Source organism: Gavia stellata, chromosome 3 (genome assembly GCF_030936135.1).
Source record: "Gavia stellata isolate bGavSte3 chromosome 3, bGavSte3.hap2, whole genome shotgun sequence".
Taxonomy (NCBI): domain Eukaryota; kingdom Metazoa; phylum Chordata; class Aves; order Gaviiformes; family Gaviidae; genus Gavia; species Gavia stellata.
Window position 1 is genome coordinate 50,742,641 of NC_082596.1, and position 60,948 is coordinate 50,803,588.

Here is a 60,948-nt window from a genome sequence, read left to right on the forward strand (position 1 = left end):
ACCATGGTACACCCACTATTGTGTTAGAAGCTGGAACCTAATTAGCGATGTTGTAGATTTTCAGTCACTTTCGAAGCCCTTCTGTTCATTTTTTTCCCCGTGCTCTTTCTTTCTCACTATTTTGCTTTTCTGTTTCTGAAGCAATAAATGCACCCTTCTTTTCAGAAGGAAATCATTAAGGGCATGTAGCCAAATATGTACGTGCAAGATAATTTTTTATCATATTTTGGATTCAAGGGACAAGTGTTGGTAACTGTATTTTATCTGATGTAGAAGAGATTTGTCAGTGTTTTGATAGTAAAAATATATAATCATGTTTCCTGGGAATGCTCTTCCAGGCATTGGAGGGGGGAGCAAGGAAGGGATTGGAACTTCTCATAATACCTTGATCTAAAAGTAACGTTGGAAGACGTACGACTGACTTCTGTTCTGTTTGGTTTTTAGGGATTATCCACAAGGAAAAATGGCTCTTCCAGGCTTTTAGAAATTCACGTGCTTTTGCACTCAGCCAGTTTTAGTTAGTTGATCTGAAAACCTTCAAACTTGCTAAGGACTTAATCCCTAATAAGGACGAGTGCCTTTGATGTGTTCTTAATGCCACTTTTAGTTTGGGAAATAATAAAAGTTATAGTGCATAGATGCAGTATATACATTTCCAGTAAATTCTTAGTTAATTGATATGCTTACCTATTGTATGCATCTGTGCACTTCTGTAGCTAGGACAGATAATTTTAATTACATTGAAATTGTGTGACATTTTTAAGCCCTATTCACTTCACCAACGTATGAAAGCACTTCTTTCACTGTATGCTTAGGGCATATCTGCTCCGTGTAACAGTGCTGTGCCTAGATAGATACTTGAGCTAGCACCTCTTCGGGACTTCTGACTCGCTTCTTGTACTGGCCTGAGTGGTGCACTGTGCTGATGTGGTTTGCAGTGTTTCTGGTACTTAAACTGGTCAGTGTAGCCTGGATAATGCGTTCTCATGTAGCTTTTGGCAAGGGGTAATCACTTCTCTTCAAACAGTGGCACCAGCAGTGTGAAACCAATGCTTCTCCTGTAATACTTCCATGGTTTTCCATCGGGGAACAACAGTAATCCAGGAAGACAAAGCTGCTGTGATCTGCAGGGAGGAATGGACTAAAAATGCCTTGGTGAAGCTTCCCCAAGGTGGGGCTAGGAGAGGAGGTTTGATTGTAGCTTTTTGGGTGGTGGGGGTAACTCATGGGGGTAGGTAGTCTGTTTGGTAGGTTCTGTTCAGGTAACACAGGCTGGAGCACTTGTCCTTGCAAAAGGAGGGCAGAAATCTCTTCATGGGAGGTGAGGTGCGAGGATGAATTTTGGCTTTCCTTCTGTTTTCTTATCCCAAAGATCTTGTGGAGGTGCTGGGGTGGTTTCTCAGCTGGGGCTTATCTCTAGCACAGTGCTTCATTTCACTCTCTACTCCTTACAGTGCCCAGAAACTGGGTCTGATGATGCTGTCACTTGGTTTAGTTTGTTTTTCAATGTGGGGACTGGGAGGAAGAGGAGGCTGTGCAGTGGGCCTCTTGTGCTTGGTAGCTCTAATGAAGGAACCACAGCTCTCGGGCTTCCCTGCAAATTGGCGCCTGTGTACGCTGTTACTACTTTTCATCTGTCTGTCAGAAATGTAATGCATCAATGAATGACTTCCCTAAATCACCACTGTATTTTAAGCTCCTCATTTTTTTAATGTGTGTCCATTTATGTATGTTTAAAATTAAGGATTGCTGGAAAAATTTCAAGAGCGATTTCTCCACACCCTTCAGCTGAATCCTGAGCTTTTACACACCACAGGGATATATATAGCTGCTTCTTCCGCTGCTGTTGACTTTTTTCTCTGTGTGTTTCTAGTAGGCTTCAAAAGTGGTGGCGAGAGGTTGGTCCGAAGTAAGGACAGCATACTGTGTCTGATGCTTTGACTTTGAGTTATTAAGGTCCAGTGTAGTCATCCTGAGCTCTTACTCTGATCCAGGGTTACCGTCTGCGGAGCCTGTGCTCGCCTTGCCGGTGTGAGCTCTTGTTTCACGGATGAGGTGTCGGCAGTGCACCCGAAGGAACAGCACTGAAACTCTCAGGCGCAATAGGAAGTCATCAGTGGTTAATTACCGAGCATCCTCTGGCTTAAAGCTCCCCTGGAGAAGAAGCAACGGAAGCATGTGGTGTGTCTGGCCGACACGGGGGTGGGAACACGGGGTATGTGGGTTTAGCACGAAAGAGAAGGGGAAATCCGTTCGCGTTGCCCTCCTCACCCCAGTGCTGCTTGGGGTGGATTGAGACTGTTTTCTCCTTGTGCCTGAAATGCGGGGACGAGGAGGAATGAGGAAGTTGAAGTGGGCTTAAATAGCTTCCTTCCTTCCTTCCTCCCTTCTTACAAGGGCTGGCTGTTACCTGTGACATGCCTGATAAATCCCTTCCCTTGTATTGAAATCGCCCTGTTCAGAAGTATGCGAGTCGTCTGAAGTGCCGTAATTAACCCGTGTGTTTTTGATGCCAAATTAGGAGGATCTAACTGTGAGAGTTAGGTTGACAAGTTTGAAAGTATAAATGGGAGCACAGATGCAGTGACAGGCAAACCTACAAACAGTACAGTGTGTGAACGTCAGGTAAAGGGAACCTGCTTGAATTGGTTGTCTTTTTGAGGGTTTCCCAGTGTTTCTAATAATTTTATGACCAGCAAAGCTCATGTAAAGGATGCTTGTATGCTCTTTCTCCTCATCTCAAATACGACAGCGATACCGGCTGCAGTTGTTCAGCACAGGAGTTAGCTAGAAAATTATAGATACCATATTTGTGGTGATCAGGAGATGATGCTTTGTGTAGACTTTTATCAAGTTTATCAGTACTAGTTTCCATCTTGGGTTTAGAAAACATGTTGTCTTTTTCCTGTCATCATAATACTAGTTTCTGGAAGCTCTCCCTAGACCATTGGAAGACCAGGTTCACCTTTCTGCTCAATTCTTTAAAATGCTTTTTAGAGGGGGGTGGAAATAATAAAATGCTCTAAGCATGTGGGTTTTGGCAAATAACCAGTTCAGAAAGAACTGTTTAGCCTTTTAGTGTATTTTACACTTTCTCTTGGCTCTTAATTTGGTAATGCTGAAGTATGTATCTTGCTGATTATCTCTCTTTTGAAAATACAGTTTCTCTTAAAAAAAAAACCTCTCTCTCTCTGAAAATGCACACTACTCAGTGGCTGGCAAACTTGGGAGTGGAAAAGTAACTGTTCTTAGAGGCAAAAGGGATAATGCAAAGCTCTGTGGTCCATGAAGCCATGTGAGGAGAACTAAGTTTTGTAGAACTGGCTGATGTTGGTAGGAATACGATTTCTGTCCAGCACAAACACTGGAAGAAGTTATATTCCTTAGCAGGGATGGCAATGCAAATCCCTCAGCCTTTGACTCTGGTTCTTTTGCCCAAGTACTGTTTGAAAATAAAACAGGCAGAGTGGAACTAACTTGGTTTCAGTGTCAGACTTAAACTGCTTCAAAATCAGCTTTCTGAAGCTGCTGCTAATCCAAAGCAGTATGTGTAACACAGCTACAGTTTGATTTTTTTTTTTTTCTTTTAAAAAGCAGAAACAACTTTAATGTCCTGTCAGAACTTTGTAGTTTTGCCTTCCTTTTGGGGTATTTGACACGCTTCCAAAGCAGCCTTATTTCTGGTTTTGTCTCTTTAGAAGACTTTGCAAGTTACCTTTTTTTATTTTTTTTGGGGGGGGGGGGGGGGGATTTTTAAATGCATTATTTTTGAAATGCATCTGCATTTGCCAGCTGGTTTAAAATAAAACATTGTGAGGATTTTTGGTATCTCTTAAGTAGCGCCTGGATACAAATGTTTCCACTGAAATTACTTTTAGATATAAGCTGTTCCCTTCATTTTTAGGCATTGAAAAGCATCAAAAGTAAGGAATGCAAAAAAAAGCTAAAGAAAAGCCAGGTTCATTGTAACTAGCGAGTACAAATGTGTCAAAATAGGTATGGAGTTTAAAATGTACAGTGACTCAAATATTACTAAACATAGTATTAATTGAAATGCTACTGCATAAGTGCATGGAAGTAGCGCTACACTACTATGTAAATGGCAAAAGTATCCCCATGGTACAGAGGAGGACAATTCAACACTTTAAAAAATGTTTACTATGGTATTTTATTAGGAAGGGATTCCTCATGCCTGTGCTAAAATGGAATTTTAACCAGTTTTCCTCAGTATGGTATAATCATTTCCAAACTGCTAATAGATATATTCAGGATCATGAATATAATAGTAGGCTAGAGGTGCAGTACAGGATAATGATATGGTAGTAATTGTTGCAGTCATGTAAAATGTATGGCAGACACTTTCAGAAGTTTGTGTATTGTTTTAATTGTTGAGAGATACCAAAGCATCAGGTCAAATCCATGTCTCTCCAGGAAAAAATATAATAGCTAATAAATAATTTTAATACTAATAAATAATTTTTTTTAGATGTCACAAGGCCCATGTCCAAATATTTGCTAAAAAAGCAAAACACCCCCCTCCCCCACTTTGTGCTTGTTAACTTAGCTGATGAATATTCTAACTTGTTAAGGCATTTCTGTTTCTGTAAAGTGCTTGACTGATTCCACTGGACACTTTTTTTGCTACGGTGTTGTGATCTTACCGACGTTAGTTGCTGTAAAATGCCCAGGTGTGGTGATTTTTCTGGCATTCTTCTGTGAAGATTTCCAGTGACAGAGCCACAACGACTACCAAGCTACCCTCGCCTTGACAGCAGTGGCCCCTTGCTTGGCGTGTGGGGTGGCAGAGTCCTGCATGGTCCCGTCCTTCTTGCGGGGAGTCGGTTCAGGCTGTAGCACAAATGAATGCCGCCACTTGAGCAGTGCCTGTGCAGCCCTGCCGCAGGGATGCTGGGCGCTGCTGCTGACAGCCCGCGGCTCTGGGCTCCTTGGGTCTTCTCAGGCTTTCCTTTCAAAAAGTAAACTAATGCTGTAAGGAAAAACTAAAATGTCTTCTTTTCCCCCCACAATTCTGTATAAAACAGAAAAGCTCCAAAACAAGCTCCAATCTGAAAACCTTTTATTCTCTTTAACATAAATGGCAGTAGTCTGAAATAGCTGTTACCTCCTTTGTCTGAAGGGACTAGATTCTTTTAGGAGAGGTGGAGAGCAGAGATGAGCTTACCAATCTATCTGGAGTCAGAAAGCAGGAGTTAAATAACTGTGCTAGCAGGATTTTGAAGGCAGAACAAAAGAATTTTATGAGAAGAAAAAGATCTAGAAATAAGTTGAAATGGGAAATAAGGAGGAGAGGGAAAGCAGGATGAGAAAACACTACCAACTATCTTGTTGCAGCACGTCAGTTTGGAAAGTAGATTAATTTCTGTATACCAGTGTGCTTCTGCTGGGTTAGTTTGATGGATTCAAGGGGTGGGAAATAATGCTTCTGTTTGGAGAGGGGTTAAAATTGGAGGAAGAATTTAAGATTAAAAAAAAAAATCCTTCTCTCCTAATGCTAAATAACAAACGTAGTAGGTGCAGTGAAGCAAGATTTGATCAAGGAAAAGATAGACCCAGAGTGATGGCAAAGAATGGTGCATTTTTTTCTTTAAAGTAGGAAAATGTAAAAGAAGAGTGAAGGGGTGGGGGGAAGTCTTGGTTTTCTTCAACTTTAAAGTTAGTGTAAAGTAAATGAGTATGACTTTAGGTACATTAGATTTTAGTTTCCATAAAAGGCAATCTTTGTATTAACAAATATTTTTTTCCTTAAAAAATGTGACATTTGAGCCAGTGGTTTCCTATAGAGTTTTGTGTCAGAGTAGGCATTGGTTCTTGGGTAAGTATCCCAAAAGAAATCCACTGTCAGAGCTGTGGTAAAATGGCCTGTAAGCATTGTGTTTGTTTTTATGCCTAATGGACAATAAAGTAGTTTCCTCAAGCTACTTGAAATACTCCATGTAAACTAAAGTGTCTCGATCAATTTCTCAGTTCCATCATATTAAAACTCAGGGAGGAAGTTGGGAAAACATGGTTTTGATCAAAGTGCTGTATAAACTAGTCATCTACTCCATTAATCTTTGAGCTACTTCATAAAATTCCTGAGAAGGACCCTGGTGGGTTCCTGTTTTCAAAGACAGCTTCATCCCACCTGGATGCCAAACAGAGAGCAGCTCCACTGCGTGATGGGAGGGCACGCAGGAGGTTTACGGGGTCTAGAGGAGAGGAGACAATGGGAAAGTCCTGTTTTTCCCATGTTTATCTGACTCACAGTTTCCTAGTGGAATACTAGGATTGTTGAATTATTTCCATGAGTAACTGTCTGCATCCGAAATGACTTGTGTATGCTAGTCTATTCTGTATGTTACTGCCTGGGTTTTTTTGTTGTGTAGTCAGTTCGTGTTATATGACAACCTTAAATGCCTCAGTGGTGTGCTTGATGAAAACACTTTTTTTTTCCCCTAAGGAAACAAATGTAGGGTCATAGCTCTGAGAAGTCAGGAATTTCTTGTTGGTTCTGGTGGTAGATGGCTGGATGCTAGCTTTCAGCAACCTGTTCTTGAGAAGAAGTTAAGCTGCTATCATACTGTACTCCACTTTCTCATAAATATATTTTAAACTTCTATACAGGCTCTTTTCAGATCTGTTTTATCAAGTTTCTGCCTATGCATCTTAATGAGTAGCAGACCTCAGATCAGTATTTACAGTATCTCTTTCTGTGCTTTAGATATGCAGCTATATCAAGATATGTGGTTATGCACTTTATAAGAAACTTATTCAAGGAGAAGTGTTCATCTGTAGCAATATCTACTGGTTGGCAATGGTAGGGGGATGCTTTGGGCACTGTTGTAAAAGCAGTAGTATTGTGTTTTGGAGACGCTGTCAGATATGCTGGTTTTGTTGTGACTTGAAAATCCAAGCTTTGTGTTTTACTGTGGAAAAAAGTATGAGAAGTGGCCACCACAACATAAAGCCTCCCTGGAGCGAGAAGCGCACTGCCTGCATGCAGCAGGACAATACCATGAGAGTAAGAAGTTGTGCTTCGAGAGATGGTGTACCAGCTGATTAAAGGCTATAAGGAGGAGCCAGGCTACATGGCTGAGAAAGCTGGTAAAATATGCTAATCTGGTTGCACCAGCAATCTAGCCCAAAAGAGGGCGGGGGAAGAAAGTCCTCATCTGCAGTAACGGAAAGTCGTTCGCTGTTCTGAAAGCAGGGTTTTTTGTGACTTACATGAATATCAGTGGTCTCGGTCAGATCCTAGTGGGCAAGTATCCTCACAGTGGAGGAGGCCACCAGAACTGACACTAATTGTCACTCCTGTTGGCAGCCTGAGTGGTGCGGGGGGGGGAAGAGCTGCCCTCACTCCAGAGGTGAGCTCCTGACCGTCAGGACGGGCTGATGGCCACGTGAGAAAGAAGTGGAGAAAGCTTGCTCTGCTGATGCTGCACTTGCTGTCTGGATGGTCTGCTGGGCTGTGAATGCAATGTTACCTAAAAGTAGCAGGCTCCTGTACCAATTTAAGTGGAAAACCAAGACTAATGGCCGAATTCGTACTCTTGTGTTTTCCACTAATTGTGAAAAATAGCAGTTTGCTTCTCCATCCTTCTGGCTTTACCATCTTCTTCATATAACTGCGCTGACTTTTACTGATGGCTTCTTGTGTCTAATCATTTCTTAATGAAGCAGGCAAGTATATTTTATTTTATCCTGCATGGGCTTCTTTTTGTCACTCATTCTTGTTTCCCTCCACTCTATTTTCACTCCAGGCAAAAATTACTTCCAGCTGAGAGGGGCTGGATGCGTGTCATTCCAGAGCAATTGTAAATGACCCTACAGATTCGCTTGCAAAAAGCAGAACATATTTCCCCTTGGTGCACACCCCCTTTTCTCACCTAGAATGCATGCAAGAAAGGTCATATGGGGCCAGACCCAAGGGGTGTCTGTCCCCATACCCCATCCCCAGGGCAGTGACCAAGAGCAGATGTCTGTAGAAGAGAATAGGAATGGGTGAATAGGTGATGCTTCTCATGTGGGTCTTATAAAGATGTTTGCCAGGTCCCCCTCTGAGGTGTAAGTGGTGTGGCAGAAGGACATTAATCATTAAAAAGCAGATGATAACACAATCACGTTGGGTCTGTGGGATGAACAGACCCCTTTGCATTTTCCTCTCAAACTGTTTTGATGGGAATGTTGATTACGGACAAGGTAAACTTGTTTGTACTTTATTCATTAATAACAAACTATAAACTGCCCTGCCTCCCCTCCCCACAGGCAAGGCACTTGAGGAGATGCCAGGCAATTAAAGTACTTAAGACAGTAATTACAGTCAAATATACAACAAAAATAAAATCACTGCACATGATTTTTTTTATGCTTGGTTTTGTTCTCTGCATTTATTAAACCACAGTTCTTGCCTCATGATTGAACAGGAGACTCTCAGTTGGAGATACCAAAGTGTGCAACAAGTTTGCTTTAGTTCAGCTGGGTATTCAGTAACCTCTTTGAAGGTCTTACTATTAAATTCTTCACAGCTCTGAAACACCTACTTCTTTGATGCATCTTAGTCAGTATATAGAGCTGGTGCCCCCCTGAGTCTTAGCACTGATCAGTAGGGAGGTGATACCAGTGGTCTCTTGAAACTTTTCTGCTTTTCTTGCTAGTTTTCTTATTGTACAGGGAGTAGCATCTCTCTGGTTACTGTGATACTTAGGAGGGCAAGACCAAAATAGGCTGTCGTTCACTTCATAATCCATACTCTGCTTCAAATATTTAAATTTAGCTGATGCATTTTAAACTTCAGAAATAAGTGTCCACAAACTTGACTTGTTGTGAACCTACTTAATGAGTTAGTGTCCTGCAGTATAAACTTGTGTGTATGCCAGCTCAAGGTATTTTTAAGTGAAATTCTTAGTGACTTCCATATGCCAGATAAAGTACACTTTAAAAAGACAGAAACTTAGCTGTAATGAGATCCAGCTGGTGTGCATAAACCTTTCACATTACATTACATAATTAAGTTGGTAAGTAATGTATGGGGAAAAGTTCTTGTTGCTTATTCTTTTGTACTGGAGTTTTACAAGGCTATATAAATACTGTAAGTATTTAATGGGGGAAATGCAGGATTAAAAGCAAACAGCAGATGATGTATGGTACAAAAATGTCGTAAACCAAATGTGTAGTATTACCCTTTCAGTATTTAATATTAAATGACTGAAACTTGACAGTGTTCTTAATGTCACCTACGTTAAAATAGCTCTCAAGAACAATTTCCATTTGATTGGTTTGATTAACGTGACTAGTTTAAAGGTAGATCGTTTTATGCTGGACGATATCAGAGCATGGATTCCTTCTGAGTAATGTTTTGACTAGTCTTTTTATTCGGTAAAATCTACATTGCTGTCATACTCAAAGCAGGGTAATAGGCTCATGGACTCCTTACCATAACTTAACAACCTGTTCTCCTTGTAACAAACAGTAATTACAGAAGCATAAACTACATCTTCATTTATTTTAACGGTAGAGCATGGAGAGGAATGTGGGAAGGCATTCTTTGTGCCGCCATCAATTTAGTTGCCTCCCTTGCAGTTGTTTCATAAACATCCTGGAAAGCTCCTGAAAATACCGAATGTGGAATGTGCCAAAAATGGTTAAAATGCAAGACTTCGTCCTCTGAGAGACAAGCCCTGGCAAATCTTAGCCTGATGTTGCTGCCCTCGGCTGCCCTCCTCCTTTGCAGAAGGCTTTTGCTCCCTTGCAGAGTCAGCAAAACGTACCGTGTGCCCGCGCTTCAGCAGCTACAGCAAACCTTGGTCAAGGCATTATTTTTTGGGTTCCGTCGTCATCACCAGCAATTGGAGTTGCCGTGTTTAGTCTGTGAAATGGAACACGGGAGGCATAGGCATACAGTCTGTTTTGCCAGCTCTGCTACAGGGGTGGTAGCCTTGGAGAGACGGGTGGTTAAAAAACGAGCAGTCCTAAATTGCAGACCTGGTTTGTTTGCTGCCTGATGGTGAGTCTGAGCCCTTAGCTATCCTCATTTAAAAAAAATGGTCAGGCAGGTATCATAATGTATGATATAGTTTAGGCTGCTCTTCTTGTGAAGAGTGTAATTTACAATAATTGCCGCTTTTAATAATGAACCGATCTATTTGAGATGTCTCAATGCCTGCTAAAGAGTTAAAATGACAACTTAAATTCAGGATGCTGTTACCAATGTAGGTATATTGACCTCGAGCTCTTCAGGGGGGATGTTGTGTGGTGATTTCCATAGCAAAGGTATATTATGATTAGGCTCCCTTCTGCAGAAGCGAAACTGAATTTTGAACTAGAAATAAACTTTCACTTGCCTGAGAATTATTCAACGAGAGGTGAAAGGAATGTTCAGACTGTAAGTGAATAACAAGTATCTTTTGGTTTTGTGGGTTTGCAAATTCCCATAAATCAGTCAGCAAGTTCCCAGTTGTGACAACCACGTCCCATGCTCTGACACTGCAGCCACTGCAAAACTCTAGTGAAGGGTGCAATCAACCCCTAATAAGAGTGGCAAGTCAAATGAGTAGCATTAAAAAGACAGGGTGCTGTCTTGTAGACTTCTGACTTAATTTTTTTGCAGGCTGTCGGTACACTGACAGACTCTTTAAATTGCCCTCCCTTTCCTCTGTGGACCCTCGCTGTGACCCTTGCTACATGGTAAAGCAGCAAGCAAAAATCCATTATGGGACTTGGGGGGGAAAAATGGGCTGAAGACCTTTAATGGCTCATTCATAAGGATTTGACATGGCTCAGTATTTTGTGATCCTTGTTCTAAGGAAACGCTCGTGTTAATGAGCATTTGTTGTAAAATATGGAAAAGAAATAGGTTAAAAGTCAAAGTAGTGACGATGAATGATTCTGTTTCTCTCGCTGCTTTGGGGGCTGAGGTCTCCACTGCTGCTGGTGAAGCCACTGCAAGGAGCGAGGCCACACTGCTGAGCGACTGACCTATCTCAGGGTTTCCAGCACAGGTGAGCTCTGGACACACAGCCTGGTGCCACCCAAATGTCCCGGATTAAAAAACGAGGATAGGAAGCAGTACTGCTCAGCAGCCCCAGATCGCTTGGCAGGGCTGCACTTCTTGACAGCTTCTTGCTGCGTACAGGACTTGTGAATAGCCAGCAGACCTGCCAAAGCGGTGGGAGCAGTGGCTGTAGGTGCTGATAGGGATGTCTGCAAGCCCCCAATACCTTGTGTGCTCCTACTGTGTGAAGCGGCCTCGCTGGGAGCGAGGTGCGAGCTCACTTCAGCCTTGGGACGGCTAATTCCAGCGGTCTGCTGGACTCTATCCAAATGCCGGCCTGAACTGACCCTGCTTGGCCTGCGATCTGGTGGGGTCACGGTGCAGTGGGAATAAGAGGCACTTTGTTCTCCATTGTAGATACACTGAGATTAAACTCGATAGTCATGAGGCTAGATTTACTGCTGTGCTCTTGCTGTTTTGCATTGCACCCCACAAACACCCAGAGAGTGAGCAAATTTGATCCGTGTTTCCTAAGGATTGTGAAATTCTCCTTCTGTATAAATTTGCTGGCTGAATTTTAAGCATGATTTATAAAAGGGGCCTTTCCTCTTTATAGTAAACATGATTTCCCTTTCTGTAGAGCTGTAAGACAAATGTTCTTAGTCTGCAAGGTAACTTTTTCAGCGTGCTATCCTTAACATGGTTTTGGCTCATCTTTCCTGCTGCACACTTACTGAAGTTATTTAACTGAGATGCAAAAGAAAAATATTGTTTCTTCAGCTTTTGGACATAACGCTGGCTTACAAGAAACGTAGAGCAAGGAAAGCATTTGTTTTGCGCTGTACAGAAGCTTTCTAAAATACTCTGAAGTGTGCTGTGGTTTTTATTTTTGGTCCATTTCCTTGGTCTGCCATTGCAAGTACACTTTCTCTTGCTAATCTGCTGCCTGAAATAGTCTTTGTTCAGGAAAGCAAGTCTCTTTCTGTTGTAATCAGGGCTAGGAAATCAGCTGCAGGTCACTCTTGGTGCTGTAGAGTTCACTGACCATGTTTTGCTTCTGGCGGTCCTAGCTTTGGCCCCTTTACACAGATCAATGCCAGGCTAACCCCATTTATTGCTACTACTGAATCCAAACTCTGCTTCTCCTATTTAATTTAGCTCAAAATAGATGTAATGCAAACAAGCGTCAGCATGGCAAAAGAGCCGGAAGAAGGGGAGGAAGAAAAAAGGCACTTAGGGTTTTTCTGAATTAAAGATCGCAAACCGTGCCAGGCTTCAGATGGGAGGAATTAGTTCGCACTGTATTGTTAGACCCTTTATAAAAATCAATTGTCGTCATTGATTCTAATTTGCACGTGAGTATTAGAGTTTATCTGGTTGTCTTCAGTTCCTTTTTTTGTGTTTAAAACCATTTGCTAATGTAACTGCTACTGCTTAAGCTCAGCCGTGCATTCAGATTTCTTCTGGGTTTTGTAGTCCTGGGGATGAAACTCTTGGTTTGCGTCGTTTTGCCCCCACTAGGTGAACCTCCATGCTTATTGCTAGATGCCTTCCAGCAGTTTCCCATGGCTTCAGCCTCCTAGAAACTTCTAGACTTGCTTGTGGTCAAATGAAGTTGCTGTTGGCAGGAGTGTATTATTCTGGGTGAAGCTACTCGGCGCTGAGCGCTTCGTAAGGCTCGTGACTGTGAGATGGGTTAAGAGGTTTTGTTAAAGCAAGCATGTGGCAGGTAAGACTCCTGTGGCTATCAAACCGCGTGACTGCAATATAATTTTTTCTGTATCTGTGGCACACCTCAATATGAGAAATTGTCAGGATCCTCAGGACCTTACTTGAAGTTTAGATGACGGGACCTTTATGGTGTGGTTGGCATCCAGCCACGGTTCCCAGCCAGGGGTGGAGTTACAAATTCCACTCGCCACACCTCATTCCATGCTGCTTGTCAAATATGTGGAATAAGGCATACGCATACCCTCACTCATTGTCTCCTGGATTGAAGCTCTCTTTGCTGTGCAAGGCAGTGTGGGTAGGAATCACGAGGTTTAGTGTTTCTGCTGAAAAACAAAACAGTCTCACCATGCATCTGTCCACTTCACACCCTCTCCCCCCAGAAAAACCTCTCCCCATACTAATCCCCTTCGGTTCTTCAACTCCAGGGTGGTGTTCAGCAGAAATCAAGCGCTCGGTTGAGTGTGTCTGTAATGGGATGGAAGATGTTTGCCATGAGACAAATCCATAACTTAAGAATTGTTGCTGAAGTTCTTTTCTGCCACCCTCTACTAGATGATCACCACGAGACCCCTGAAACCTTTCCTGTTTGTTTCAAATGCTCTTTTATTTCTGACATTGCAGTTCATCTGTTCCTGAAGGCAAGCTTTTCGAGTGTTTGTTCCAGAGGGAAGACCAAAGCCTGTCAAATGTTTTTGATTTTTTTTTTTTTATTTCACCACCCTTCTCCACACTCTTACCGATTAAATGCTTCCTTCTTCTGCCTGCCCTTGTCTTTTTCTTGCAGGGCTTTGTTGTTCCAACGGGGGATGCTTTGTTTTCCCACTCCCAACACACGCTTTGTGTCTCTGTTGCCTCCTTTCCTTGCCTCTTGCAGGAACAGCCGTGCTTCAGCCTCTCTGCTTTCCTCTCCTTCCGTGCCGGGGAGGGAGCTGATGGTTTCCTGCACTGCTCCTCTAGGCAGGAGACAAGCATCGATTAAGACACAAGCTGTAAGGCCTTCCTGATGTCTCCCTCAAACTTAGCTGGTTCCAGATAAAATCCTTTGCAGACTTTCTCCCAGACCTTATCTTTTAAAGACTCCGTATGTGTTGCTGTGTGCGACTGTCCCTTTATCTGCTCCTTTACTTGTCAAGTCCTCCTCTTGTGATGGTTTCTTCTGCTTTTCAGGTCTCTATTGGAATGTAGTGGGGGTTTTGCATGTGATTTTAACAATTATTATTTCATCATAGTTGGTGGTTATGTCTACCTGACACCTTCTCTTACTTTTGATACTCAAACTGCTCTTTTAAAGATTTTTTTTTTAAATACTTCCAGATCTTAGTTTTGATCCTTCTTTAAAGTTGTCTTTTCTCCATTGCAGAAGCCAGGTGTAGTTCAGAGTTGTCGGTTCGGACCTATGGAGGACGTTTGCCCTTATTGGCATGGTCTTACTGGTTATTACCACTGAAGATATTCAGTGGGTTTGTCCAACTAAACTCTAGCTTTAGTTAGATGATGTCTTCCCCCCTATCCCAACAAAAGATTTCTTCAAGTATTACTTTGAATGAGGATAATTTCACATAACTACTGATGAGGCAGTAAGCTTTAAATTAGCCGAGCTGAGCCTCTTGGCAAGGGCCAGCTTCTCCAAGAGCTGTGTTACAGAACAGCCTACCAAAAGAGAAATTTCATACCTAAATGGTGGTTGGTCCAGCTGTGGCAAGTGACAGTGTGTGTCCTGGGTTGTCTCACTTGATATGTTTTAGAAATAAAATAACTGTAGTTTGTTTAGCTTTCACTTTCTTGGTGAAGCTGCTGGTTGCCTTTTTAGTTTTGAGCTGTCCCTTAGAATCATCTAATGATGTGATTCTTCTCTGGTGTTGGCTTCTGTGTCATAACACAGCTATATGTACTATCAGTTTATGTTAATGTGTCTTTGCTTCTTGCTTTTCAGTTTTATTGAAATGTGTTGTACATTGGAGGCAACAAATGCCAATAGCTAGAGAAAGAGACAGAGGCATTTCTTGTTGATTTGACAGGCATAGCCCTTTCTGCTGCTTTAAACATTTTCAGGTCATTTTGTTGTCCAAGTACTGGTACTTTGCATGTTAGCAATGACTAGAGAAGCACAAACGCAGACATAGAAGCTGGCAATGCCATCCAAAGAAATGTATATTGTATGAAACTTCATCCACTATTCTGTGGTCGTGTGTGGTCTGTTGTAGTGTTGGGTCAAGTAAAAGCCTTTTAATATAAAATTAAGAGTTTGCTGAGCTAGTTAGCAGAGGTCATTCTGTCTACACCTAGATAGTGGATTGCTGCTTCATGAGGTTGGCAGTGGCCATGATGGCTTCTGTAAGCATATAGCATGTGGTTATATAGATTTGGGGTTAATCTACCCTTGTGGGCTAAAATTAGCTGCCAAATGGATGTTTTTATCGTACGAGCTACAATGATTACTTGGAGAAATCCCTACAGGTCTGAAAACAATAATAATCAAAATTGTATTTCTTAGCCTTGGATCCTAAAGTATCTTTTACACATAATGGAATCAAATGAACCAAATCTAAAATATGCTTTGTTCCTATGCCATATGGTCGTCGTCTTGCCAAGCACTCTTCTTGCCTTCCAGAGCAGACTCCTGTGTTCTCCTTTCCTCAAATCCTGCCGTTCATGCTAACCAAAAACATTGCCGTTTGAACCGATAGTCATATGCCTACCATTCCTCTTCTTCCTTCATCCCTAAATGTTTTCCCAGCATCTAAGAAAACCTCAAACACCAGAAAACAGGTAAACTGAACTAAAAACCTGCATGTTCTACTGCACTGAATAAGTCTTATGAATTTAACCACAGCTGTATTTAGCTTAATGCAGGACTTCAGCCCCTCCCTTCCTACCAGCCACCAAAAAGCCTACCTACTCCTCTGAGGGATTTAAAATCCAAAGATGGTCCGATTTTAGTATGGCGCAGGGGTAGGGAAGTATCTGGGTCACTGATGGTTCTTGGTTTGGGTCCTGTGTGTGGCATGCGTAGCCCATTTTGGGAGCTCTGGGGAGGCCCCGGTTGTTGCCTCCTGCCTTGTACACGTATTTTTAGCAGGAAGCTGTTTCCTGTCCCTGCAGCAGGAACACCTGTGTGGTGTCATGCCACCTGTCCTGAGGTGTTAAGTAACCCATGTGCGTTTTGAAATAGCTAATGATAATACGATTTCTCTCGTGATAGTGTTTGGACTTTTTTTTCATTCTCCTGCTTGTTATGAAATCTGTAGGCTGATAATTTTAATGGGAGTTACAAGAGGAGAGGAAAAAGTCCCGGCCAGCTCTGGAAATGCATGTGATCATGGCAGAGCTGAGTAAATGCTCCCTCTTGCAGTCCGTCTTAAGAAGGACTTCCAAAAAGCCTGTGTTTCAGTAAGTTCAGCTTTATCCTTTCCTTGCACTGTCCTCCCTCTTGGTAGTCTCTGTCCCTCTGGTCGGGTTTCAGTAGGTTATCATTTTTGAGAGATAGGGTTGTTGCTTTGTTAAGTTCAGCTTCAGAGACCTGCTGGGAGGAGAGGTGGATGGGAGGGAGGAGGAGAACCCAGCAATGACCCAGGGCTCCTCAAAGTCAGTCTTTTTTGCCCATAATGTTGTATTGCATCGATACTAGAGTGAGGGATGTATAATTTAGGATTACAATTTCACCCTGTATTTCTAATTCTCCACCAGCCTGAACTGTAACTGTCAAAATTGCAGTTCTGTTTACAACTTCATCATAAATTAGGTCATTATGAATGTGTGGCTTTAAAGCCCTTTTGTGCCTTTTTTCTGCAGTTAGGCTATAGATGAAGCTATCTATCTGTTTTATTGTCTTGTCTTGTAATTACTAAGTGGACGCAGTGTCTTCAAAATTACGATTCCATCTGAGAATATATTATTATTGGTTGCTGCAAGAAACATCTGGAGAGTGCTTAGAGCTCTTGTGTGTTATAGCATTTCACAGACACGGTTTTATTGGATCCTTATAACTTGTCCCTTTCCTTTTTCCTCTTCATGTGGCAGGAAGAGCTAATAGAGGCTTTCTTGTGTTTTTAAGTCCAGTGACGTGACTTCAGATGTAAAATTCTTCAGATAGTCTGGTGGATTTTTTGTTGTTTGTGTGCTCAATCTGAAGTAGGTAATGTTCTGTTGGTATGTCCAAAAACACATCTTCTCCAGATGGGTCAGAACTATCTCTTTCTGCTCCTAGGCAAATTAATAAACCGAATTAAAAAAGTGCAAAGGAAAGCAGGCGGCTGGCTGATTCAAAGGGAGAGGCTATGTTTTTCATCACCACCCTTTCAAAGCCTCTCTGAATCAAAAGAACCATTGGATTGCGAAGGCAAGACCTATGCCACACCAGAAGCTCCCAGTTCAGCAATTTTCCCAGGGTAAAATTATAACTCATGTTTCCTCAGCACAGGCTGTAACTGGCAGCGTTCCTTTTACTTCTAAGGGTGAAATTGCTGGGGGGGGAACAGACATCTAATGTGCCTCTGGAAGTTTTACAATGGGTGTTAGCCTCCCTTTGTGGAAAGGTAGACGTTCTTCTGGAACATACCCAAGGGCAGGTGCTATTCAAACTTGGAGTGTAAATTAACTTCAAATAAGGCGGTACGGGCTTATTTTTGTTCAGTTTGAGAGTCAAATTTAAAGAAGAAAAATCCATTTCTCAAATTCTGACAATGCATGATGATCTTCCAGTTATCCCACTGCAGTCTGCATTTTTATGGGTCTTTAAAATCTTCAGATATGACTGCAATTCAAGATGTTAATCTTTATTCATGCGCTACTGATAGGATCTTAACTTGCAAACAAAACAGACAGATTTTAGCAATGCTTGTTTTCTGGTGTTGCTTCTCACCAGAAGATTACTGGACAAATTGCAAACTCGGTCCGAGAAGAATGTAACCAGTTGGTTTCTTTCCTACTGAAATTTTGACACTATCTTTAAGGATTTGTTTAACTTTGCATTCAAATGTACCAGTGTGGTTCTGGCAAACAGAAGTCTTTCCCTTTTAAACCCAGGAGGGAGTGTTGTTTTTTTTTCTTGTCCTTTTCTTATGTAAAGACTCTTACAAAATATGCACGGAGTGCCTACTAGAAGTGGATAAAAGGCAACACTTGAGTGAGAAGTCTGACCAAAAATTACATTATTAATGTATCTCAACCTATGAGGCGTCCATCTGGGAACAGTTGGAAGATGGATTCCAGTGTTCAGAGCTCCCCTGTCCCCTTCCGTGTCCATTCCTGCTCTGAACCCCATGTACCTGCCTAGGGTGGGGGTGGCTGTTGCATGCCAGATCTCACTGGTGCAGGAGATGAGCTGGGAGATCCTCCGTCCCTCAGGGAGGCGGCAGGAGCCGTTGGCTGCTCTGTGCTGGGCTATTCCCAGCGACTGGGGAGAGCTGCCCGCGTGGCTGCCTCTTTCAGGGAGGAGATACGGACTCTGGATGGAGCCCCAGAGTGGGTAGGTATATTATCTGCAAAGGCGCCGGCAGGCCACACCTCCTGCAGCAGGGATGAAGTGGTCCAAGGTGTTTGGATCGATGCTGCTCACCAGAATGAATGAAGCCTTGTATGGCGGAGAACTGGTCTGTCGTCTCTGTCCTTTGCCAAAAGGTGAAACTCCCTTTGCGTGCTTGCTTTCCTCTGAGGTGCAGGTAAATTCACCTTGTCTCTGCTACCTGAGGTTTGATAGAGGTAGGAGAAGAAAAGCGACCTATTTTCCAGGTTTAAAGGAAAGTAAATGAAACTGTCCTCAGGGCAGCAGAAGCAAAGACTTTTGTCTTTGCTGTAGTGTTGTGGGCCGGGCTGCCAGGCTGCTAAAGGCTCTTCAGACCTGGCAGCCTTTTTCCCAGGGACTGCTCAGCTTTTTAATAGCATTTCCTTTTTTAAAAAAAGTGTCCACGATGACTGGAGCCTTTCTCCACTGCGACTAAGGGATCTGTTGGCGCTTACTGTCTTGTAATAGTTTCTGCAGTACCTGTCAGGATCCCCCTTTTGCCTGTGAGAGTAAAGAAGGCTGAGTGAAGGTCACCGAGGTGCCTCGCTATGCACCTCCTGAAATATTTTGAGCTGGGCATGTCTAGTTAGAGAAGGCTCAGGCCGGGGAATTAAGTCTCCTTTGGGTCGCTCCTAAATCAATTTTATTGCTAGTTCGAGTAGAAACCGGTGCAGAACAGACAAGCTCCTGGTGGAGCAAGTGGCCTGAAATGCCAGGCATCCAGTCCACCCCTATCGTAGGGCGCCATTAGAAGCAGCACAGCAGGTCTGTTGACCTTTCGTCCGATGTCCTCCTGCGTCTAAACACTGCGTCTTCCAGCATGGTTAGGGGATGTTTTTGCCTGCTGCATCCTGGGGTAAACACCCTGTGATTATACAATGTCAGGTGGGCTGTGGTGTGCTCTGCAGTAATTGAGAGCAGCTTTCAAATCCGGTTTTGCTTGTAAATTAAATGGCCGCTTTTACTGAGCGAGAATCGAATCAGCAGCACATCTGAAGACTGTAGAAGTCATCTACATCCATTATGAAAGCCGAAGTGGCTAGTGGAAGTGTGTGTGTTTGGGGGGTAGTGAATCTGGGCTGGACCCCCGAGTTATCAGTGGATTTTTATTAATTGGCATATATCCAACCCATCGCCCTAAGATCCTGCTTGCATTGCGGGCTAAAGTCAAGTCCTGTGTCAGCCACGTTTACCACTTGCTTGACCAAAGCATAGAGGGTGTGCACAGCAAGAAACGGGTAGGCAGTGCAGAAGAACAGAACTTTACTTGCAGGGTCTGAATGTAGTAAATGAAAGCATTTGGGCTGGCCTCAGCACTGCTTACCCAAACAAGCAAGGGCTGAGTTAATCTTCAATAAAGAGTAAAAATTTATAGAGTATCTTGAGGGAGGTATTAAACTTTTGTTTGCAGTTTCAAGGCTTAGGGGAATCTTCAGAGAAGTTATAAGCACTTGAGAAGATACATTCTGTCTCTGTAAACTTCACCTTTCCCAGATTTTGGCCTCGCCTTTACTGTTGTACTGGTATAAGCACAGGTCCTCATTTGACTCATGCCCTTATCCCTAAATCCTTTTTCTCCAGTTAGAGATTTTTCTTAAACTCTCAGTGGCCAGTTTCTGCTGAAGGTGCGGGTAGAGCTGTTCAGCTGAAGTGAGTTTTGTGCTGCAGACTCGGCTACTGGGCGCTGCGATTCTCAAAGTGTCTTCAAGCTCTTGTCCAAGGGCATTTCTAACAGTCCTGCCTCTCCAGGTAGGCAGCTCTCTCCATCCAGCACAAATACTTTGCTTCCTTCAGCCCCTTGCCTTGCGTTTGGTTCTCTGCACCTGTGGCGTTTATTCTAGGTCCTGATCAGCTCTGAAATCCCAGCAAGGCTCGTTTTACCAAGGAAATGCAACCACAGTCTCTCCAGCACTCGCAGCACTGAGCGGGTGTGCGTGCTCAGGAGCCCCGGCATCTCGAGGAGGAGGAGGCTGTGAGCAGCTGGCGTGCGGGATGTGGAGCAAGGGACCCCCGTCTCGAGGGCGGGATCGGTGTTCCACCCTGGGGTTAGTGCCTCTGGGACAAGGAGGATGTAGCAGTTAAAATTGCTGTGTCAGGTAAGTGCTCCAGTCACCACTGCTATAGCCACTCTGGTGTGACAAGAGGTCCATCATTGCCTTTGTAGGCTTGATCTGTATTTGGGCTATTGCAGGATACAGAAGACAGCCTAATGCAGTTTGAAAATCTGTCCTTGCACATCCAGGAAGGGGTTTCAGCCAAGGCTTTGTTTCATAATGCCCTATGCCCTACACCCTGGCTATGATGGACCCCTCTGGGTATTTCTGTCCCCTCTCTCCGGCAGCCTTGTGGCATCCACCTTTCTAAAATGCATTGCTGCATGTATTTCTGCAGATAATACTGAGCGCTGCAAACATGGCACTGGTGGTGAGGAGTGAGCAGCTGCTACGCTTGGGTGCTTTAGCATCTCAAGAAAACCTTCCTAAATTCTCAAGCTCTCCATTGTATTTGACTGTCTTGTATAGGATAATTTGACCTTCTGTCACATGTTGACAGACAGTCAGGATTTAAAATGACCTTCCTCCAGAGGTCTAAAATAATAATTCTGGTACTACTGCTGAGTCTCAGGGGACCTAGTATCTCTGCTTACCGTGGCACTAAATTGCACCTGATAGTGTTTTGGGCCTGTTTCTCACACAGCACTCAAATACAATTGTTTTGGAGTTTTGCTTTATAAACATAATTTGTAATGTTCAGAGTCAGCAATCCTAAAGCTCGCAGCTGCGAGGGGAAGAGCAGTCGGATTATATTGATGAAAGGCAAAACATGACAGTGCAATTGGCGTATTTTTGCTGGGGGAAATGATGTGCTATTTCTTTGTTTTGCAGATGCAGTGGTACCAGTACAGCCCAACCATCTCCTCAGAGAGCTACCAGCCATCAGTGTAAGGGTGAAGAAGCAGAAGAAAGGGCATGGATGTGCTCAAGTGTAAAGACTTCTTGCCAAAGATCTGGGCAACTTCTTTGTGCTTCTGCACTCTTCAGAGCAAAGGTGAAGAGAAGGCACCGCAATGGCACACACGCCTTAAAAGACCGAAATGCCACTTGCATGCTCTGCACTGTGGACGTGGTCGTCTTGGACCACCTTGCAGGGCTCTTGCCTGAGGGACCAGCACAACCTGGTGTCATCTGTGGATGCACTGTACCACGGCCATAGCCAGAGAATTTGGTGTGAGGATGTTGCCAGCCCAAAGAGGTGCCCAGGGTGGGGCTTTCCCCTTCCAGCAAGACGAGCACCTGGGCTTCCTGGACACGTAGCTGTGTATCTCTGCCTCCTTGCTACACCTTCCAGAAGTGCTGTTTGTACTGTACAGATATTGTTTGTGTTGAATAAATGCTTTCTCCAGCCTCTTTGTTGTGGTGACTGTTTTTGCTGAACTGAAAAAAAAGTGGGGGGTACTTATTTAAGCACTGTGGTGAGACATGATCATGATTTTCTTTTATTCTAATCTTTAATGAAATGTTTGTTTTGAAAAAGTGCATCCTCAAAATGGGGACACTTGTGCGGGAGCCGAATCTGGGAGTAGTCCTAATGTTCCTGGTTTGGATGAGGGACTTGAACTGGGCTTTCCTGCATCCCACAAGCACCCCTAAGCATCAGCCTGCTGTTTATTTTGGAGTTGGACATGTAGCTGTCCATGACGCTTGAGTGATTTCTGCTTTGTGCTGAAGGAAAAGGAATTTGTCTCCAGCTTCTGAAGTTTGTTCACTGTTTGGATTCATTCCCCATACAGTGGGAGGTAGGTGTTCAGAGGACGCTTTTCTGCTGGAGGTGGCTGATGTGGTTGTGCTGACTGGTGTTGCCAGCTGTTTCTGGGCACCGAGCTTTTGTGAGGAGAAACATCTCTCTCATGGCTTTCTGTCTGTATTCATTCTTTTTTTCACAACAGATTTGATGCTTTAGAATTAACTACTGTGTGATTTTAGTTTCTAATGTCCAGACTAGATGAGAAAAGCTTGTCCTTACCTTCACCCCCCAAAAATCCAAGAGAGTTTGAAATATGCAACTTTTGAGTTTCTCAGCAGTGATAATTGCTTGGGCTGTGACAGGGAGTATCTGATAATTTTAGAATTTGATACAAAGCCAAAAGCTACAGTATATTGAGTAGCATATACACTCCTGCTTGAGCTGGGCTGGCTCACAGGGACGATGTTGGATAATAACCCTAGCCAGCAATGCCTTGGCCTGCAACCTAAAATGATCCCCACAGTCCAGTGAATCAAGTAGATGTTTTGTACTTGAATGTAGGTCCTCCTGTGAGTGAGCTCAGGTTGTCTTATAGTAGCATGGTTTTTGTCAAGGTTTCCGGCTTAAGAAGGGGACTGGAATGACTAATGACTTTACTTAAGACCACAGAGTGTAAATAACACTTCTGAAACCACTGCTAATCGTGGCAATCTAATGTGAGCAAATATTTTGAGGGGAGGAGGAAGCCTCCTGTCTCTTTGATTTTTGTACACTTAGCAGCATGTTGTAATAACTCACGTTCTTCAAATATCTCTTATTTCTTCTACTTGCTACCAGAAAATTGACATGGTTCCTATGTTGTTCTTTGGTAGAGCAGTTGCATGGGTGCACATATCACAGCCCTACAGCTACTGTGTTTTTTCAACCCAGATGTAAAGGTCTATTCTTGAACTATATTCTTGAATGGAGTTGGAGAAGGTGGTATAGGAGAAAAAGGCAGGGAGGAGAAGAGACCCGAAAGCTCTTCTCCATGATCTTCAATCCCCTTTGGTAGAAGGACTTCTAAGGATTTTTGCAAAACCCAGGGAGGAGGAGTTCAGGCAGGGCTGCTTTTGCTTCTGTTGAGCCTATGGGAAAGCTTGCCTAGGGCAGAAAATGAGAAGCAGGTTCAGATACACTCAAAAGACCCGGGCCTACCAACTGCTTGTTGTTGAAAGACTCTTTCAAATATCAGCAAGGAAGTGGAGGAGCCCCAAACTGTTCTAACAGAATAGTGTTTTTGTGTGCTGAACCAAAACTGAAAAGTTTTATACGACCTGAATGCCTTTAACCTGCCTAGTGCACAGATTTTAGCACTTTTGAGTATGTAGTTTCGGTAAGAAATTAATTCTGATTGGAAATCAGAACTTTTTTTTTTGAAAAGTGGTTGGGGAAAAAAAGGTCTTGAGTACTAATAATGATAAATGTTTTACAGGGTGTTTGAAGTATTTTGGTCCACAGGAACTGTTGTAAAACCTGTGATTTCTTGTTCTTAATTTTTTTTGTAGGGTAAATATTAAAATGTTTGAGAAGAAAAGGTACCAAGTAGAAAACGGACTGTTGACAGATCAGGAAGGTCGCTGCCCATCTAGCCTGTACTGGCGTTTGCTGTGGTTTGTGTCCTACTTGTGAATAAAGTTGGTGCGGTTCCTGAGGCAGATGACAACCTCTGTGATCTCCCTTGTGGGAACAACCATGGCTGAGCTATAAACCCTTCCTGGGTGCAGGTCTCACCTGCCTGACACCAAGAAAGGCTTCTGAAGAGCTTTTTGGTCCTTTTCGTTGTCAGCTCTTCTAGATAGCTTGCTGGATCCCATTGAGTTTAGTTTCTATGACTCCATTCTCTCCTCCTGTAATTGCTTCTAAGGAATTGTATTTGTAATTGCTTTAGGTTAGTGGAAGCTTAGTTTACCAGCAGTGCCTGGTTCTAACCACTTTCTACCTAAGCTTGTTCACTTGCGTGTTTGCTGTAATCCAGTGCAAGCAGTGTATTTCTTCAGAGAGACTATTTGCCCCTGTGTTACCCTCTCCATAGCTGAACTAATCCAATGATTCAACTAATGCAATGATTTAACTCTGATTTGGTAAAAAACTGTCAGAGTGGTCTTAACGCTGTACGCATTGGATGGTGATCTTCTATGCTGTGGCTGCGCGAGTGGGTCGCACGACATGAAAGAAGCTGGTTTTTAAGCACCTGGTTCTCTGAATCCTGTTTCTGCTTTCATTTCTCTGGGGCAACTGCAGTAGAAATACAACTGCCTAATTTCAAAGTGGTCTCCAAAACAGTAGTGAACTGGTTTTATCCAGAAAAATGTGCTTTGTGAGCTAAGGCTGGAGCAAGGTTAGCATTATTGTATTTAATATCTAAACATTGGGCAGATGGGCGTTGTTTCTTGAGGCACAATAAATGCGTGTAACTTGAAGGGGAAGTGTTGAAAAGGAGGAGGGTGAAATAAGATACAAAAAGGTTTTATTACAAAGCGTTTTTATTTCTTGGGAATTTTAGTAGGTAGACTGTGTAAATGGTAGCTTGGCTGTGTTTTGGTTTTGGAAACCTGTTGCCTTTTCTTATGGGTGTGGGTTTGATTTTTTTTTTTAGTTTTTTTTTTCCCCTTGTAAAATGCCCACAGTCCTTTGACCTATCTCCTACCCTGGCAGTGATGTTTATACTACACATTCTTCTACCGTTTCATGCAGCCGGCGCTATAGCAGCTATGCTGAATGAGGTCCCAGCCTAACTACAATATTAACCCTGCAAATCTGTTCATTTTCTCCTGAGCAGCCCCAGGCAGGGTATACAGGAGAATGTGTCCAATTGAAAAACTATTACAGGCTCGGTGGTGCTGCAGTGTGCTAAATTGCAACAGGGCTGTGTGTTTCTGCCAGAGAGGATCCTGCTAAGGGAGGTGGTGGTGTCTGTCTCATACAAGTTATAGAATTTGTTTTTCATTTTAGTCTCAGCCTTTGTTGATGATTTTATTTTTTTTTTTTCAAACTGTCTGCTTTTAAGCACTGAAATGTGTTCCCTTCCCCACACATGCTGCTTTCCTCCTGCTAATCATCCAACGCGTGCTTTTCCCTCCTCCCCCCCCCACCCCGGTTTTATATTATTCCTTGCCTTCTTACTTTCACCTATCCAGTTGTTGTTTTTAATTTTTTCTTCATTATTTTACTAAATATCATACTGCAGATCAGTAGCATCTTGGGTGGTGGTTGTACCACATAGCATTTATAGCAGACATTGGTTTTGCATAGCGTGTGTACCTTATTTTGTCTGGACTTGTCTTCATTGCGCTGCGGGCGCCTCCTCAAGCAATTGTAGTGATTAAGCGTGGTATTTCTGCAGATTTATATTAAATTCTGCTTATAAAGAAACAGAAGAAAACCCAACCCTCCCCCCCAACATATAAACTAGATGTTTTTCTTCATCCCCTTCATTTTTATCAGTATTTGACCTAAGCTTGCTTTTGTGTATGAAAGAAAATTAGTTAAATACCTTGTGGTTTATAGATGCCTTTTGTTACATATTACTTGGATTTATTGTGCAACACCGGCCTGTAAATCACTTCAGTTAGACATTTACCTGGCTCATGTTGCCTTTATGGTTTGAATCTTTTAACAGCCATGAAAAACAGAGATATGATGTTTTCGGCAGTGAAGGACTTTGCTGGTCCGAATATCCCGTAACACTCTCTCATGGCCATGCTCCGCTTCTGCGAGGTTTGCTGCCTGCCTCTGTGGAGATGTTTACAAGGAATCCATTACCTCTCGCAGCTGAAAGACTTGTAGAGAGAACAAAGAGAGTTTTGTGATGAAGTGTATCTGACTTCTCGTTGCTTTGCTTACCTTTTAAATGTAAAACTTAGCAATTTGCAAGGGCTTTTAGTTCTCAAGGCATCCCTATAAAATTCCACCCGTACGGAGCTTCCCTTCAGTCGCAAGCGGGGTTGTCTCAAAACCGCTCTCGAATGCATTTCTATTTTAATCCCCAACTTTGAATGCAGCCTGCCTTACTGGCTCCAGCAAATCGCCCTGCCCTGCCCCACCCGCCGCGCGCGCAGGCTGTGTCTGCTGTTTGCTGGCGTTACATCTCTTCCTTTGTGACTAAAAGTTGGTTTCATCAGCAAAGCATCGGCTCCTGCTCCGCTCTCGGAGCTCGCCTGTCTCGGGAAGTCGCTCAGACCTGCAGCCTATGAGGGGCACGCGGGGGCATCTGTCGCCATACGTATAACTTTTAAATGGAAAATGTCTTTCTCAAAGGCTGTCGATGTCCAGTGGTCTGCAGTCCATGAGCCCTTGACTAGTCCAGGTGTTTCTGCTTCTGTTTCCGTGCTATGTGAATTGGGAATTCGAGAGAAGAGTGTGCAGGATGGAGGAGTTGAGGGTTTGTATTTATGTTCTGACTGTATGGCAGTGATGGAGGGCTTGGGAAGGAACAGAAAGTCTACCTGGGGTCATCTTAATTAAGAAAATAGTAATTGTTCTTGGTCTTTCTGTCTGCGGCTCTTTCTGTCAGAGCCTTTATCAGCTCTTAAATATAAGAATGAGCTTTTTTCTTGGTGTGGGTTGTCTGTCACGAGCAGTATTCAGGAAGAACTTGTCGTATTGAACATGACTTCTACTTTGTGGGTTTTATGATGGCATTTTGCCCCACTCTACCTATTTAAAATGTAGCCAGTTAAGACTCTTAGAGCTGGATTGATTTTTAAAAACTGCCAAATATTTGTTGTGCTTTAATAAGATAAAAGTCATAAGCTGAGACTATTAGACAGTGCTATTGACTCGAGACTGTAGGTTTCTGTGAGGTTTTTAAGGAGATCATTAACCCAGGTCTATCTCTTCACAGGACAGTCGGCCCAATATGTCAAGACCTCTGATCACTAGATCCCCTGCATCTCCATTGAACAATCAAGGCATCCCCACTCCAGCACAGCTCACAAAATCCAACGCACCAGTTCACATTGATGTGGGTGGGCACATGTATACCAGCAGCTTGGCCACGCTTACAAAATATCCTGATTCCAGGTAACTTTAAAAAGCTTGTTCTGCATGTCTTTGGCAACTCCTTTTCTTCCATTTCATGCTTGGACGTCCTGGGGCTGTCTTAGAACGATAAATTTAGCTCCTTTTGTTTCAAAATTAAATTAGGTTTCTTTGTTCATAGGAGATTAGAGACTGACTTTTCTTTCTCTGCTCCACTATGTTTCAGACAAATGGCACTGCTGCAAAGTCCCTACATGTATGTACTAAAACGAAGTTGATGGTAAAGAGCACTTACTTTCTATCTCTTAGAATTCTGGGTTTATACCAGGGCACCCATTCCATGGTTTATTACATTCAAAAACTGTAGCAATACTGCATTTAAGTCCAAAGGTGGGGGTGTTGGGGTATTTGGTTTGTTTCTTTCAGAGCAGTAACCACTTTCCTGTAGTATCAACATGTAATCTCGGATGTGTCACTTGAGGTAAAGGCAAGGTTGTATGTAACAAAATATAGGACAGCATTAACGGAATACTTTTTATAGAATCTTAGGACTTTCCAAATAATTAGACTCTTAACTCTCACGTACCTTCTAAATGAAACATTTGTGACTCTGGTAGCTTACTGGTATTAAACAGTTAGAAAACTTCTGCATGCATGAGCAAGTAATGTAGAGTAGATGAAATAAGAGTGCCGCTTTAAGAAAACAACAGTGCATTGAATGCAATGTGTGTAGATATTACATGGTGGTGATGGCAGATAAACATTGTAGTGATATTGTAATTCTAAGAGTTGGTTATCAGTTAGCAGGTGTTGATTGTGTCCACAGTACTAGTCTACACCTTGCTCTTCACCGCTGATCCTGCACTAGAGGGAAGATGGTGTTACCTTTGTGATCTTTCCAGCATTTGGGGAGGGAGTTTCTGAGTTTCTTGGTCCTGGAAATCTGACTTGCCTTTCCAAAGGGTACAAGGCACACTTCATGGGATGTGATTTTGTTCTAAGCATGAGTTTCACTGGTACTACTGCCTCTGCAGCCTTGCCTACGTAATTTTAGATGGGACTGGAGTAGTGCTTCTGACACTAGGAGCTGACAGTGCTAGAGGAGAACAGTAAATACAGGCATATGAAAGAGAAACAGCTGGGCACATGGCCTTTCTTATGACAACCTCCTCAAGGAAAGCCAGGCAGAGGGAAGTAGTAGAAGCCATGCCAAAGCACAGGCCTGCCAGGAGGGATTGAAGCGATGTCTGGAAAAACTTGAACTGTTCTTCGAAAACCAAATCTATTGTTTCGGGGAACGTTTTTAGGACCTTTTTGTGTTCAGCTACTAGGAGGTGTGATTACTTAGCGTTTTTTCAGTAGTTGGAGTAGTGATGGTGTCTGGAAGTGTTGCGTGTGCAGTATGAGAGGCTTTTGCTATTAATACACGCAGCTTCTGTTTCCATGTCAAATTCACCAGGACAGCATATTACTTTTTTATGTGAAGAAACACTGAAATGTCTTTCATAAGTGTGTATGGTGGCAGTGGAATTTAAGCTTAATGTATTCTGCATTCAGTCAAGCCATTGTAGCACTTGAAAGGGGAAGCTATGCCTGTATTATCAAAGTTGGTTTAATAAATTAAACATTTTAAAGCTCTTCAAACATAATTTGAAGAAAACCCAAACTCTGAGTTATAGTCATTCTGTTTCAAGTTGTTCTGACATGCGTTTGTGTTTCAGTTCTGACAGTAAGTGTCTTTTGAAACCCTTGATGAGTGAATATTTCCAGCGTAGCTATTAGAACCTGGAATTCCCAGCCACTTCCAGAAGTTGAGATTTTTTTTAACGTTAGCAGCTTCAAAAGAACAATTACTAAACTCGTTTGGATGTCAAGACAATGGCAAGAAGCAATAAGCTGGCAATCGCAATAGTAGTTTGGTTTTTCTCTGTGAGATTTTACCTTAATGTTTTTTTTCCGATGGGGGGTGTGCGTGTGTCTATATTGTGGGTGCTGAGTACAAATTATCCATAATATTTAGACGTTAATACAAATTGTTCCTTGGAGCCTGACCCAGTCAGTCTATATCTTCAGTCTAACTCTGTTAGTGTTAGTTAATCCAAGGTTTTGGCCAACATTGCTTCTGTGTTGAATTTTTCTATCAATATCACGTGTGTGAATGAGATCAAAACTAAGGCAGAGTCTCATAGATATCTTTAGGTAAGTTGAAGCCTCCTGAGGCTTACTGTCATATGAAGTATTGTCTGTGAAAAATAAGGTCTTGATTATCTTGCCTGAAAGAGCACTGCTCCAGGGATGAGTCAAGGCATAGGTTGCAGGCTCCAGCATCTAACAGGTTGAGACATGAAAGTCATCAGGCTTCTGACTCGTATTACATGTAGTCTAAGGGCCAGAAGCCTAAAATGAACCTTTCATCTGTGGGCCAGGTACCAGAGTCATCTTTCTTTGCAAGATTGAAAGGGTGATATCCAAACCAGCAGCTTTGGAGTCACTGTGACCTGCTGGTGTGAAGGAAACCTATCCTGATAGAGCAGTCTCTGCTCTGGAGCAAGTGTACTCACCCTTCTCCTTTCGGGTTCAGTAGCATCTCATCTTGTGCCTCTCTTTTTTCTCCTTTTTGGACAGTAGAGTAGGAATTGGAAAAAGTGCTTTAAAAAAGGGTTCCTTAAATGATACCAGGTAAAGACTTGTAGCTCGCAGGGATCACTTTCCATAATTCTTTTGTTAGATCTCCCAGACTGGTTTGTGACTTGATACATAAAATGCCTACAGACAAGTATCCATTCACTCCTCCAAAGAAACCCAGGTGAGACTATAAAAGCATCTTGCTGCTGATGCTGAGTCCCTGCCCTTTGCTATGGAAAGACCATTGAGGGCTTCTCTCAAATGCTTTTGTGATTGAAGAACCCAAGGAATCAGAGCCTGTGTTTTGGCCAAAGGCTTACGCAATGAAGCAATCCAACAGACAAGCAGCTTATCTACTAGATGGTTCGAATTGAGTAATCCTAGAATCTTAAATTCTGAAGCAGAAGTAATGCTAAAAAAACCAACCCAAAATTCATTAAAAAACCCAGCAGCATAGAATTCAAGAGTTCAGTTATATTCTAGACCAGGGAGAACCTGCTGTTGTCACAAGGAAGATCCCAATGATTATTTTATCTTGTCAACAAGCTTCAGGTTCTCCCAAGCCAACAGTGAGACCATGACTCAGATATGATCTCATGCAGCTGAATAATATAATTTGCCGGACTTAGGCTTCAAGAAAAGGCAATTTGAATCAGTATATCTACCAAGAAGACCTAATGTAAGGTCAGTCTGCTGAAAAAAATAGTAATTTTCTTTAAATGCCTAAGGAGGGGGCAGGTGTCCTTTTGTGGAGCCCTCTCCACCAAGACTGTAGACCTTGATGCATTCATCCATACACAGATTGTTCCTCTTGTTTTTCAGTTGTCGACCAATAGTTATTTGTATGTCCATGTGAATCGACCAAACAAATTGTTTCTATTCTGTGAGGAGTTTTGTGGTTTCGGAATTTGTTCTGTTCTGAACTAGATCATGCCCTCCTCTTCTCAAAAACCTTTGGTTTTACTTTGAGTTACCACATCTGCAGGATGATACCTGGCAACACAAAGTTATCTATTAAAGATTTGGGTGCACAATTTTTTTTATTTGTTTTTGCAAATGAAGATTTAAAAAAAAAAAAGTTTGCTTTTCACCATCCAGAAAAAGCCTCAATTTTTTTATTCCAGGGAAGATGGATACAAGATGAGGGCCTGCTAAAGGAGCCTTTCTTCCCTGAGAGCTGAGGCACATGCATGCTGTCCTATTGTTCTCTATGGTCGCCAGAGAGCCAGTGGAAAATGGGTTGAGGTTTTAGGAGTTATGATTGTAAGCAGAGGAAGTACAGGCCTGTTAGTTCTGATATTTGAACCTGAGCACCCTACTCTTCTTCTTTCAGTGCATTATCATCTTGCAGTAGGATCGAACCCTTTGCTTGGAGTCAGCATTCCTACATCTCTCAGCCTTAATGCTGTTTGTATGGTATCTACCAAAAGTTATTGTGCACCCAGGCTAAGACAACGTCAACTGACTATCAGAACTAAATGGGAAGATGTTTAACTTTGATCATATGAGCATCCGTTGTCTGGTATCTCTGATATCAGCAATATCAGCAGTGTTGTCTATCTCAGGTTCAAAGCACCTGGACTTTTATAATTAGTTCTAAGTCATCTGGTGCAAATACTTGCATAACACCATGAGATTCTATTGCCACATCCTATATTCCCACCATAAAATGGGAAGATTTCATTAAAAACCTTGTATATATTTCTTTGCAGAACTTTTCAGGGTATCTGTTTGCATTGCTACATCTCCCATCTTGAGTTACTCCCTGCATATGAAGATGGAGTCTTCCTATACGGTATTTCACAATACTTCCAAATTTCTGCCCAGGGCTGTTTCAGGTTTTCGTATGAACAATCCATTCGTGTCCCAGTTTTCTTGCCCAATCTTCACTCTCAGCCCTCAGGGAAATTAAATTTCACACACTTGGATCCAGTTGGGACACTGGCATTTTTTTGGTTGCTAAGGGTTTCTTTTGCATCAAGAGCACAGAATTACTTAGGAGAATGCCCAGACTCTCCTTGGACTTTTTTGACAGTTTGTGGGCATATCTTGGTGGACCTCCAAGGACATGCTATGAATTAGGCAGGTTAGCACTGTTTACCTGTTTCAGAGTTTTGGCAGTTTCTATTGTCTGTAGACTGTGCCTAGGTCCAAAATAAGACACCGACATGGCCCTTAGTCCAAACTTCTGCAGGTTGCAACACCATGCTGGAGACTTCTGGTTTGGTAGGAGGTCTGTTGTGGTGGAGGTGTTCTGCACTTTGTGTAGGACTCCCTCTGTAACGTCTCCACAAGGGCAGCCTCGTCACACCTTGGATAGTACATCTCAAACTGCTGCTATGTGGTGGTAATTGTTTAAAGAAGTAAATCCAAAATTTTCTAACTAATGAGCATTTGGGGATTTTTTTTTTTAAGCAAATACTAACAGAATGGGTGTTATTACATCTTTATTTCCACTCTCCTTATGTGAATTCGTGTTTCGGAAAGGCGCACCTCTATCTGTGGAGGTATTTGATCTTTCTAGACTAGTAACATCAAAGCCTGATGAGGTGGTTGTTCTTAAATAGCCATGACACTACAGTAGCTAAAGACTACAGCAGGCTTGCACTTTTTGAGAACAAACATAGTGTTGCAAGCTGTAAAGGGCAAGCTTCCCTGAGAGTTTCCAATATTGCTATACGGTATTTCAGCCAGCTGTGTGAGTGGTCCAGGTCACAGTTTTTTAGTATTTTGTAATATTCCTGGCAGGGGGGAGTAGGCAGAAGAAGTTGGCAGAGGCTCAGTTTCATCTTTGTTACCTATCCTGGCTTGCTCATCTAGTTATTCACCTTTTATATTTCCTCATTTGATTGCTGCATGGTTTTGTGGCAAGGGGAAGGGAGGGCTTGGGATAGGGAAATACACTGACTCTCTCACTGACCCGTTCTGTGACCCAAGATAACTGATTTAACTTTGAGCTTTGGTTGCTTCCTACCAAGGTTAACAAAAAAGCAATTTGTAAAATGCTTTGGGATGATGATTGAAAGTGTAAAAGATTGCTATCTCTAAGTGTAAATATTTATAGATGCCAGTAACTGAGATACCAACATCATCAACTGTTCTATCATCAGTAGCATGTATTAGTGAAAAATGAAATGTTGATTCACGAGGACCAGACTCGCAGTACAGTTGTTCTGGTTGGTGTAACCACATATACAAACTTGGGGGGAAAATAGAAACAGAACTGTGAATGATAGTGTACTTTATGCCTATTTCAAGAAATTCAGAGAATTTACACAACTGATATTGTAAAGAGAAATCTTTTGTAACGCACATTTGTCAATAAAGAGCTTAGAGGGGTATTTTCTGGTCCTGGCTGAACCAAGATTAATTGTGTCTCTAGGTGTGTATATTGAACTCATGGTATATATTAACCTCATTTTGCCTCAATTAATGATCACCACAGGTCAGTCATCACTGTCACCTCAGTAGAAGTGAGTATTTTCTGAAACTTAGTCCTGCAATATGTCTAACTTGCAAGGTCAGCAAGTCGTTGCTATTGCTTGTGGCTGATGACGAGATGAAAGAAATAGCATGATCAGATTAGCAAGTTCTCACGTCGTGTGTCGTGTGGTCAGTAGTTAACTGGTGGTGAGTCATCACTGAAAGGGGCCATGGAGTTGATGTCTTCCTGTTCTAAGTGTCAGTAAAAGTGGGTTTGTGTATTATTTATTTGGAGGCTAAACCCCAGTGTTTTCTACTTGTTCAATGCTTTAGCACTCAAATGTGTAAAATGCCAGCAAAATCAAGATAGTGGATTATTAGAGTACTCTTTGCACATACACAGACCGAGGGCAAGTAGATGTGCAGACTTTGTATCACAGGGGTTCATGCTATGCTTAACTATGGCTGCATGACTATGACAGTAGGGATGGAAATATTCAGGGGAATAAATTTCTACATTCAGGACTGTTACAAAGCTAAAGGCTTCAGCTCCTTATTTCTGAGGCTAGTAGTCCTCTGAAGTAGCAAACTTTTTTTTTTGAGGGGAAAGAAGAAAATCCGTACCTATATTGTCAGTATGGCTCATAGATACCTTTCCCAGTAGGCTTGTGTGAGGTTGTACGGGCTGGATCAGCCTGTAAGTCAGGGAGAGGGGAGGTTGTCAATAACTAGTTGAAGGGTCTGTGCTCTGAGAAATCCTTTCATTGCAAAGGCTACTTTGATAGCAGCTCTGTGGATGGAAGTTTGTCAGTGAGGAACAGTTTGTTGTTGTAGTGTTTGCACTCTTCTACCCAGTAGCACAAACCAGGCTGAAGGCACCCAAGCAGTATTTCTCATTCTAACTCACCAAGAAAATACTCAGGAAGAAAAGGAGGAGTGCTGAGTCTATGGGTCTTGCTGGTCTGATACGGAAAAGCCCATTAGAAACTGAGATGGTACTGAAGTATTCTGCTTATCAGTCATTTCTGATGGAGTCCAGGTTTGAACCATACATAGTCTTGAGGTTCAGTGGTTTGTTTTGCCTTTTGCTGTACTCAGTCCTTGCACTCAGGAACCTCTGTGTGTTAGCACTAGGTTCTCATCCTGCTCCCACATGAACTGTTTGTACTTCATTGGTCTTTCATAAATTGCAATGTAGTTGCTAAGCAAATTGGCATCTAGTACATACGTAATTGCAGAAGTAAACATTTGGCTTCCAGTTTTACTGTCAACACCCGGCCACCTCTTGGGTGTGTTTGGAGCTTTAGGATATAGATTCCAATTTCTGGCTGGCTTCTTGCTGGTAATGATCAACCTTCTGGCTGGGTTTCGTGTATACAAGTCTGTTTGCTATTTGGGGATGTATTTGCAAAGATTGCACAGGAATTGGTGAAAACTGCTTAGGAGCCAATGGTTATCTGCACTCATTTTAATGCAAATAATGCATAAATTCTGTGCTGGCCAGGGGAATGTCACAAGTTCCTGTTACATGGACATGTCTTCTAACTTAACTGGCTTGCTGTTTATTTAAATGTGGTCATGTCATAACCAGACAACTGTCATCTGGCAAGCTTTGTTTCTCCATTGTCATTTGTTCTCAAGCTTTCTGTTCTCTTAGTCTACAGCTCTCAGGATGTTGCTGTCTCTGACACCTGCTCTTCAGTGTCTTTTTTCTGTCCCCGTTCTGCTTTAAGCATCAACCCTACTTCTATCATCTGAATTCCCTCATTGCTTTGTCTTAATTTCTTTTTCATCTACACTTCTCTATCTCTGTTGGACAGAGTCAGAGTTCACAAAGGTCACAAGTGATCTTTACCTGACCAGATCAAGACACATTCCTTGCTTACTTGTCCTTTTCTCCCCACACATCCTTGGTTTTCTGTCTCCTGTTAATGGTGAGATTTCTTTGAGTATTTAAGCAGCCAGCATATTTTATAGATATTGCAGATGATGCTTTCACACTTAGTAACATCAGTTGGAAGGATGTTCTGAGACTCATTGATACCGATCCCTTTCACTGAGTCTTTGAATCAGTAATAAAAATAAACTATTTCCACCTGTGATGTGTATGTTAGCTTGGATCTGTAGGATTCTTCCAGCACAGTTGTCTTCACACCTCATTTGGACAATTTTCTAGGCACTTTCTGCCTGCTTCAGAGAACCAACGGTTTGAAAGCATTTAAGCTGAGCTTGTAGCTACTTCTTGTGGCCTGCTTTGTAGGGGCACACCTGTAGGAAAGCAGTGGTCTCACGGTCACCTTCCCACCCAGTCCTTCCACTGTGCAGTGCTGTGTGCGTAGATGCTTGGGCTAGCTCAGATGCTCAAAGCAATATAGCGCAATGCCCCACCTGGACTCGTTTATCCTGCTTCCAGCTAGCTCAACTGTGCTGTGTCTGGTACCCAAGCTAATTACTGGAGACCTATCTTTTGTGTTTCTACACACCACCACATTTTGCAGAACAGGCACTTGGTGAAGGAGAGCGACACTGGCAATTCAGTTTCCACAAATTAACTTTCTGTTTGTGAAGGATTAAAAAGGTGAAAGTAATAGAAAGATTACAGGGGTTTTGCTCATAAGATGAGGTGGTTGAGCACAGTAGTATTAAATGCAATGGGATATACTTCAGTCGTTCATCAATTCATAAAGATAAAGATTAATTCTACCTCTTAAACCCCAGGGGGGTTTTCATGTTAAAGTGTGACATGCCTGTCAGTCAAATGGTAGACATAATTGTTCTTTGAGTGACCTATTAAAATACTATTCCTTTTAATTAAAAATTGTATTTGTGTTCTCACGCAGGCCATATTTGAACGGTAAAAACTCTTTTCATGTGAGGCGCGTTGCAGGTAGAGAGCTGTCACAAGCTATGTGACACACGCGTGAAACGGGAGTGATTGAAGTCCCAGTGCAGCAACATGTGGCTCGCCTTCGGCTCCCGCTGACACAGAGGGAGATGGAGGGATAAGCAGCATCTCCCAGGACCACACCCAAACCCTTTGCATTCCTTGCCTAAGAAATTGCTTGTAGTTACTTATTGTGGCGTAGAAAGTTATAATACACAGCATTTGCCATAAGTGTGTCACTTCAGAGCAAATGATGGATTACGTCCTTCCACACCCCAAAAGTCTTCTTTGTGCTGTAATTAAAAAATAAATGTTGCAATGTTGAATTGGAAATATTTTCTGCCATACAATGAATTTGTTTTGTTAGGTTGCCTGGATGTAATTGCAACAGTGTCAGTGTATTAAACCCTTGTCACGGGGTAATGGTTTCCTGCCGCTACACCAGTGCCAAGGACTGCTTTGCTTAGCAGCTCTATTGCTGTTTATCTCCATCAGCAGTCATGATTATTTTGCTTCTGCAAAACTTTTTTCTTATTTTGTTCCCTGTGTGCATACTATAAATTATGGTTCTGTGCAAATACTAACCACAAATCCTAAACAGTAGGAAGCGCAGCCCTGCCAGAGAGCAGCTCCGCTGGGAGCTGGTTTTAGGTTCGCCCAAACTTGTTGGCAATCCAAGGGGAAGAAGGCGTTCCAAACTGGGAAGGTCTGCCGGGCCCCTTCTACCCATCTGAAAATTGATCTCTCTTAAACAGTTTAGAGGGCCCTCGGGGTCTTACAGCTTACATAAAAAATGAAAGCCCTTCCTGCCTTAGAGCAGCGCAAGCAGTCAATACAAAAGAGAAAAATGATCTTTTAAGTGTATCCCATTGAATCCAGTATCTTGAGGGCCCGTGCGTGATGCTTTATCAAAACATCATTGTCTGTGATACATGGGGGAGAGGGTGAGGTGGCAATCGGGGGTATTCAGAGAAAATGCTGCAGTACTCTCAGTGCCACAGGACAGGCTAAATATGATACAAGCCAGAAAATGAGCTGCAGAAAAATTGGTATGTTCCTCCTTGTAAAATATGAATTCAATTTATTATATGTTTGAAACAAGCAAATTGTTCAGGAAAAGTTTTGAATGTTTCTTTTGTAGGTGTGAAAGTCCTGTTGGGCATCTCATACAATAATTGCTTTGCTTTCAATCAGAATACAAACTTTCAGGGGTTTTTTTGCATTACAATGATAAAGAAAAAGGAGGAAAGATAAATCAGTGTTTGTACCATCAGTGCTCTATCATGAGCTGAATTAATGTTGAATTTCTGGTTCTTGTGAGCAAGTGTCAGAACTGTTAGTTTTTAAACACTGAAGTTTGTCTTTTGCGTGCCTGTATTAATGATTTTTATGTTTTTCTTGAGACTAGCATGAAAGGAAAATCTTTGATTTCTGTTGTTCTGTGTTTGCAGTATTTACTTAATGGCATAGTGGTGTTTTTTACCAGATTATGTGGTTAGGAGCCAATCTTTTGCTGTTGGTGTTTCCTTACTGCAAATAATAAGGATGTTGCTCTGTGGTAGATTATATGCAATAAAACAGAAGAAATCAGATTTGTTTCCAATAACCAGTAGTATCAATAATTCAGAACGGCTATTGAAAAAAATGTATTTTTGGAGGGCAAAGGGAAGAATGAAGCAGCAGTATTTTTGAATGCAACTGAGTTGTTAAACGCACATCCTTTGGGGTGTCCTCCATTTCCTCTGGTGAAAGGTTTGCTTAAATAAACTGAGCAGTAGGCAGTGGGTGTGTGCCTTTGCACAACAACATACTCCCAGGTGCTTTGTTGGCCAGGGTGATCCTAAAGGCAGAGTGCTGTCAACATTCCTAATTGGTTATTACCCAATAACGCACACCCTCCAGTGTCTTGGGACTACAAAACACTTTTTTACCTAGCCTTCCTACATGAATAATGAAGCATTTCAAATACTCATCCAATTATATTCAGCCTTTCTCTTGACTAAGGGTTGCCAAATGCAATTGGACATACTTCTGACATAGAATTTCAGGCTATATCTATGTTGGAAGGGTTTAGTCATAATACTTGACTTCTGGGGAAAGATTAGATAACACCATGATGGTAATTTCTCCAGCCTCAAAAGCTATTGTTTATTCACTTTTGCTATTAAATTCTGGTTTACTAGCAGTATAATTTCAGAGTTTTAGAAAAATATTATGGTTTTGTAATTTTATACTTGCAGCTTGTCACATAAAACTGCTCATGTTCTGTTTGAAACCATAAGATGATTTGCTTGTTTTCCAAGTGCTGTGGATATAGCTGCATATGACTGAAGTCACCATCAAGCATGTGAAAAGCAGACACTTGGCATGTATACTTTTTCAAACATGTAGACTGTATTTATTTTCCTCTTCTAGTTTTTTCCGAACATTTTGCTGTCCATCATGATTGGCTCCTGATACGCCAGTGTCTTGACTTTTAAACGGATTTTTCTCATGTCTTGCTAATGTTCGCAAAAACAATGTCTTCATCCTTTGCGGAATATTACGGTTTAATTTTACTTTACTAGCTTCTCCTGTGAATAAGCTCCCCTGAATGTTAATCTTCCCTCTGGCCTTCCAAAACCTGAAGAAGGTGTTGTGCCATACCACTGCTCATGGCAGTTTCCAGCCCCACTGCAGTAACACCGTAGGGAGTCACGTTGGCTCCAGCACGCTGCCGCAGAGGAAAACCCCATGTTAGTGTCCCTCTTTTCGGTGCAAAGGAGATACATGAGTAGGGAAGTGGTGGAAAATGTTACTCCAGGAAGATGTAAGCTGGGGGAATGCTAGCAGGAAAGATGCGACCCTGCTTGTATTTCCCATGTGGAAGACCTAACTCAAGGGAAAGGGAAAGAAGAAAAACTGCTGCTTTTCTGTAGCTAAAGTGTATTTGGAGGCTCCACTTTTTATCAGGCATTCTCATTTTCCCAGCTTCTAATATTGTTGTCTCATAAAGCTGGGCCTTGGGCCATGCCTTTCATACTGGCCTTTTCTTGCTTAGTAGCTCACCCCAATAAACTCATCAGCAGAGCTAGAATTGCGCTTTCCAGCTTCCGCTTTGGATTGATGGTGTAGCTCTCCAAAACTGGATGGATGCTGCTCTCTGGACCACAGAGGTCTGGTTCCAGGGGAGCATTTAATTCCCCACTTGGGAAGTAGAAATAAAAGCCCTAATCAGGTATGTTTCATGCTTCTCTCTTCAGTAGGCTCAACAAAAGGAAGGGTGAAAAGGATGCTATTGGAAGTTGCTGCTTGTCTGGTATCTTTACAAGGCACAAATCATTGGTTTGAAAATAGAAACGGCTGGTATGGCTGTGACTTTCAATTGCGTTTAGCTTCCATGTGGGTCACTTTATTTCCTATTAAAATGCTAAGTAGTTAAATCAGAGGTGTGAGACTTTCTTTCTTCTCTTTATTAATGAAGTCCATGACAAACATGAAGGGCCCTAGGAGTGATGAAGAACATATAACAGGCTTCTGTACCATGCAAAAAGCATAAAGCTGGTAGCGCAGTTCTCATTCAAAGAAGAAAAATTAGTCATGTTGTCCTCCAAACCTGTCCCTGAGCCTGCAGAAGCTCTGCCAGAGCATGCTGGGCTGTTCCTGAGCAGGACAGCTTAGCCACGGCTCCTCTGGGACCGCAGAAAGGACTCCGTCCCTTGGCCTTGCATGCCTGAATATTTTGCTTTGCAGCATGCTTCTGCTGGGAAAGGTGAGCGGTGATGAAAGCTTTATCAGCTGGAAATTGCAGAGGCTGCAGACAGAAAAAAATAAATGGGGTGAGGTCCTGACAAAAACAGGGTCAGTGAAATCTAGTTTTGATAAAGGTTAAGTTTGTTGTCGCACGTTGCTGACTAAATGTACATCTGAAACGAGGGCACATCCACCATAGCATGGAGAGTTTATTTTCCTCTTTGCTGTCCTAATATTATTCTGCTGTAGTAACCAAACACTTGCAGCAGCATGGCAGGGCGGTGAGGGAGTGGGCTGGGAGGCTGTATAGTACAGGGAAGAGCCAGTCCCCATGGTAAGAAGTGACTCCACACGGGTCAGCTGGCAGGAATGCGTTCCTGTCAGCTTTCCCTGGTTCAGAGACTGAGGTGAAACCCCTTCTTTGTCTTGTCTAGTTGTCCGGTGATAATAAGCCAGCAACGTGCTCCCAAAATTAGATGTGGAATTTTATTTTGCCCATGTTCACAGACTCTAAGGAGCAAACATGTCTTGTCTGACTTTGATCCTGCAAAGAAGTCTGAGCTGCTGTCTGCAATCATACAGTGGCTGTTTCTGTACCCCTCAGTATTGTTTAGCAGAGGATTTTCCATCAAGATCAACCAGCCCTTGGAGCATAGTGGAGAAATACCCCTTCCTTTTGACAGTCTGTTTTGAGGCTCAAGTCTTGGTCAACGCTTCTCACTGATCCCTGCAAAGCTGTCGCTAACTGCCTTTGCGCTACCGGCGTAGATGTGGCAGACTCCTTCCTCCTTTAAAGCAGTGTAAATCCCTGGGGCATATCCCTGCCAGAGGTCTTTTAACATCAAAGCAGGTAGGTATTGGCTGGTGGCAATTAGAGGTGGCAAAGATCACTTGCGTGCTTGCACTGCTGCTTGCGCTGTGGCTGGAGCTCTGGGTGGGCTGCTGGATGCAGGGATGGAATGGGGCTTATGAGTGCAGTAGGGCTTGGGGCAAGGATCTGACAGGGGCAGCTGCAAGCAAATCTCAGTCCTCTTGCTGCTTTTCTATTAACTGTATCGCTGCAATATCAGTGATAATATCATAGAGCCCAGTCTGACCTCAGGTGCCTTCTCCCTCCTGTTAAAACCCATGACAAAGCCGGTGCTCAGCAGCAGGTTCAGCCTTCTGCTTCACAACTGGGCACCCGGGTCATTTCACTGCCTGTTGTTTTTTTTGGTAGGCATCTTGCAATCTTCCTTTCTGAGAGAAGAAAAGCTGTGCAAAAGTGAATGGCCAAGGTCTGCACCGTAGGTTTCCCTCACAGGGGACTACTTGGTTAATGCAAATAAATACAAACTTTTGTGCATGCAATAGTTAGCGAGAGAATATAGTTTGATGGTCTGGCTTCATAGTCAGAGTTGGTTGTTTTAAGGCAGACCCCTTCCTTTCATTGTGCTGATTGGCTTCTGCCTGCCTCTAAACACTAAAAAAGTGGGTTTTAGCAAGGTAATGGAAAATAATCAGAATCATCGCATAGCCTCAAACTGTTTATTGTAGTACTGATGGCTTCTGGAGAAGTGAGGGTGGAGAGCTTTGATGAAACAGTGCAGCTCTTGATTACCCCAAACTATTTTCAGGCTTCTGCACCTTTCGATAATGTGGTTCTGTAGATCTCCTGTAAAGATAGTAGAAAACAATTATATCTGTGCCTTGTGGTGATGGAAGAGAAAAAAAATCAGAAATCTACCAAAACACCTGGATTTCTGCTAAATTAAAATATTACTACATTCAGATATAGAGCAAAAAGTATTGGTATTAAGTAGCTACACAAGAGAAGGAGGGTAATGCAAGGTTGTTGTAACATTTTATTTTCAGCAAGCACAGAGAGGAAGAGAACTTCTTGAAACAGTTTTCTGTCCCTGAAAATACCCATATTGGAACTTGCATTATTCTTAAAAACTGTAGTTTTGGAATTCAGGATCTTTCTCACTGAATTGTTAGCTTTTTCTCCTTCTTGTTGGTAAAAGAGTCATAGCCTTTTGGCATACATACCTGTGTTGGTTGTTGGTCAGTTCTTTTGCAGTGCCAGTCATTAGTTAGTGCAAGCTGCAACTTCATCTATTGATAGGAGAGTTGTGCATTGGTACCAATATCTGGGGCCAAGGGCAGGTACGGTATAGAAAGACCCTTAGGCAATGGCGCTTTTCTTTCCCCCCTTTTTTAATGCAAGCGTAGTTAAATTTGGTTCTGTCTTTTTAGAGAGAGGCTTCAAAGTTAAGTGAACGCAATAACAAAAGCATACATATTGAAGCAGTAGGCTGCTCCGTGATCAACATCTTTTTCCTAGTTTAAAAGCAGTGCTCAGCTTGGTAGGCAACTTCTTGTTTATTAGCAGGCTGGAATTGCCAGAGGGAAATTTTGGCTTGTTGGGTTGTACTGGTTTCTACCAGGAACATCACAACAGATACAAGATCTATATCCTCACAATTGTAAATCCTCCAGACTGATGGAGTTATGCTTATTTGACTGTTTCTCCACAGATTGTTTCCCATGTGGTCTGTATTCAGAATTTATTAGTTGCTACATTAGAGTTGTAATTTTTCAGCTGTGTGATCACCAGTGCAGTGGTGCACGAGGTGTATGTGGAATGAGATCCAGTCCCGTGTAGGTGGGGTGGCCTGGGCTGGGCTGCCCTCCATAGGGGTCTGTGTCTGTCCATTGGCTGTAGCTCCATCCTAGAGTCAGCTCACGTCAACACCCTGCTGAAGTACTCGAGGCTGACTGCCTGCATTTAGAAAATGGGGATCCTAACACACTCGCAAGTATCATCTGACTTTGGATGGCACTCTTCTGTGTTTCCTCTGGTAAAGCTGCATGTCAGGAAGAAGCCAAGAACAGTCAGCTCCTCTGTGTGAGGGTAACCTGAGTTGCAGGGTAAAATAGCACTTAGATTAAAAATGTTACAAATTCCTATGCATCTTGGGAGCACTGCAAACTATTGCTTGTGACTTCATATCATATAAATTTGTTATCTTTTATTTATTAAAGTGTGGTTTTCTATTGAAATTAGTATCTAGGAAGAATAACATTAGACTGTGTTTAACATACGGATTTTGGTACAGTAAGTTTCTGGTCATTTTGTGAGTGGGATATGCTTGCCTTAACATGGGCAGCTGGTGCCCGTGCACGGTTCCTGCTTGGACTCCTGTGGCTGCTCCAGGAGGGCACGAGTCTGCAGCAGAGTCCCTGCGCCATCCCCCAGCCCTTCGGGAGTCCCAGGGATGCCCTAGAGCATCTCAGGTGGCAGTAGACACCTGTGTTGAGGCAGCTGAATCACATCCTGACTGTCGTATATTAAAGGTATCATGATGTAACATTTAGTTTTGTCATGTGGTATTTCTGAGGATTTCAGTGGCTGCAATTAAAGTGTCTGTTTTCACATACGTGGATTAATTATTCCTTACGCCACTATTTATGGGGCTATATTGCTTCTGTACTGTATCTCAGTTCTCTTCCTTTCTTCTCTCTTTACCTCCTCCACAGAAATACATCTGACATACTGTTGGGTTTGGTATGGCTGCAGGGATGATTACACCGTGACAGCATCTAATTTAATAAACAATAAAGCCGCTGTTTTGTGTATGTAAAGTTTGTCAATGGAAATAATGTTATCTGTGTGCTTTTTATCACCCCCACCACCAGCAGAATGTGCAGGCGTGGCTTTGGCATTTCTCACCTATGCATTAAGCATTATTTATTGCTCAGAGCCACTGTCTAAGCTGTTTTCGGTGGACTTTCCTGTCTTCTTAACTGATTAGCGCACAGGTTTTCTATTAACTGATTTGGTTAATGGTGTGATTTTCCTAGTTACTGAAATACTTAAATCATTTCAACCTCTAGCATGGAAGCAGTTAAACATGTAAATGTATGGGAATGAGTTATACAGGTATAAACATGTCTCTCTGTGTAGGCACATGTGTGTGTCCCCACTAGGAATCACAGCAATGTAATTGTTTTGATTAATTTCTATACATTACAAGAGCAGTGTACAGTCCTGTGTTTCTCGTACTAAATTCTATGCTCATAACACACGCATCTTCGTTGCCTCTGTGTAGGCACTCGTGCTATCTGGATTGCCTTTCTCAAAGAATTTATAATCTAGGATGTTAGCCTGGCAGCACCATTTTCGGGCTAGGTGGAGGAATCTGTGAGCAGGTGAGCTAAGTAGTAGAGAGAAACACGAACGTTTGAGAGAAGTATAATAAATGTGTTATTGTGTAGCTGGCCTTGCACCTTTTCTCATTGCAATTGAAGTCAGCTTTATAGGAAAACGTTATTAGGGCAGCCAGGACGACCTTAATTTGTCATCTTCATGGTGTATGTGTAGTAATACCATCTCCAGTACATGATTACTTGCTGCTGTGCACAGAGAAATGTGGTGCTTAATTAATAAACAGGTCATCAGCAGCTCCTGTTCCTCCTCACAGTTCAGCATGTGTCCTTGGGCTGTATTTTCTGCATATTATTCGAGTCCTGTTCCGAAGAGTCATTCTTGCATGCTTTCTTTGCAGCATTCTTTAGTACCTTCTTGCTTCACTCAAAGGAGCTCAAAAAAGTAAGACAGGCATGCTTAGTGGTAGCATTGCGCAGGAAATCAGACACACACTTGGACAGAGTTCGTTTCTCCAGGGCAGCCCCCGTCTGCCTTACCTGCATTCCCTTCTTAAAACCCCTTCCTTATCCGTTAGACCTTCTCCTGCTCTTCCAACAGATGAAGCAAGGGTCCCATGGGCAAGTCTGCTATGCTCTACAACCCTGGCTTCTCCCCAGATCGCATGCTGCCTGGATTGAGGGTGCTGTGGGAAAATAGGAGGTTATTAAAGACCAAGTCTAAAGTGCCGAGGGAAGTTTGCAAATGAAAGTTGCAGGAGCATCTCTAATATCTGACATACCTTAACTTGTGAAGCTTGTTTTGACTACCTTAATAACGTTCTTTATATGTGTAATTTTTTCCTTTGTCTATTCTTGTAGGGCTTTAAAAAAGCAGGCTGAACGTACTTTCCACCTTCCCTGGCAAATGTGTCTTGTGACGGTCCGAGCCCAACTTCAGCAGCAGGGCTGAAACCTGTTGATCTGTTTTACAGGCTTCTGCTGCACAAGCTACCAGCAGCAAATCGTTGTCCTCTGCATGAACTAACTCCACTTGAGAAGGATGTTAGGAACTTGGCAAGTGACTTTCATGGGTATTTATTGAGAGCAGAGGGGCGACGATGTTGGGGAATACTTTATTCCATTCTGGGCTCTGGAGGACAGTGCTTTCTGGGGATGTAGGCTTGCCATAGTTAACAGCTGAAGGTTTTAGAGGTGCTTTCTCTCTGAATGTTATTCATTAATGAGAAGCTGTTACTTAGGTTTTAACGTAGAAGTGGCCTTTTTCTCTCTTGAAGCAGTCCTTATAGGATACCCCATACAGCACGCAGAGGTTAGTTGTACAATCTCTTGCCTTTATGGGCTGCAATGCAGGAGGAGTTTGTGCAACTCTTGCAAAGGGAAAGGCAAGTGTGTTCTTGTCCTGCCTATGGAAATGTGTTGTCCTTTCTGTTAAAGGAGGCAGCAGTTAACGAAACAACATAGGCAGGATTTCTGGCTAAGTAGTCAAGAGTTGTGAAGATCTTGGAAAGCTTAATTCATTATGGTTTCATTGCAATGATTGTCGTTTACAGGGGCACAGGCTCCAGGCATAGGAATTGTGATGGCTGGTTCCCAAAATAACATCCTGGAAAGGGGCAGAGTTAGCGATATCATAGCGCTTCTTACATAGCATATATGTGCTTAACTGGGGTATCTGTTGGTTTTGGATCCAGAACTCATTTTGCCACTACTTTTCTAAGGGATTTCATGGAGAATCTGAGTGTTTCCTAATTTCCAGTGGTTTGTATGTGAAATTTTGACGCTGAGTCTTCTTGAGGGTACAGAGGAAATACTGAGAGCTAATAGTGGTTTGAATGAAATTGATGAAAGCTGAGGGGCGAACTTGATGTATGAAGGAATACATCAAAGAATTTCCCCCATTCTGACAAGGTTTTTTTGTTGGTCGTTTGGGGTTTTTTTTTCAGCATCCATATTTTTGAAAGGGAAATGACTCTGGTAGCTTTTTCTAAGTTGCTTTAACAGTGTTCTCTCTTTGTGGAATCTGCATTTACAGGTTTGTTGATAGGGGTTGAAGAGGGGTATTGCTAACATGCCTTTTTTAAGAAAAATTGATAGGCTCAAAGGAGAGTGGGTTGGAGCTAATATGTTTTTGCTTTTTACTTAAACATGATCCCAAGACACAAATTCTACTTTTTTGCATTGCTGCCTGCGAAAGGCGTTCATTGTTCTGAATATATAGATTATCACGGCCTTTGGGATGTTGTGTATCCACCAGTTTAGCTACTTTCTGGCTTTTGGTATTGAACGATAAACACTCCAGTTCTGCTCCTGTCCTCCATTATCTGTACTCACAGCAAACCTGACTATCTTAAACATGATTAAAATATAATTCAAAAGTTATTAGCTAATTATGACGCAAAGTACTTAATTTGCCATTGCACCCTAATAACTTAAAGGTACTTCTGATAACTTGGTAATAACCATATCATAAGCAAAAGGACACGGTTGCTACTAACTTAATAGGCAGCTTCCCTCAAGATAAAACATAAATAACGTACCTCAATGAAATCGGATTCAAGCTTATTAAAATTATCTTGGCAAGCAAAGAGAATATTTGTTAATTTTTCTGTGAAATGTTATCATTGCCAGGAAAACTTGGTTGCAAAAAACAGAGATGGAAAAAGTATTTGCATGAATAATTGATGTAACATTTCATTGGTTTAAACGATTTTAGGAAAAGTGGTTTTGATATGCTCTGGAAAACGAAAAAGTTTTTAAGGACTTATTTGCAAGATACGAAACGCTGTAGGAGATGTGGGACTTAAAGGCTTGCGGTTTGCTCTTCAGTATATCCAGTGCATGTGCAAGCCTGAAAAAGAAGATCAAGGAGAGAGATGGCATTGTAAAGCACAAAATACCAGTGGTCAAGCAGCGACTATGGAGCAGCGGGTGTGCAGGTGAGCCGTTGTGCGTAGCTGCTCATTGCCTGATGTCCTCACAAATGGCTGAATGAAGCAAAACGCCTCTCTTGGTGGGAGGGATGGTGGCAGGTATCTGCAGCCTCCTCCCCTGCGCAGTCCCCTTGACTTGGCATGCAGGGTGGGTCGCTCAGAGAGCCGGCTGGTCGGAGACATGTCTCAGGGTCCTGCAGGAAGAGAGGGGCTGTGGTACTACTGTGTAGACAGTGGTTTGGCTGAAGGAACAGCCTGTTTTGGGACTGCAAGACTCAAGTTTTCTGGAGATGGGTCTGTATGGTAGCAAAAGAGCTTGAGGGAGTGCTTGGTATCTGGAGACAAGCAAAACTGTGAGGGTCGGGGATAGACGGGATGTCTTGGGAAGTGTCAGCAACTTCAGTGTCTGGCAGATGGAGGAACCTCACTTTGTCAAAAGTGATGGGGAATGTGGGGATAAGGATCCTGGTTTGGGGTGGGGGAACAGCTGGAGAGCAGAGGACAGACCCCTCTCAGCCACATCTGAAGCCTGTAACGCAACCTAGAGGTTCAGGAGGTTTGGCTGCCACCATATTGAAATTGCTTTTCAAACACTTATCTGCCCAGCCTTGTGTGAAAAGATGCAGATTTGGGTTGCAGCCTGCTCCTCTTATCTGTCTGTATCTCTTTGGTATACCAGCGGAGAGGAAGAAGGTATATGGTAAACAGAAACTCTCTGGCCCATCATCCCCCAGTCTGGGGATAGTGCTCTCCTGGCCTCGCCCTTGCTGCCATCATGCAACGTGGGAGATGGTTTCCATCTGCCCACATACATAGTTTTTTGGCCATGAGTCACCAGCTCTTGACATCCCATCCCAACCATTTATTCCTTTCTTTTCTAAAACGTCAGTGTTTCTACAAGTGCCATTTGGGTCTGTGTGGATGATGGTCCTGAGTTTGGGAATGGGGGTTTGAACATCCCTGGAGAAGGCTGTGACAGAGCCTACATTTTTTTGTCCTACTTCTGTTGGACATTCGGGCACTCTGCACCCACCATAAGGCTGTCAACCGGTATGTTGTATACATCAGGGGAGTTCCTATATTAGCTGTATTTCGTAGTATAATTATTACTTCTGTTGTTAATCTCCTAGGTAGCTAGATCACCTGTTTAGCAGGGAAAACACGGGTTTTAATTTTTCTTGGAAAAACTTCCATTTCAGGCAGAGATTAGGGTGTTCCTATTGACTTCTGGAGTCTTAGCCATCCATTTTTTAGTTCACCTCAATGTTTCCTGTGACCCACATGTCCTCTTTCGTTCGGCTGTTATTTCGTTACACGTCTCATCATCTATATGCTCATCTGTGGCGTAGAAAGCCGTAGTTCGCTCTCGTGTAAGTAGCCTTCCTGCAACATGACTACATGGTATTGTGCAATTTGTTCTTTTCCAGTTAATGAGTCAGTTTGTCCATGTGGGTTAGATCCAATGGCTATCAGTTCATTTTGTAATATGCCTGATTTTCTTTCATCTCTGCTCCTGGTGCTGCCTCTGATCAGGCAGGTCATAGCAAATCCCATGGTACTTTTTTTCTGGTCTCTGATGCGTTCCCTGATGATAACACCTCACTCATTTCAGATTCTTCCCGTCTGCTCCTCACATGCTTTACTCTGCATTTAAGACTATTCACCACTGCTTGTCTATCTCAATTTCTTTTAAAGGTTTTATTAGCCCTCTGAGCTTGCCCTTACCTTTTCTTTTACTTCTATGCTCGAATAACAATCTTAACATGTTTGAAATTCTCCATGTAAAATATTCAGTTCTTTAATGTTTAGCAAATATTTCCACAAAGGTTTGCATCCTTCTACTCAGTATCTGGGATTTATCTGTTCTTTAAAATGCCATGTAACCTTTTCTTTTAAATCTCATAAGAACTGGTGTTTTAATACCTCCTCCCATACATCCTTCTTGCTCCTATATAAATACCTTTAATGAGGTTTAATGAGATTTTAGGTTTTAATACATTTTTCCCCATTATCTTTGCTTTATAATCATTGTATTCATGCCTCGTCTGATAATGTAGGAACTGTCTGTGCCAAGGAATTCCTGAGACTCATGGACATGAAACCTTAAATTAAATGTAAGTAGGAAGAGATAAGAAGAAATTATAATAGCACTGAGAGCAAGAGATTACAACAGGGTATTTGGTTAAAATGCGGTTTTCATAATATATGTTCCTGAAAATCGCAAATGTATTATGTTACATCATGTTTATTAGCCAACTTTTGTTATGCAGAGTTATAAAGATTGCTGGGTATTCAGTTACTATGGTTCTAAATGACATGAGGTTTTCAAAAAAGAGCAGGTTGTTACTATCATAGTGGTCCTCTGAAAAAAGAATAGAAACATCATCATTCTCTATTTGGGTAGGACAGAATTTGTCCCTGGCGTGGAAACCTCTTCAAATGTACTAGCTTCTAGGGGACAGTGCAAAATTATGTAATTTAGACATATGAGGAAGTAAAATTAAATAGCCATGAGATGAGCATACCATTAAACAGATCTAATTTATAACGGGCTCTTATGCAAATTGCCTTTGAGCACTTAGTAAAAGAAAATGAAAAGAAATTAATAAGGACAACGTGGACTAAAAAGTCACAGAGAAAAAAAAATGTAAAAGCCTATTCCAGCTCGCTCTCCGCACACCCCGGAGTGTTAAATAAGCATTCCCATTAGCCATATAAATGATGTGATAGTAAAACTTGCATTCACTTATCCTTTTAAGGGCCAAACCCCTACTCACTTTGCCACAGCGGCTCCAACCAGGTGAGTAAGATTTCAACTAAAATACTTTTTCTTTGCCATGTAATTCATTACTGGAGGGAGATGTGTTTTCATGGGTGCTTTGCCCCTTGCCACTATCTGACCTTGGTGGAGTCCCAGGTAGTTTCTTGCCCTGCCATTAGCACAGGGTTGTGGGTGCCACAACGTCACCGATGCTCTTCCTCCTGCACAGTTCCCTCTGCCGTGTTATTAAACGCCAGGAGTTCCCCCCCCTTTTTGTTGTTCTGCAGAAAACACAGAGAGCAGGGAAAGCTGACAGCTTAGCACTCTTGAAAATAGTTTATTGCAAAAAAAAAAAAAATCAGTTTTGAGTTTTTGTCCTCTGATAATTATAATAATACGAGAAATAATATACTGAATATATTCAATAATATGGAATCTGTGTTTTCTTAGAAAAAAAAAGGTTTATTTCTACCTTATATTGAAGGTAATGCAGTATTCTGCATGCTTACAGACAAGACATCAAGGCTTGCTGCTTTTCCATGTTCCTTGTATCCCTTTGATTACAGAAGGGAAGAATTTTAGCTCTGCCCACTGAAGCTGCTAAAACAATCTGCAGAACTGTGTCATTTTTCTTAGTGTTAAGTTGTGCAATAGTTAATTAATATTGGCCATATTGTTCCTAATTATTGCTGCTTTCCCAAATTCTCAACTGAGGCAGAATATACTAAAGGGAAGTCTTTCTCTTTGTGTATAATAATATATGTAAATATTTATACACTGAGTGAGCAAGGTTATAAACACACTATGTATACTGTTTTGCTGCAGACTGAGTATATGTTTGTACTTGACAAACAGGACTTGTTTCTGAAGAATTTGAAAAATCCTGTAAGCAATGTCATCTTCCCATGCTAGCTTTTTGGTCTAGAAACACTGCTATGGGAGTGCTGATCTGTGGGGAGAAGGATCCCTACAGTATTTTAGGGAAGTAAAACATTGATCTCTTCCATATCCAGTTGTCTTCTCCCCACTAAAACCAGGCTTGCTGCTGTACCTGTTTTATGTCCTTAAAGTAATACCTAATTCTCTGACGGAAGCAGAGTTTTCCACTGGTTGTATTTTCAACCCTTGAAGCATTCAATTTCTGACAGTGGAATATGATACTTAAAGCCACAGACATTAATTATTACCCATTGGAGGTCGCACTTTCAACCCATGGGACATTAATTTTCCTTATATACAGAAAATTCCAGCCTGTTAGTTTTAATTAAATATTTCAGAAGTACATTTTCTTGTAAATGGACTACAGTTTTTTATCCTTTACCCTTGATATTTGGCTAATTCTGCATATAATTATCAGCTTATTTTGCAAGCCTCCTTCAAAGCACTTTCCTGTTTGGAAATCCATTCAGCTGTTACGTATTTGTCATTTAAAAAAAGTTATCTTTGCCAATCATTGGCCAACGTTGTCAAGAAGGGGATGGGGGAAAAACATCTTTCAGGTTTTCTTGGGAAGTGAAATTATAATAAACATGACTTAACAGTCCCTTCTTGTGCCAGCGGATTGATGTGTCTTAAGCATTTATAATTGCAGTGTGAGACCACGCAGGAGTAACAGTGGAGCTATGGGTGACAGGGAGGATGGTTACTCAAATATTATTGTATAGAAAAGTTGCCAAGCAAAGCACAGCAGAGAGCGTGCTGCTGTGCTTCCAGGAATCCAAGAGTATGGGGGGGTGGAGGCTGCAGGGTGAACACCTTCATTGTTCCCCAGATCCTGGCATAACCCAGTCTCTTCTCCTGATGGATGTAGCAAATGCAGCTTAGGAAAAGGACCATGCCACCACATTTGGGTCCCATATTATCTCAAGTCTTGCCCTGGAGGCCGTGTGTAGGAAGCTGGAATCTACATTTTTGCATCTGAAAAGGAAAAAGGCTTTAATTTTGTTTACAGAAGTCTCTCTGCTGGGGGTCTATCCTTCCAGAGCCTTTTTAACATAGTGCAGTTGTGTATTTCGAAGTGATCCTGGGGGAGGAATTGGGACTTTGCAGTTCCTTGGGTTTTTCTGCTGCTGCAAAGCAGCAGTGCACTAAGGCAGCGGTTTCTGTTAACTCTTCCAGCCCAGACCCAACGGCTTGCAGGTCCCAAGCAGCACTCCTGGTGGTTGTGCGCTCTTGTCAGCATTATGGTTTTGTCAGAAGGCTCCATCCTCTGATACTTCTTGTTCTTCTCCTAAACAATTAAGAAAATGAAGACAAAAAGCCTAGAGGTTTAAAATATGTAATTATAGTAGTAATTTAGAACTAGGAAGATGCTGCAGAAACCAATTACCATTATACATTTCAGTAATGACTGACTTGGCCAAATATATAAGTTTTGTGTGTGAATTCCATGATAGATTCCAAGACTACATGCTTGAGTATAGGGGAAAATTAATTCTAAATGCCAAGTGCATCCATGTTAGACATAAGTGTTGCTCATCCACCTAGTGAACAGGAACCTGTATTATACGGCCTGTCGCAGCTTAAATTTTGAGCAGCAGGGCAGGCAGTAACAAGTGTCCAAGGAAGAAAGCTTGAATCGTTCTAAGAGATGGCTTTGAAAAAATTATTTGTACCTGATCATCCTGTGAAATACATTTAATTCCTTATAGGTTACAGATTGCATGTGGCTTGAATTGATTCAGGCATTTCCTACAGAATTGTAAATGGCCGGTTGAGGTTAATGGGGTTCTGTTTCTTTCCTGGTCGTCTTCTCTCCCAGCTGGTGAGAAAGAATAGCTAAAACTTGCATTCTGTTCACAACCCATTAGCAGGTGTACTACTGAGGTCCCTGCTGCAGGCGGGGACGTCACTTCAAACTCCATTCGGGTTGGCTGTGCCATTTTCAAAGGGACGGTGTATGGCTGTGGGTGTGAAGTGGTGTGTGGTCACCTGGAGCCCTGTCCCTCTGCAGTTCCCTGAGACCCCACTGCATGTCCTGCCGTCTCCCCCTCTTTGGGACCCGCTTCTGTCTTTTGCCTCTTGAACCTTTCCTGGAGATCCCCTTCTGCTGGCTGACGGACGGGGCTGTGTCTCGGCCTGGGATGCTTTGTGCAGCCAGGAGGGCTGATCACCTCTGAGGGTTTGGTGCTTTTTCCTTCTACTGGTGGTGGGGAATGGTTGTTTCTTCACTTCTTTTATAACAAAAATAGGGTGCCGTGACTGTTCGTTTTGCTTGCTCTATCCTTTTTGTGAGAAGACAGATTTGTACCTTACCTACGCCACAAACTGAGCATGATCAGGGAACAGAAGTGCCTGTTGGTCCTCTAGCTCTGTGCTGATGTACGCTGATGCTATTGTATGCTCTTTAGTAACCTGCAGAGGTTTTACTGTGCTGGTTCCCGAAACAGATCGGTTATACTGGGACAAAAACTACAGACAAATGAGCCTTTTCATTAAAATAATGAAAACGCAGAACCTGCAGAATATTGCAGAATATAACAGGTTCTGACAAGGCTCTGAAATCGCATCCCGAATGTCACGCAGAGTGCCCATGTGATGTATCGCAAGGGAGCTATTTCGAGACCGTTTTGTTTACAGTTCTGGTGTTGGAAAGAATCAAAAAGAACTTCCACATTGCACATGCAGATGTATGAACAGACACACAAAATCAAACATACCAGTTACTCCTGCTGATTTCATTGGGAAACTGCAAATGACTCAGGAGCGTTTTGCGAACGCCCTGGTGCAGAAACACAACATGTATTTTGTGTTACTCTGGTGGTGTTTTTTTTCTTCAGAGTTTTCAGCCTTTCCTGCTGCTCTAACAAAAGCAGGTTTGTGGGGCACACGTCTAGAAAACGTGTGTGCCCAGCTGTTGATGTTGCAAGAACTGTTGGCAGACGGAGGCTCTCTAGGTGGCTGTGTGTTTCTGGTGGTCGGTGGGTGGCCTCTGTAAAAACTGAGGGGTTTTTCCTGATTGTTTTAGTGTGTGCTAATTGATACCTGCAACAAACAGTTAATTTTTACTGTGAAATTGTTACCTCACATTGAAAAATTCTAGCCTTGTATCCCCAGCTTCTTATTCCCACAATGTGCTGTACCCTCAGTTGTGCCTGTCCAATTGTTGGTTGCAGTAAATGGCATCCAAAAAATGAACTGAGTTTAAAAACAAACAAAACCCGAGCAAACAACCAAAACCCACCATTTCCCAAGTGCAATTTCCAAACTAAATCAGGTTCACCGTGCAGTCCCCCGGAAAGCAGAAGGAAGTCAACCAAGGGGGTTGGTGCATCTGGGGGGACGGGGTCTGCTAATGGGGGCTACTGAGAGAGATGTCCAAAATCATGGAAGGGGTGTCCTATCATGACACACTGATCTGGGCAATGAGGCTGGTGTGAGAGGCTCCTGCCCCAGCTGCTTGCCCCTCCATCTCCCCAGCAGAGCTGTGCTGCTTAAAAGTTTTTGAGGCTGTGCTGGAAAACACCCAGCTTAAATCGTCGTTTGAAACCAACCCTTTTCTTACGAAGTGGAGCCGCAGAACTGCTTCGGTGAAGTCGGCACGAGGGGTTTTTGCAGTGTCGTGCTGTTTGAGCGGCTGCTGAGCCAAGCTTGGTCTGACCCTGCTGCTCGCCTCTTGTTTCCTCTCCAGAATCGGCCGGCTTTTCGATGGCACGGAGCCCATTGTCCTCGACAGTCTCAAGCAGCATTACTTCATCGACAGAGATGGGCAGATGTTCAGATATATCTTGAATTTTTTAAGGACATCGAAACTCCTCATTCCTGATGATTTCAAGGTGAGATTTCGAGGGGCTTCAGTGTTTTGCATGTACCTTGGTAAAGCAAGTATCTGGCATGTAGTCAAAACAGAGCCCTAGATGGGGGGGATGACTTGTAGGGTATGGTGTTCGATTTCAGGTATGTGGCAGAAGTAAGCGTGGGTTTGCTAAAGTGGCATCTGTCAGCCTTTCCTCGAGTGGCATCGATATTAAATTTTCCCCTCCTGGCTGTAGCGTAATGGAGCAACCTTGCCATGTTTGACCTAGGGAGATTAAATATCGTAGAATGCTGATGGAGACAGAAAGGATGTTACAATCTGGAACTGACCGCTTGTGAGCTTTGCTGATTGCTTGTCCTCTCATCTGCTTTTATGCTTCCCCTCTGATTGCAGCAGCTCCGGCTTCCACTCCCACGCTGAAATTCAGAGAATGGTGTGGGAATCACAGTATTGACAAAATAAACTGCACACATGGTAATATTTGACCATTAAGCCATAGAATATTTTCTCCCTCAGACTCTTGAATGCATACTGCAAGTTTAATTTTGGAGTTGTAGAGAAGTCAGGGATGAATAGTTCCATGTTTATTATTTAATCTTTATTAAAGAGCCTGCTTTTTTTCTTTTTAATAACAAATTAAATTTGTGGTAGTTTGCCATGTTAGACAGCCTACAGAGGTAGAGCTTCGGACTCCATGTGATGTTCTGTGTTTATCTGCTTGTAGGTAGTGGGTGTATATGTGGTGTCAGCAAAGAGAGCACCGGAGACCGCGGTTGCAATCAGAACAGATCTCTATCGTTACTTAATGAATGCATATCAGCGTAGCTGGCTGTGCCATTAGTTCACCGTAGGAAATACAGCAATTCAGACTGAACAGAAGAGGTGATGGGGAAGGGTTAGAGCAGTTCACACTGGTGTGCAGTCTTTTATCCCTCATGTCTGAGACAGATTTTCAGGTGTTTGGGTCATAATAGGTGTGAGGTTGAGTTCAAGAGCTGTGTTGCAGCAACCTTTGAATCATCTGCTGTAGACACATGCTTACTTCTCCCGTGCGTGACAAGGGTAGACCTACCTGAATAATGTGGGAGTTTGGAACTAGCCGATAAGCATCATATCCCTCTTCTGAAGCCATAGAGTGGCTTTGTGGTGCTCTCGGCACTTGTTCTGAAGGTAATCAGAAATACAGAAAAAGGAAAACCCACCTTCTGTGCAATATTAAGAAGTTATATCTGCAGAGCCTTTTAAACACATAAATATACTGTAGCTGTGCTGAAATTAAAAACATAACTCCCAGCAAGTTCACCCAACCAACATGGTGTTCAAAGGGGTGTCCTTCCCAGTTACACTTTAAGGTGTCCAAAAGATCGGTGCTTGAATTGAACAGCGGCCCTTGTTTCTTAGAAATATATAGATTAGGTGACTTTTTTGTTGCACATTAAATGTAAGCAGTATTTTGAGCATGATTTAGGAGTCCCATCCTCATAAAGCATTCTGTCTGTAGCTCAAATTCAGGGCCTTATTGACTGTTTGCTGTCTTCCTTTGTTGTCATTCTGTTCCTCTGTCTTCCCTAATTCTCATGTATTGCTTTTCTCTGTATAAATATTTTCCAAATGGTCTTACACTCTTAAATCTAGAAAAACAAGATTTTTTCTTTTAATTTAAAAAATGGCAGTACACAGACTCCAGATCATCAGTTCTAAATTACTTCATTACTAGCTATGCTTAGAAACGCGTTCTCTTTCCTCTGACATTTGAGACGATGTAGTAAACAATACTGTTGGCAAAATGGGGAGGTATTAAAAAATACTTAATTTTTAAAATGCAGTATATGTGCAATTCATTATGCAAATATCTGAATCATTTTACACTTAGAACCATCGCAGGCTCCCTCATTTACATTCTTATACCTGTTACAATGCCTGCTAGTATTGCTGTAAGACGCGATGGATCCTAGTGATGAATTTTCTGAATCCTGATTGAATTCTGTTCCATCTGTTCAATGAGGTCATTATTTTATGACATCACTACAGGGATAAAATATGGGAAAAAGTGGGATTTTTGCCTGGATTATTCTATAGTAGGAGGGAGTTAAGCACGCATAGCCTACCCCTCCCCTCCCAAACGCTGCTATATGCAGTCTGTCTCAAGTGGCTGATGGTTATTTTTGCTTGCACTGTTATTTTATTACACCTTCCTACACAGTAATTATGAACTATGTCTGAAGCATTCCAGATCTAGAGCGGTGTTAGTCTGAATAACCATATACATTAAGCGGTACATTAGCAATGCCTCTTTCTTAATTGTGTACAGTAATATATGTGTCTTTCAGGACTACAGTTTGTTATATGAAGAAGCAAAGTATTTCCAGCTTCAGCCCATGCTAGGAGAGATGGAAAGGTGGAAACAGGACCGGGAGAGTGGCCGCTTCTCAAAGTCCTGTGAGTGCCTGGTGGTGCGAGTTGCCCCAGATCTAGGAGAGAGGATTACGCTGAGTGGCGATAAGTCATTGATAGAAGAAGTGTTTCCAGAAATTGGTGACGTGATGTGTAATTCTGTCAATGCCGGCTGGAATCACGACTCGACGCATGTCATCCGATTTCCACTGAACGGATACTGTCACCTCAACTCAGTTCAGGTAGGAAGTCATGTATGCATTTTTTGGAAGGGAGCCTGCTGACCGGGTACCAGTGGGTTGACCCTCTTCCCTGTCACTGGAGCATTTTGATGAACAAAATCAGTTGGAGGCTTTGAGCTAGTTATTCACTTCTGTGGGTCAGGGCTGCTTTCTTAACCTAATTCACACGTATCATGACCAAATCTCTTTGCAAGCAAACTACAGTAGTGTTAAGAACCTGCTTTAGGAGGTAAATGTTTGCCTCAGGATAAAGACATTGTATATTTGGAGAAACATTTTTTGGCATCTAAATATAGGGGCGACCATTCAAGCCTCCTTCCAGTCTCTTGCCCTGCTTGTTGTAAATTGTTTTCTGGATTGATGAGAGGGCACAGGGACATCTCAAGCCAGGGAGGGAAGATGCCACATCTCCAGAGAGCAGTTGAGAGCATTGGGCTCTGTCTCTTCACCTGGGAAAGGTAGTGGAGGTGCTCTGATTTGCCAGAGTCCACAGGAGCTCTGAAACTAAATATGAAGAATGGAGGAGCAAAAAGTGAAGCCCTGGTCTCTTTGCTCTGGATGTGACAGGGGAGAAGTGATGGGAAAGGGAAATTAATGTGAGAAAGAGACACTGGACAGTAGCATTGGCCAGCTACTGGAAGGAGGGCCACACTTCCACAGAGGGAGAACACAGCCAGCCTCTTCCTCCTCCCTCCTGAAACAGGACCCAGTATTTCTGGAGAAGGGAGCAGCCTGCAGCCGCAAGAGAAGGCATCGGGGGAGTCTTACCGTCAGAGGGGACTTTGCCTCAGCCCCCTCTGCTACCCCTTGAACTGGGACATCCTGGGAGGGCTTTGGTCTTTCAACGTGACTATCAGGCAAGGCATGTAATGTGGAAGGTACAGTAGGGGGGAAGTTATCACAGGTGGTGTTAAAAACTAGTGTGTCATTTTTCCAGTGTTACCCAGGTCTTTTGCATTTGATAAAGACCTTTCTAATACTTCTTGAATAAATCACCATATACTTTGAATGAAGACAACATGCTCAATCTTCCTCCTTGCTGAGGTAACAAAACAAAGGCATGTCTGCTTATTGCAAATAGAGACCCATCTGTTTCTGTGGTCTCAGGGAAGACCCTCCTCTTTCGCTTTCAGCAGTTTTTCCTAATTTATTATGGCATAGTAGAGGATGTAGCAATATCTAAAATCACTAGCTGTTATGAAATGGATAAGAAAAGATCTGGGAGACAAATGCAGGTAATTTCTGGAAGAATTATAATAAACTTATAAGTTATAGTGTCATCTGGTTTATCCTTTGTTGGATAAAAACAACCAGCCTCACACACCTGTCTCCACCTAGTTAGCACATCCTGCACAGCCAGCACTTTGGAATGAGAGCACGTCTTCACATCTGGAATTGTCATTAGCACTCTTGATGCTGTTTGGTTTAGATACGCCTCCTAAATGCTCCAGGCTCATGAGCGAGTCCTTACAGAGAAGAGACTTGCAAGCTGAGCTTGGCGTCTTTCCATCTCCCAGGTCCTGCTCTCCAGGTAGAGAAGCTGTGCTCTGCTCCTTCCCCAGAGGAAGCGAGCTGAGCGCTGCAGTATGCACTGAGAGCTCATCAGGCACTGCATGTGTGCTAGCACTTAACACAGGAGTCTGGATAGACCTATGTAGACCAATTGAGATATGGTTAACCCATGTTAAGCTTGAACAGTTGTGTCTCATATTGGCTTTCACTGTCATGCTGAAACATCAAAGTTGTTTTGTTGTAGTGACTAATGCAATTTTAGAACAGCCCTACATGTAAGATTACAACTGAAAAGAGATAGGACTTTCAAGGAGTGTTATTTAGCCAGACGTCATATGATAGTTGTCAAAGCAGTTGTATCCTTTAGAAGTGTATCTCTTATCCCGATGTTAACATTTTTGTCACACAAATAAGAATTGCCAACTGTATTTACTCATGTAAAAAACCCAAGTCAGAGTGGCAAAATATGCACAGGCTTTGAGAGAGATGATGATCCCATGTTGATAATACTAATGCTGCATCTTTCATTTCTTGGGGACTTAAGCATCTCCCAGTCCTAATAACAATGTGAGGAGGGACAGGGACTACCAGTAGACCTGGAGAGTGAGGTGCAGACTAAATGATTTGCCTAGGGCTGGGCTAGTTTCCTAACAATTGCTACTGTCACATTTTTTTCCATGACCTAAGTGCTCCTGCTCTATTTTTCAGTGGCTTGTACTGAGACATATTTGGGGGATTTTGGCTTATATTGTTAAAAGCTAAAATTCAGAGTAAACAAAAATTGCACAGATGTTTTGTTGGTTGCTTCCAAGTCTCTTTTCCCACCCTCTCCTTTTTGACATTTGTCTGCTGTGCAATTAGCCATGCTCAGGTATTTTGGAAAGACTTTTGCCGACCTGAAGCAACACATGTAAAGGCATGGCATGTCTTGTTTCAGGCATTTTCAAACCACAGCTCGCTTCTCCCCCCACCCCAATCCTCTGCAGCCTTCTGCTCTGCTTGCCCTTGCTGTCCCAGCACACATGCAAGCCAATTTGCTAATTGGTGAAATAGCTGGGAAAGACTTGGTAGGCACTTGCTCCCAGCACAATCCCAGTGAGGTCTGGTCGTGCTGGACAGAGGGTCCCATGTCCTGTGGGGTTCGGCAGTGTCTGCCTCCCCTTGGTGCTGGTGGCCGTCGCAGCTGGCCCTGGTGAAGCCCTGGAAGGGGCTTTACAAGTGAGGCGAAGGAAGCCCAGGCAGCAGAACAGATAAAGACGATGATGAAAGTAGCAAAGAGTATAAACAAGGGAAACAATGCCTCAGCCCTGCAGTTATAGTAAAACAGCATGAATATGCGTAATTAAAAAAAAAAAAGTGGTGTGGAAGGAGACTATGCTTGCATCAGCCTGGAGCCGGTGCTGGGAACTGCGGTCTTTATACCATTGCTCGTTGGGTGAGTTGCATGCGTGCATCCCCGTGCTGCTCCGGGAGCCCTGCCTGACCCTTATTTTTTACTTTTTTTTTATTTTTTTCTTTTTTGCCATTGTATTTCCCATTGGAAGCAACACTCAGGTTGTGAAAAGGGAGGAAAGAAGGTGAACAGGCAGAACTCGTTAGTCCCGTAATTAAAGTTAAAAGGTCCCAGGTTTTACCACAGTAACTGTAGCCATAAATCTTTGCCATCATGGTTGGTTTTTAAGTCTCTAGAATATATGATGATAACCTCTGAAATTATGACCGCAGTATCTGCGTTGTCACCATTTAGTTGAGGTGTTTGCTCAGCATCTCCCAGTGTCTGCTAGGGAATCCTGTATTTGCTCTGTTGTATTGTAAATTTTGTGAAGCAGAGAATGCATTTTTCCATGCATGTTCCTGTGGACAGAAGAATACTGTATTTGAGAGTACTAAAAAAAAAAAAAAGTATTTTCTTTCATTTTATCTCTTATTGTTCAGTGGCCAAAGTCAGCAGAAATCGGTCCAATACAATGAAGCCAAGGGAACCAGTTAGTGGGTCTGTGTAAGCACTTTTACTTCCTAGATGGATCCATTTGAAAACAGCATCTATTGTCCTTGGACAGCAAATAGTCTGTTTATTTACTTATGCATCAGTGTTTGTTTCCTCTTTTTTGCAGGTACTTGAGAGGTTACAGCAAAGAGGGTTTGAGATTGTTGGCTCATGTGGAGGTGGGGTGGACTCTTCCCAATTCAGTGAATATGTACTGAGACGAGAACTCAGAAGGACATCTCGTGCACCCTCCGTCATTCGAATAAAGCAAGAGCCTCTGGACTAAAATGGACAAGTTTCTTTATGCAAAAAAAAAAAAAGGCAAAGAGAGAGGAAAAAAAAAAAAGGGGGACGTTTCATGTGCAGTTTGGACTCCAAACAAGTCCTGGAACTAAAATTGAATAAAAGACACATTTATATCAAATATAGAGACCACACCTGAATTCATATGGGAACATTTGGAATGGTAGTAATAACCTCAAGGTGTAAAAGAAAACACACATATATATATAAAATATGTATGTATATGTATGTATGTACATATATATATGTATGTA

At 42.5% G+C, this 60,948-nt stretch overlaps 1 protein-coding gene across 1 annotated transcript; it reads left to right on the forward strand.

The window, feature by feature from the left end:
• Positions 1-26,379: 26,379 nt before the first annotated feature.
• On the forward strand, positions 26,380-60,677 carry KCTD1 (potassium channel tetramerization domain containing 1). Its single transcript, XM_059815505.1, has 5 exons — positions 26,380-26,394; positions 26,857-27,035; positions 54,131-54,275; positions 56,587-56,892; positions 60,519-60,677. Exons 1-5 carry the CDS (start codon positions 26,380-26,382, stop codon positions 60,675-60,677), a joined length of 804 nt encoding a protein of 267 aa, XP_059671488.1.
• The last annotated feature ends 271 nt before the right edge of the window (positions 60,678-60,948 follow it).

Coding starts and splice junctions, on each gene's coding strand:
- KCTD1 (XM_059815505.1), top strand. Junction 27,036..54,130: donor ACAAAATATCCTGATTCCAG/GTAACTTTAAAA, acceptor TTTCCTCTCCAG/AATCGGCCGGCTTTTCGATG. Junction 54,276..56,586: donor TCATTCCTGATGATTTCAAG/GTGAGATTTCGA, acceptor TGTGTCTTTCAG/GACTACAGTTTGTTATATGA.